We start from the raw sequence: 66,404 nt of genomic DNA, 5'->3' as shown, positions 1-66,404 counted from the left end.
CAGCCTCGGAGGCGTCCACCTCCAGCTGGAACGGCAATTCCAGCTCGGGGTTGCCAGAAGGCCTGTTTCAGGTTCTCAAAAGCAGTTTCTGCCTCAGGTGTCCATTGGAGGCGGGATCTGGCCCCACGAGTGAGAGTGGTGAGAGGGGCTGCCACACGGCTGAAATTTCAAATACAGTAAATCGACGGTAAAAATTAGTGAAACACAAGAACCGCTGGAGCTCCTTCAGGGTGTGGGGTTGGGGCCATTCCTTGATGGCGGTGATCTTCCCCTCCTCCATGGCCACGGCCCCCTGCTGGAGGTGGTGGCCCAGGAATCGTCAGTGCGTCTGATGAAACTCGCATTTCTCCCCCTTGACAAATAAATGATGTGCATGGAGGTGTTGCAAGACTTGCCAGACGTGTTCTATATGCTGGGACAGGGAAGCAGAATATATAAGTTTATCGTCTATGTAGACGATTATGAACCGGTTAATCATGTCCTTAAACACCGTATACATAAAGCTCTGGAATATGGACGGGTATTAGCCAGGCCATAAGGCATAACCCGGTATTCATATTGTCCTGTATTTGTGATGAAGGAAGTTTTCCATTCATCACCACGTCGTATCCGTATCAAGTTGTAAGTATTTCGCAAATCTAATTTCGTAAACACGGTAGCCTCGCTTACCTGTTCCAAAGCTGACAGGATCAGGGGTAAAGGCTCATGGCGTTTTACTGTGATGGCATTTAGAGCCTGGCAGTCGATACAGGGTCGTAAGCCGCCATCCTACAGTGATGGGAAAAGTAGAGGGACGGATAATATCCTGCTTCAGGGCCTCTCAGATGTAGGCCTCCATTGCCTCCTCCTCAAGCTGGGACAAGGGGTAGTGACATCTCTTGGGAAGTGGCGCACCCTCCAGGAAGTCGATAGCACAGTCACATTCGCGATGAGGAGGGAGCTGGAAGGAAAGAGACCTACTAAACAGATCCATGAAGTCCGAGTACTCAGCTGGGATGATTCTCTGGGGCCGGACTTTCTACTAGGGACACCTGACACGGCAGGGAGAGACATTGGGAAAAACAAGTAGAAGACCAAGAGCGAAGCTAACCAGAGGCCCAGTCAATATAGGGGTTGTGTCTCCATAACCAGGGATGTCCCAGGATTAAAGAGTCAGGGAATACGAACAAATCTATGGTCTCCCAGTGTGGGATACCTGTCCTCAGGGTAAGTGGTCCCGTTCGGTGGGTTACTTGACCACCTTGAAGGGGCCTCCCGCTAACACCTAGGACCGTCAGGGGAGCAGGAAGTGCCTGTAGGGGAATTTGTAGCTGCCGGACTAGGGTGAAATCTATGAAATTTCCCGCTGTTCCCGAGTCTAACAAAGCACTAGTGCAGACCAGTTCCCCTCCACAATCTGTAAGGTGCACCAGAATGACATGATTTTGTTGAGTTAGCGGGAGAGTGAGTCTTGTATATACGCATATAAAAATGGAACCCTGTAGTCAGTGCTGTGAGTAAAAGCAAGACGAGAAAGCTGAGAATAAAAACCATCTTTTCTGAAGTAAAGCTCTGCGTGATACTTTCATAATATGGAGAACAGAGCTGAGATTGCTACATAATCAATATAATAAAGCCTATAAAATCACATCTTAGCATTCCAATTAATTCCAAAATAATTACAGTAAAATCCCGTTATAGTGGACTCGCTTATAACGGAATATCGTCTATAACGGACGAGGTCCCCTCCATTGATGCCAATTATAAGGAAAAGGCTTAATGTAACTTAAAGTACCAAGACAGCCACCAAAAATCACCAAAATTCTCACACATATATCTGGTCATTAAGACTTTCACCTGACAAAAAATCAAAACTGAAACGCTAGGACTATGGACCTCATCTCACGTTAAGCGTTTTCCCCTCCATTGACGCCCATTATAAGGAAAAGGCTTAATGTGAAAAGGCTTAACGTAACTTGTACGGAAACAGCCACCAATAATCACCAAATTTCTCACACACATATCTGGTCATAAAGACTTTTACTTGACAAAAAATCAAAACTGAAATGCTAGGAATATGGACCGGAATGCATTGCTGTTGTGCTATTGCATGAAGTCGAACGCAGCCACAGATTCGATTGCTTATGGTGTGTTCGATTATTTCTCTCCAAGTCGGAACTCGGATGAAAACATCACGAAACGTCACGAAAAAATGTCACTTCCTGTCAGAAACAGGCCTCTTTGGGATGTAATTGCTCAGAAATGCATTGAGACCCATAGAGAATGGAGTGTTGGTGCCAAGTTTAGGAGGTGATTATTAAAAAATGCTACAGTAAAAATTCACCAAAATAAGGCTCCTTACACTCTGTTATACCTACTATAACATGGTCATGGCAGATTTTTGGGACGTTTTGAAATAAAAGAGATGGGGCTGAAATAGCTGAAAAAAAATGAAGCATTTAAGGTGGACCGGAAAATCCGAATAAAGAGCTGCGAATAAGTAGCCAAGTTCAGCCTCGTAAACTTTAAACAACAATATAGAACAGTTAAATGACAATTAACCGATAATATTTGAAATACCTGTACTTCATGCATATTTGTTTATTCTTAATTCAGTACAATATGTTTACATCAAATTACATGGTACAAGTGACAGGATTACTGCAGATGTGGAAAGATGATTATCAAATGGTGAAAGCGGTATGCAGATGGATTTTGCTTTCAAGTCACTAATGCTGACGTATATCATGTCAGAGTACTGCTTTGCAACTTTCTGTACTCCCAATATGCGAGAGTCACACAGTGAGGAAAAGAAACTCTCCGACCTCATGTAGACTTCACATAATACTTTGCTTTCTTGAGCTTGTACAGCGCTGGATGTTTCCGTCTCTGTTGTTCCCCTGCTTATCTGCCCTGTTCTGATGTGGCGTTTCTATCTCTCTCTTTTCTGCGTCCTAGTCCCCGTTGATGTTTAATGTTCATCCTTCCGGTCCCTGGTGTGTTCCTGGTGCCTGGTTTTGTCTCATGTTTGGTTTGTTTCATTGAAGTTCGGTATTGTTCTCTCCTGCTGTCATTCTGGTCTCTGGTCTGGCCCCAGCCATTTCCATGGTTATGTCATGTGTTCTGTCTGGCAGTTTTACCCTTGAGTCAAGTGTGCTCTCTACCCCATGTATACAGTTGGTCCTAGTGTGCTCTGTCCAGCCCGGTGTCCCTTCTGTCCCCAGCCCTGTGTTTGCCATGGTGTCTGGTCCCATTGAACCCTCCCCTCTCCCTCACACTTTGGGGGGGGGGGGGGGTGTACTGTCACGTCCTGCACACCTGATCCACTTGTCTCCCCTCTAATGTGCCCCTGATGAGCCACACTTTGTGCTGGTTACCACATATTAGTCCTAGTTGTATCCACCCCAGTCCAGTCATTCATGTCGAACCTTCCTGTTGCCCATGTCCTTCCTTGGTTCCAGTCCTCCCGCTTTGGATCCCACGTGGTCCTGTTTGTTTCCAGAATTTGTTCATATACTTCAGTAAACCCCTTTTGTTCTGCACTCAAGTCATGACATATTTCCACAGCCTGGTGCACATTTCATCGTAACGAGCGCGCTCTGCCCTCAAGGGCGAGCATTGGTTAATGGCAGTCATGTGACTGATGCAAGCCAGATCCTTTTATTTAGCAAAATTGAGATTAATAGTTACATTTTATTGTTGAGGGGCAAAGACAGGGCTCCATACGCACATACACATTAAAAAAAAACAAAAAAAAACAACAACAACAACAAAAAAAAAACCCCAAGAAAAGGGCACTTGAGGCATCCTGGAGGAAAGGGGCGGGTGCTCGAGCACCCTCCGCCCCGCCCTCTGCACGTGCCTGCAGGTAACCATTGTTATCAGAGGAAGAACAATGCACCACTATCCTTTTAATACATCCAGTCTGCTATTCTAACTCAATCAGCATAAGAGATTTTCCAGCCTTATCCTCGTCAACACTCTCACCTGTGATAACGAAAGAATCACTGAAATGATGTCAGTTTGTGGCAGGGCTGAAATGCAGTGGAAATAGGTTTTTTGGGATCATTTTCGCGGCAAAGAGTAACTTTGAAATTCATCTGATCACTTCATAATACTCTAGAATATATACAAATTGCAATTATGAAAACTAAGGCAGCAGACTTTGTGAAAATCAATATTTGTGTCATTCTCAAAATTTTTGGCCACGGCTGTAGATTGTCCTGTTATTGCCAAGGATTACTGAACCATTCTAGAGGACCATTTTCACACAAGGTGAAGGTGGTGCCATGTATCAGGATGATAATGCACCAGTACACAGCAAGACTGGTGATTAAGTGGTTTAATGAACATGAAAGTGAAGCTGAACATCTCCCATGGACTGCACAGTCACCAGATCTGAATATTATTGTGTCACTTCGGGGTGTTTTGGAGGAGTGAGTTAGGAAACATTTTCCTCCACCAGCATCAGGTAGTGACCTGGGCACTGTTCTGCAAGAGGAATGGCTTAAAATCCCTCTGTTTGTTGTGCAGGATGTGTTCCTGTCATTCCCAAGATGAATTGATGCTGTATTTCCTGCACTTACTGTGGTCTAAAATCAGGTGTTTCAGTTTCATCACCCAACCCGTGTATTTGGCTGTACTTTTCAACTCTCAAATACAGTGGTACCTCAGAACTCGAACTTAATCCGTTCAGTTCCGTTCCGAATTTTCTCTGTAAGAAATAATGGAAAACCAATTATTTGTTCTCCGGCCCCCAAAAAATACACCTATAATATGTTTTTTTACATATACTGTACTAAACACATCTAAGCAGATTTATCAAAACAGCAATTTGTAAAGTAAGAAAATAAATGTATCCAAACAGTGTGTAAAGTAAAAAAAAAACAAAAAAAACAAAGTGTCCTGCCCCGATAGTCCGCTCCTTCCGTGTGCCACGCCCCCTCGTTAACCCCGTGTGGAATCCCCGTATGATCAGCTGTTTCTGGTTGTTGTCATTAGCCCTCTGTATTTTGTCCGTGTCTCAGTTTGTTTCCCTAGTCCAGTCATTGTATTGTCTGTCTGCGTTTTGCCTGCCTTACCTGTAATTAAACCCCGTATTCCCCGATACCCTGACGTCTGTGCCTCCATATTGTCTCCGTTCCATCCCTGTTCAGCATGACAATATTATTACAATTAAATGTATTAATCGTTTATTATTAATATTAAAATAATTTATAAGAAATCTTTATTTTGAAAGGTATTTTATTATATAATAATAATTACTGTTACTGTCTATCATTGTCTAAATGTATTTTTACTGTCTAAATATACACTCACCTAAAGGATTATTAGGAACACCATACTAATATGGTGTTTGACCCCTTTTCGCCTTCAGAACTGCCTTAATTCTACGTGGCATTGATTCAACAAGGTGCTGAAAGCATTCTTTAGAAATGTTGGCCCATATCGATAGGATAGCATCTTGCAGTTGATGGAGATTTGTGGGATGCACATCCAGGGCACGAAGCTCCCGTTCCACCACATCCCAAAGATGCTCTATTGGGTTGAGATCTGGTGACTGTTTGGGCCATTTTAGTACAGTGAACTCATTGTCATGTTCAAGAAACCAATTTGAAATGATTCGAGCTTTGTGACATGGTGCATTATCCTGCTGGAAGTAGCCATCAGAGGATGGGTACATGGTGGTCATAAAGGGATGGACATGGTCAGAAACAATGCTCAGGTAGGCCGTGGCATTTAAACGATGCCCAATTGGCACTAAGGGGCCTAAAGTGCGCCAAGAAAACATCCCCCACACCATTACACCACCACCACCAGCCTGCACAGTGGTAACAAGGCATGATGGATCCATGTTCTCATTCTGTTTACACCAAATTCTGACTCTACCATTTGAATGTCTCAACAGAAATCGAGACTCATCAGACCAGGCAACATTTTTCCAGTCTTCAACTGTCCAATTTTGGTGAGCTCGTGCAAATTGTAGCCTCTTTTTCCTATTTGTAGTGGAGATGAGTGGTACCCGGTGGGGTCTTCTGCTGTTGTAGCCCATCCGCCTCAAGGTTGTGCGTGTTGTGGCTTCACAAATGCTTTGCTGCATACCTCGGTTGTAACGAGTGGTTATTTCAGCCAAAGTTGCTCTTCTATCAGCTTGAATCAGTCGGACCATTCTCCTCTGACCTCTAGCATCAACAAGGCATTTTCGCCCACAGGACTGCCGCATACTGGATGTTTTTCCATTTGCACACCGTTCTTTGTAAACCCTAGAAATGGTTGTGCGTGAAAATCCCAGTAACTGAGCAGATTGTGAAATACTCAGACCGGCCCGTCTGGCACCAACAACTATGCCACGCTCAAAATTGCTTAAATCACCTTTCTTTCCCATTCTGACATTCAGTTTGGAGTTCAGGAGATTGTCTTGACCAGGACCACACCCCTAAATACATTGAAGCAACTGCCATGTGATTGGTTGATTAGATAATTGCATTAATGAGAAATTGAACAGGTGTTCCTAATAATCCTTTAGGTGAGTGTATGTATTCAGCTAGTGTAAACATGCACAATGCTATCACAGCGAATGCGAGGCTGAGACTGAAGCTTGTTTCCGAGACGTGCCGCGTGACTCATTTCCCCGTGTGTACAAGTTATCTTAGGTCGGCGTTCACGGTTTGACTTCTGAGACTCAGATAGAGTTGTAGGTATTTTTTTTTCGAACTGGTTGGTTCAACTTTTAAGAAATTCAAGTTCTAATGAGTTCGAGAACTGAGGTACCACTGTACTGCAAAACTTCAAATATCACAATATTTTTCCAATATCATTGAACCCTACTCAAAACACACATGTTCATAAAAAATATGATGTATCAGGGTCTGTACCGTCTTACCCGTTATTCTCCTGTTACATACTGTGGTTCTGGTTCTGTCATCCCTTTGTGGCCTTGGCAGTACCAGTTTGGGGAGGGGTACAGTCAGGGTCTGATTGGTCTTCGTGTCTCTTCCCCAATTGGCCTGCAGGTATTGCTGGTCATCCTGCCTTACCATTTGTTATTTTTTGGGGGTTTTAGTTTAACCTTAGCTTTTGCTTTTTCAGTTTATCTTTTATGGCAGAGTTCTTCAAGTCTGGACCTCGATTCCAAGTCCAGGCCTTGTTTTCAGGTCTCCCAGGTACTTAGTTTAATAATTATTGATTCTGATTGGTCAGAGGCTTCACACCTGACTGACAGGTAAAGGAAGGCTGGAAAACCAGCAGGGCTCGGACCTCGAGGACTGTGATTTTAATAACCCTGTTTTATGATTTATCCTTGTTACTGTTTTGGTTTATCATGCTTGTGTCTTGTTATGTTTGCAGGTTCTTTGGTTCTTAGTTATTCCTGGTACTGTTAGCTTTCAGTGTTTCATAGTGTTCAGTTTGGGGTTCCCTTGTTCTGTGATTAATTTTAATCCAACCAACCTGTTTCTAGTTAATCTGTAATTCCCTTTGATTGAATTGATTACAAGTTACACCTGTCCTCTCTTTGCCCTGATGCCTTCTGTGTATTTAACTATCTGCTCTAACTCGGTTTGTCATTTTGGTCATTGTTATATTCATGTTACTGTGTTTGTTTTTCTGCTCTACTACTGAGGTTGATTGCCTGTGTTTTTGCTTATTCCTTAGCTATGCTTTGTTTCATGGTTTTAGTTAATTCCGTATTTTTCCTGTTTGTTTTCTGACCCCTTGTGGTCCTTTTGTTTTGGTACTTTCCCCAGTGTTCTTTCTGGTTTCCCCAATAAACTCCTGTTGTCTCCTGGAGCCACAAGTGGATTGTCACCCTCTTTTTCTGCCTGTACCATGCCCTGCATCTGTAACAATAATGTATTCATATTGTATTATGTAAGATGATGTGACTAAGTCATTGAGTGAATCTTTGTTTTAAGAATGATTATATGGAGATAGAGGAATCATAGTAGTTAAATTGAGCTAAATAATTAAAGGCATAATGATGACGACAGGCTAGGTTACTCCAAGAGGCTAAATGGTGCATGGAAATGACTACCCTTGCATTATTGGGGGAGTCTTATGCAGACACTAGAAACAAGCTGGACATGCAAACTGGTATAAACACAACACTCTACAATTGAATCCTAGACTTTCTCAGTGATAGACCACAGAGTGTCCAGATATGGGACAGGTTCTTCAGCACCATCACACTGAGCACTGGTGCTACACTAGCCTGAGTGCTCAACCCACTGCTCTTCACTCTGCTGACGAACTACTGCTCTTCCACCTGCAGCTCCAAACACATCAAGTTCACAGATGATACCACAGTGGTTGGATTTTAAGCAAAAATGACAAATCTGCTTACAGAGAAGAAATGGAGCAGCTGGTAGCATGGTGCAAAAACGAGAACCCAGCTCCAGCGTTATAGCTATAAATTCTGAGCCCCCTGACAAAATGTCATATTGGCCCCCCCTTGGTACCTTTTGCCCCTATAAAATTCTGGGCCTGTGAATCAGTGGCTCTTGGATACCTTGGCAAATGTCCCTGCCTGGTGCCCAACATAGAAAAAACAAAAGAGATGATTGTGGATTTCAGGGGTCCACCCTGAACACACCCATATACATCACAGGATGCACAGTAGGGTCTGTCAAGAGAACCAGGTTCCTGAGAGTGCACATTCCTGTGGACCTCACATGGACACTCAACACCTCCACAAGAAAGCACAACAGCGCTTGCAAGCTCCCTGTCTCCTGAGAAGAGCAAGCCTTTCTTCCACAGTCCTCACAATATTCTACAAGGACGCAAGAGAGAGCATCCTGACCAGCTGTATCACAGTCTGGTATGGGAACTGTCGAGCTTCAGAATGCGGTACCCTGCTGAAATCCATGCCCTCAACCATTCATCCAAGAATCCGTGATAATCCACAAGGCCACAGACATCCTCAACCACCTTTCTTACCCCTCCCATCTGGAAGGAGATTCCGGAGTATTCAAACTCCACTGGATTCTGCTACATTAATTCATGCCATCAGACTCCTCATCACACTTCTACCTCAGCACTTGTGCCTGGAGTTCCATTGAACCACTTAAACTGGTAACTGTTTATCAACCATCTGCACCGGCCAATGTCTATATCAGAGGCACATAATATTGGAAGAACTGTCTTATACTGTGCTTTACTGTATACACCCACTGATCTCTCACTGTAAGCTGTTTACATTTCTACACTGATAATGTACAAACACACTGCACAGCTCTAATATAACTGCCTTATACTGTGCTTTACTGTATACACCCACTGATCTCTCACTGCAAGCTGTTTACATTTCTACACTGATAATGTACAAACACACTGCACAGCTCTAATATAACTGTCTTATACTGTGCTTTATTGTATACACCCACTGATCTCTCACTGTAAGCTGTTTACATTTCTACACTGATAATGTACAAACGCACTGCACAGCTATAATATAACTGTCTTATACTGTGCTTTACTGTATACACCCACTGATCTCTCACTGTAAGCTGTTTACATTTCTACACTGATAATGTACAAACGCACTGCACAGCTATAATATAACTGCCTTATACTGTGCTTTACTGTATACACCCACTGATCTCTCACTGTAAGCTGTTTACATTTCTACACTGATAATGTACAAACGCACTGCACAGCTCTAATATAACTGTCTTATACTGGGCTTTAATGTAAACACCCACTGATCTCTCACAGTAAGCTGTTTACATTTCTACACTGATAATGTACAAACGCACTGCACAGCTCTAATATAACTGTCTTATACTGTGCTTTATTGTATACACCCACTGATCTCTCACTGTAAGCTGTTTACATTTCTACACTGATAATGTACAAACGCACTGCACAGCTATAACTGCCTTATACTGTGCTTTACTGTATACACCCACTGATCTCTCACTGTAAGCTGTTTACATTTCTACACTGATAATGTACAAACGCACTGCACAGCTCTAATATAACTGTCTTATACTGGGCTTTAATGTAAACACCCACTGATCTCTCACAGTAAGCTGTTTACATTTCTACACTGATAATGTACAAACACACTGCACAGCTCTAATATAACTGCCTTATGCTGTGCTTTATTGTATACACCCACTGTTCTCTCACTGCAAGGGCATTACATTTCTACACTAAAGTAGAAACACATTGCACAGCTCTAGTTCAAAGGTGGATTATGTACAGCAAATTTTTTCATTGTCTTGTGTTTCTTATAGTATGCGTAAAGCTGTTCTTAAAGGCGCTGATAAATTTTTTCACCCTATTTCTGCATATATTTTGAAATTACCAAATTTGGCTTAATCTGCTCTTGATTCTATATATCACCTACTGTCTTAACACTTCCATACCCAATGACATTTTAATGGTGATGGAGGTTTTTGTTCATGGGACAACCTGCACAATTAGATGTTCAACCTACAAAACATTATGCAAATTGTGGCTTTGAGTTGCTTACAGCTAGCGCTAGAAAGCTCAAATATCATCCCACATCACTTAAATCAGTAGTTTTGGAACGTTTTGGCTTCTAATAAATTACGCCAGGGCTGCCTAACACTGGAGATCAACCACCCCATCCAGGAGCAAGTGTTGGGCAGCTCTGGTGTAAATAGTTCAGTTTGTTTAGAAACTCTTCTTAGTGTTCAGGGAAGAGGCATATAGATATTCAATGAAAGTTTACATTTCACATACTTGTGGTTAGTGTAGTCTTTAAATTAAGATGGTGCAGGAAAAGTCTTTTTCATGAAAGTACCACGCCACATTTGCATATGTCAGCCCCTTAAACTCAGTGTGTGTGCGCAGACAGCCTCTCTCATATATATATACGCGCACACACATATTCAGCATATTGTTTTTTATTATTAATATTTAGTTTTCATACAGCTGCATAAAAAGGTCATCATTTCCCCAGTGTGGTTATATAGCCGTCCAACTGGATTAGAAGGATGTGCTTAGGGGGTCTAGCTATTAGCAATAAATCGAGGTTGAACCCACACTTGGTTGTTATTCAGAAGCAGGTTCGGTTCAGCGTGGGCCACATGTCAGGATTACGTGGCGCGATTTGAGGTGCTGGATCCGCCAGCTGAGCCTATGCTTCCTGATACTCCCGTCATGGACATCTTCTTTAGAGTTCGGTTCAGCTGGGTGAGGAAAAGAAAAATAAAAAAAAAATTATTATAGATACTGAAGACATCAAATTTTAAAACTGTTCAATGTATCCAAGCCCAAACACACACAAGGTTATGTTTTGTTTGAAGAATAATGTTAGCAGATGCCTAATGCAAAACTACCTCAGTTGGGCTGTGGAAATAGTAACCACCAAGGTCCCAAAGTAAAATAATGTTCCTCGTGCTTTTCTTTAAACATTACCCACAAGAACCTCAACTAGTTGGTGACTATAGATGAAAAGACATTTAGCTTGACTATATAAACCTTTTCTCACCTCCTCAAACTTGTGAATCTGGCGAATAAAAAAGTCCCCATAACGACGGGCAACTTTGGTGTCCGCAATATGGATCATGTCCTGCAAGAGATAGCAGTTGAACCGTTTGTTCTCATCATTTGGTGATACGTGCTTATTTCTCAGTCTTTTTGGACTGGGGTACTGCAGACAATCAGCAGTGGCCGGCAGATCAAGTGCGTACACTTACCTTATCGATATAGAAGTCAACCTCGGAGGCAGACTGGAACTCCCCATCCAGGGCCGAAATGCCACTGGTCCAGACCAGGTTCTTCATCTTATGCTTGAAGACCAGCAGCTGGATGCGAAACTCCTGCTCAGACATGTCCAGGAAGCCGGCAAGTTTGGCCACTGGCATAGTGGTGTACAACTTGAGAAAACTGGAACAGGGGTGGTGGGAGTAGGGGGCAGTGAGAGAAGCAGATAAGTGTGGTTAAAGACCTGAGTCAGTAAACAGAACTGGAATCTGTGGTACCGTATAGACTGACACTTAGGCATAACTCATTAATTCATTCATTCATTCATCAGATGCTTTTGTCCAGAGCAACACTCAAATGAAGTAAATAGCAATTTACAAACATATGTGCAGTTAAGGAGTCAACTATGTTTAAGTGCAGCTGACCTACCATTGAATGTCCAGGTACAAGTGTAAGCAATATTGGAGTAATACAACACATTTCAAGAAGATCAAGAATCCAAAGAGAACTACTTAAATCAACAGAAAGTGCAAAAATAAAAACACACAGGAAACATGGAGTTTGCCTGAAGCAGTTCAGATAAATTTTATTACTAGACAAAAAAAATTGCCATGCGGCAATACCTGCGGATCGTAGACAGCTGGGCCTGCTGTTGCACCTCCTCTGCAAACACCTTGAGCTGTTGCTGAAAGGGTTCTTTGTGGTAGTTTGGGTGGACGTTTTCGTAGTTGGGCACCACGGGGGACAGGAATTTGGGACAGGCAAAGCTGAAGAGCTCTTCAAACACCTGCAGGTCTCTGGTGGCGGCAGTGACAAGAGCAGCCAACTGTCATCAATCACACATTTACCACATGCGCTCAATGTGGGTGGGATCATCTAGTGCATCGACTAAGATTTGGTTCACATGAAATCAAAGGTTTTGAGTAAAATAGGGGATATGATGTTGAATTTTGTCACTTAACCCTGCGACGCACTGCTGAATGCTCCAACAGCAATACCTTTTACAGAGTCCATGGTTACAGGAAAAAAACCTTGGCACATGTAGTAATCAAATCACTCTGTTGCCCCCATCAGGACCCCAGTGTCAGCGAGCTGCGCTCACCCTTTCTGCATGCGCAGCATCTTGTCCCCATACTTCTCGCGTAGCTGGGTGTGGATGCTCTCGTCGATACGCATTGGGTACATGGTCAGAGCAATGGCCAGGAGACCGTGCATCTGTTCATTCTGCTTGTTAATCTGCAGCAAACACAGCAGAGGCAGCTTTTTAGCCACACTTGAGTGTTTGTGTGCAAGTTAAACTGGGTCTTCCGATAGAAAGCTGCTTTCTAGAGGGTGATCATCAAAATCTCTCCCTTCAACACCTTCTACCCTAAAGGTGCTGAAGGTCAAAACATTTCCAATAACTGGAATCAATAGCAAAATTCTCATATTTAGTTCCACCTTGGCAGCAGCAACCATGGATAACTGACCATCTCGTATTTGTAGGTGGACCTCTGGAACATGTTCCTGGTCCTCTGGATGTAGAGCAGAATGTTGGCAAAGACACGGATGGCATCCTGGTAGCGGCGCATCATCAGGTAGGCAAAGCCAACATAGTAGTAGGTGGTGATCTGACACTCAGGCACACGAGAGTACATACTCTGTATCCAATAAAGAGACAGGAAGATTAGCTGTTGCCTACACAGAAAGACTGAGACACAAGCATGTGCCCACAGTGGGCCACCCTTAAATGAACAACACTGAAGCTGCAAACTGAAAACACAACCCTCCAGCAATGCTTTATTTGCATTCATGAAGAATGACACTAAACAGGACAAGGACACCAAACAGACAAATGTAGGCTTGTGATGGAGTCATTATGGAGAAGCCATACCTTCTTGTTCAGCTCAATGTTCTCCAGCACCTTAATGGCCTGGTAATAGTCCCCCAGGAGTGAGTGCAGGCGCAGCAGACCCACCAGGCTGAAGTAGCCCAACATCTTGTACAGTGAATGCCGGCCATACTCGCCGGCCACACTCTCTGGATCCCCTGAAACACACCCAGTCAACAGAAACAGAAGTCAGAAAGGGGGCTTGACTCTCCATGATCCACTTCTTGAGGATCACTGAAAGCAACTTAAATGCTAAACATAGTGGAGAGGAATGACTTTCTCCTCACTAACCAGGATGGAAGAGAAGGGCAGATCTAGCGCCAAGTTATAAGTAACCTGTTCACCATTTCTTTCTAAACATTCAAATGACCTCTAGCCCACTGTACCCAGACTCCGGTAGCACTTGCCCAAACCTCTTACCGCCGCTGGTGTACACTTCTAGTTGACGGTTGATGTTGCTCTTGTCCACAAGCGAATGGAGCACATTTAGGACACTGTGGACATTCCAGATCTTCGGGTTGTTCCTCAGAAACTCAATCTCCTCCTCCGACTTCTTTGCCGTCTTACAACGATACTGACTGAAGGATTGGAACTGATAGATGAACTCGTCGATTATGTCCCATAGCCACTGATTGGGGAGCTCCAATGGGGCAGGGCCATCTGCATCTATGAGATTTAAATGGCAGAAGACCTTCACTAAGTTACCCCATACCCTTCAAGTGAAATTATTAAGACAGGGAAACCAATAAGCAAAAAAATGGCATAAAATAATGACTTATCTACAGAGGCTACCCACAAAAGACAAGCAGAATAAAAAGTGTTATAAAAATGGCTTACTCAAAATGTAGTTGAAGAGGTTACAATAATTGTAGTATGACTCAAACCTCTGGTCAAGGGTTGGTCCACCCTGGAATCAAGGAGAAGAACAAAAACACATTCAAGGTAACCTAGCTGTAATGGAGTAAATTCATTCTTTGGTTGAGCTCAAAACAAATCAGAAGCAAGGTGAATGTATTAGAAGTAACATATCTAACAACTCAATGTACAATGAAATCAGGCCATTTAACCTTTCTTACCTTGTACACCAAAAACAGAACTGATATATTCAGCAGTTATGGAAAGGGAATGGATATGCTGTATAAATCCTATAGCTCTGAAGTGTGTGAAAGTTTACAAAGAATTCGGTGAGAACTAGATAATTTTATGTTTTTAACAAGCACAATGCCAGGGGGGACTTACGCTGACTTTGGCATAGATGTGTCTGTAATATAGCTCCTTGTACAGGATTAAAAACACAGCATCTGTGAAGAGAGGGTGACAGATAGTGACTAAAAACATCATTTTGTAAGACCATCTGTCTCTGGGGTTCTTTTTTTGAATTAAGAGCCCATAATGATGTTTTAGTCCTGGTTAGTTGGCACTGTGGGCCTGCAGGGTAAAGTCCCATTAATTCGATATTTTGATCACTCATTTCTGAAAAGGCCAAGGCTCACCATTGCCCACCAGAGAAGCTATTGCTTCTGCCTCCGGCCAGGGTGACGTCTTGAAGAAACGATCCGTCAGCTTGTTCCAGCTATAGAAGGAAACAAAAGCTTAATGATCACCACCTCAATGCTGTTATGTTGGCTTTTTGGTTGGAAGTGGTGTTCATGCAGCAGCTTAGACCTGTTCTCATCACTTGTGCCATTGTGTAATATTGGTACAGATAAATCACTATGTACATACATACTGACAAGGCCTGTAATGGTACTTAACCACAACCTAACAGCACCATCTCTCCTAAAATGAAATACTAATTCTCTGCCAAGCAAAGCAACAATTACCTGTTCTCATAGACATCCTGGATCTCATATATCTTCTGCTCAATACTCTCACTGGACACTCGATTGGCTTGCAGTTCATACACCTTCTGATCAATCAGGTCAGAGATGGTCTTGTGGAAGTACTGCAGGAAGTTCTTGATGACCTCTGGAATGACGTGGTAAGTCTGTTGCTCATATTGACGTTCATAGGCAAGGTCTGCTTTTGGGTCACCTATTAGGACAGAAGTAGGAGCATAAAACAGAATTACAATTACAAATGTAGAATGCTATGACTGTAAATCCTAAGCATTTGTCTGAATAGTAAATCTTTGAAAAGGTAGTAACATGCAGTCATTGCACAAAGTACTAAGAAAACAAAATGACTTAAATGCATTCATGCCGTTGGACGATTAAGGCGGCAAAACTGGTGCTTGCCCATTGGTGTGGTTTAAAATAGCTACCAACCTGTATGCAAATCGTAGTCGCTGGAATATGGGTACACCTCGTACTGTCAATAAAGGACAACCGAAACAATGGGTTAATTTCAATAGACTGCATACTGTCACCGATCACACTAAATATAATCGCCTGAATGACCATTTACTGATGTTATTCGGCGTATAAAACATGTTTCAAAGTACATCAGACTCGGTGACAGAAACAGTTGAAATGAATGTGTATTCGATTATTAGAAGCAAGTCAGCCATCCAGGCACGATTCTGTTATTAAACAATCATTAGCTATTAAGTGAACCCGATTAGCTAATAAAACATCAACTGAAAACATCTGAATCAATATGTGTTTTATCTTGGCAGTTACAGAGGTTTTCTTTGGATTAATATCATGCACTGTCACATTATAGACAGCGAGTGTTTCCCGCTAAGCTGAACCGGCGATTTCTAACTAGGCATAGAATTCACAATTGTAACTATTTAAATAACAAATCAGGCAATGTGGATACTAACATCTCCGTCGCCTTCCTCGGTCGGGTAGGACATAGTGTTTAATTCCGTGAACGCTCAATTATCAAGAAATTAAATGCAAAGCTACACCCGAGGACACGCGACTCTCAACAGCAGCGGAAGGGAAGGGATATCCCAGACGCACTTCCGGTATAGCGATGGACTGAAAGGTGCATGACGGGATAGTGGCGTATTTTACTGAACGGTTTCGTCGTTTAGGTCCGTGGAGGCGAATGGTTTCCCTGCGAGTCGTACGACGTGCCGAATAAACATTAATCTGAATTCACAAGGACTCCATCCAGATGAAGATGTCAATATGTTTAACATTCAAAAAGCTTATGAACGCGCCAAACACCACTCCGTGTACATTGAATGCTGCACTTTGTTTTTGCTGACTCGAATATTATTTGGTTATTTCTTCTTTTGAAAGATGTGTAGCTCATGCTGAGCCTGGCTGCAATTAGGCCTAGTCGACAGCCGCATGTCTGTGATACACTATTTGCTTCACTTGTACGTCGTTTTGGGGGGGAAAACGTCTGCTAAACAAAGTAAATATTTTTCATATTATATTCAATATATTTTCATATTTTTATTTATCATTTTTTAAATTTTAAAATTTATTTTTTAAAACGAGTAGTGTAAAATTAAACTTGTCGTGATTACCTTTCTGAGACCTAGCACCTACTGCCAGTTCTAGGGACTATTCTATTCCATATAATTAATAATTATTTGCTCTCATGACTAATGAGTAAAATTTAAATTATGTAGAATTAATAATGTTTTTTTTTAAGTAAGTGCTTTCCCTACGGGGATCAATAAAATGTTATTTTTATTTGTATAGAGACGAATGAAATTATTTTATTTTATTACCCAATGACAATAGATATGTCCTGCCTCGTTTTGTGCGTGACCAGTGTTTGTAAACGATATAACCCTGTTGTCTTTTATTATTATACACTTTTAATCTTTCACTCCGAAGTTTGCTAGGGCAGCGAGTATAGACTGGTGTTCATTATTGCGCCGTGTCCGTAAGTGCAATACACATACTCGCCAGCAGATGGAAGTAATTGCTTGGTGTTTCGTGACGGGAGGCAGAAACTCTGGCTGACTCGGACATCTGTTACGTATTGTGTAGTTAACGCATTGCAGCTGAGCGTCTTCATCATTTACTGCTACATTCTTATACCGTGCGATTTCTTTCCTTTTATATATATAACAGAAACTCTTACTAATTCTCATATTAAAAATAATGGATAGCTCTGACATAAACTTATGGTCAGATCATCGGATGACTAGGATTAAGGACTGAGTATGCGAAGGAGCTATGTGTGCAAGAGACAAATTATTCGTTAGGTGTACTAGGTGATGAGGGTCTGCGTTTTTCAGCAGATATTAACGATATATCCAAGTGGAAATATATTTGCCGTAATGAAATCCTTATATGATAAGGAATGAGCAAACCTATTAATGAAAAACAACAACAAACTGCACGGATTAGTAATATAACTGCATGTTAGTTAAGGAATGCTTATAATAAAAAGTTATGATCTTTAATTTAATTCTTCTAAACTATTGCCAGGTGGCTGCATATATTTAGTATAATGATAAACAAAAATGACTAAACATGCCATTACAGAAAATATCAAAATATCGCAACGTAGTGAAGTGCATTCAATCTGGGTATGTGAAGGATTGAAAGTGATTAATGTAATGCACGGACATATGAACATGTACCGCTTTTTTGTCTTCGGCGTCCAAAAAAATAAAAAATAAACACAAACTTAGGAAGTGTTAGAAATATAGATCTGCATTGAAATGGTTGAATCATGACCGCCTCCGTATATATTCCTTGAGTTTCCAAACTGGGTTGAATGGAGTAGTACGCGGTTGATTGCTTGTTAACGGGCTAGGGATGGAGTGCATGGTGTCGACCTGGGATTTAACTGGGGATCTGTGCCCTTCGCTTAACAAATTAACACCACCAGTGTATCTCACATCTCAGAAGAATGTTTGACAGTGACTCACAAAACACTGGAAAGCAGTGTTTCTTTTCTCGGTCTTAGTCTTTCCCTCTTCTGCTTCCCTTGTCTCCCAGTCCGGGGCGCAGCCTGCCTCTCATCCGCTAAATCTGACAAGGTATCGGGATCAGAACAGAAAAGGATTACCTGTGCTGGATGGGGGAAAAAGTTTCAAAAGGGGTGAAATAAAGGAATACCCTTTGTGTTTTTGTTGGCTACCAGCAGCTGAAAGATTCCTTCAAAACTTACCTACCTACCTACACGGCTCAGCCTGCATCCGATAAGAGATCTGGTCTGACAAATACGAAATAGGGAGGGGGTGTGGAGAAAAAGAAGACGGGGAAGAAAAGGAGACAGACTTAAGAGTAAGTGGGAGGAAAAAGGTCAGTAAAGTCAAACCAGGAATATTGACGTATCACATTGAGACGGGCCAGAGGGAAGAGACGCTTTTCAAAGGTTGAGAAAGGAGAGAGCTTGTCACACAAGACACGCTCCTTAAACCAAAAATCAGCAGACCGTAACGGGAAGGCTGTGGAAAAGTGGGACGTATTCCTGAACGGCAGTAAAGAAGCTCTGAAAAGAAGTAAAGAAGCAGCCCAGTCCTAGAAGAGATCCCTGAACTGTGGATTGTGCTGTGCATGGGGTGTGAGCCGACCGTCAGGATGCGCTCCCCGTCTCTCCTGGCTCTGCTGTTCTTAATCTACGCTGGACAAGCACAGAAGTTTTCTGCACTTACGGTGAGACCTCACGCACCAAGAAAGCCTCTATGTCCCGCTTCGTCAGAACTTTTTTATTGCTTATATTCCGCGGGTGACATCCGTACAGCCGAGCGCAGTTGTGCAGAGAAGAAAGTAGCATAGTATAATGCGCGATCAAAAAGATTTTTTGATGTATCTCGGGCCGAGAAAAATATTAACGAGTTTATTGTTGTTTCTAATGTTGCCAGTTTATTATAATAACTCGTATGCAACCTTCAGATAGGCCTATAGTGCAATGAACGAAATTCAGTTTGGTACAATACGGATACTTTTAGCGATGTCGGGTAACGTATTGCCTTAGGACAGCTAAAATATTGTCAAGCAGCTGTCAACAAAATGGAAAGTTTTGGTTATTAAATTGAACTTCCAGAGCTTCGGTATGAATATTTTTCCCAGGATTCTTGTACAAAGGAGTAATTTTCTGGAGAAAATACAGCTTATGAATTTATATCCTGAAACAGACGCATTCCACAGAACAACCCTGGAATCTAAAGGTATCATTATAAATAACAGTTTTATTTTGACTGGTAATAATTTAATATTTTGAGGCTTTTATCTGTAATATAGGCTTTATATTAAGAAGTAATGATTGCACTTCTATGTGCCACTACATTATATAATGCTGTAAAAGACGGTCAGTATCGATCGTAGTATCACATACTAGTACAATTAAATAAACAAGCCGTAAGCCTAGATGTGACAGATAGTATGAGTGTGTGTGTGCATGTGGCATGTGTGTGGTGGAACTGTACGTTTGAACTCACTTTCACCCAGCTGATATTCTGCTCCTTGGGTAATAGAATTGAAGGTCTACCATCCCCAGGGCACTCAGTGCAGTGAGATACATGAATGCATCACACAAAACACAAATACCAGGAAAACTGCAGAAATATACCAATAAGAAATGACAAGTTTGAATGTCAACTATGTCCATGGGTAATGGTAAAGGGAAAAAATGACAGGTCTAATCAGATTCATTCGCTGGGTGCAGCGTGTCCTATTTGCACAGGGACCCTGTCCCACAGGATCTTGCAGTCTTGGGTCAACTTTAATGCTCGTCCCATCGGCTCAGTGCTCTGCGGAGTCCAACAATGCATCGATAAGCCGCATCCAAAGCAGACCATTTTCTAGGAATCTGGGATGGAGGCTTTACACAGTGGAAGAGAGAAGGACTCTGGGCTCAGCTGGGGAGTTACTGATACTTATACTGTTTTATAGCTGTAAGAAGCAAAACTTATTGATTTGTACAGCTTATTAAAAAACAGGCCATTTTGGACCCTTGGACCCTAAGTTTGTGGCACTAGTTTTGTGCCATGTGGAGGGGGGTGGGCAAGCATCGCAGCCCAGGAGGGGGTAGGGGGGGTTAGGAATGTGCAGTGTCGTGGCCCTGCCTGTGTGATTTAGCGGCCGGCGTGACAGCCCCCACCCAGTCATATTTACGGGCGGTGTTAAAAATGCCACCACGTCTGAATAGGAACAAACAGCCGTGGGTTGTTAACCCGGGGCGGGTCAGAGATCGGCACAGCGTTCGAGCCTCAGCGTCGGGCTCCCCGGAACGTCTTTTCGGAAGGGTGGCATTGTGCCGCTCTCTGTCACACGCTTACAGCTGACACGGGTGGCGATGATCTACTCAGGCTCTCTGCCAATGAATCCAATGCTGGAGGAGCCGTTCATTTGTGTGGTGCCCTTTTTCACAGTCGCTGGAATGTGGGTTTGTCCGTTCCAGGGGGATGGGGTCAGCGCACAGTGCCAGGGCTATGGAGGACCGGCTCTCTGATCCTCGCTGGCTCGCTGGCTGATAACCGGATGTCATGTTCAGCTGAGCTGTGGGTGTAATTTCCACCCCTCATTCATACCCATCCTATTCTGTGTCATCTTTCTTCCACTAGCAGTGTGTGGTACTTGCTTTTCCTCTTTTAAACCCCCCCAAAGCTCCCAGAGTCCCTCTTGGTACTGATCACGATGCCTCCCGGGCTGTGATACAGTTCGGTGAATGGCGCAGCAAGGCCAGCGGACGTGCCGGTCAATGGGATAAAGGGACTGTCCCACGGTGCGGTGGACAGGGCCATGACAGGGAGCCGCAGAGGCAAGGGGGGACAGCGAGGACGGGATGGGGAGACAGAGGCTCCGTTTGGACAGGGAGCTGTAGATGGGGCAGATGGATGGCACTGTAATTTGAAGAGGGACTGTGAATGGCAGCAGATGGTGGGAGTGGGGGGGGGGGTGCAAAGCCGGACACGGAGAGACTGAGACGCATCATGAATGGGGAGGGGGGGGGGGGTGAAGGACCATCATGAGTGGAGAAATTAGCATGCAGGCTTATGAAAGAGAGTAAGAGACATAAAGGAGACATAAAGGAGTTAAAGAGGAAATGGGGGGGGGGGGGGGGGGGGGGGATAGACAGAACCACTGTCTTATTGGGGGGGTTCATCTGATGGGTAGGTCTAACTATTCTGACTACATTCTCACTGAGAAATAATGATCAGTTGATTAGTGCAACAAGCTTTTTTCTCCCCGCCAAGTCAGAACGAATAGCACGACTGTGACAGACGCAGCCTCCCTGTGTCATGACCTGTCACTTTAAAAATGTTGCTTTTGAAATGCTGGTTCCTCAGGCAGCTCAAGAATTTAGCAGCAAAGCTGCTTCTCAGAGCATTTTTTTCCCTCTAAGGAAAGTCGGAGGCAAGGTATGAGACTAATCAGAAATAAAGAAAAAAATCAAAAGATTGGCTCTTTTTTCTGTCAAAAAAATCTCCCTTGAGGATCAGAAGCTGGCTGCAGTGGCTCTGCTCAGGCATTAAAGCACCTGCGCAACATGGGGGAAAAAGAGCCTTTTTTCACATGAATGCCAGTGGCCTTTCGCAGAAACTTTTTTAAACATCTTTCACAGCAATTAAATGCTTTTCTCTTTGATTAAGTTAATAGGCTGGTTAAAACCTGTCACTTTCTTCCCCTTCCACCATGCTGGAGGCTAATGAATCCCAGCAAATCCCACCGCCAGCGCAGGAAACACCCGCCGGGGTGATTGAACACGTTTGTGACGGCGCTCAGCCAGGGCCTCCATTGACCCTTGGGGCCGCAGTGTGAAGGGCCTCTCTTGGGCCGCGGGGGACCGCTTGCTCTGTCCAGCCGCCTTCAATAATGCCTGAATGTGTTCCCAGTTGGGGTGCCCCCCACCCCTAGCGAAGAGACCATTCAGTTCCCACAATGCTGGGGATTTGGGCCACGGTAATGAGATTTGATTTGTATGCTGCAAAGTCTTTTTTCTTTAAATCACTTTTCTCCTGCCTCTCCTCTCTTTTTTTGTGTCTGCATTTAACTCTGGTTTAACTGATGCTTCTCAAGTTGACACCAAACACGGGCAACCTCCTGGACACCTACATGGGAACAGAGGTTCTTTCTGTGATCCGTGTAGGTCCCTTGTCTCTTGCTGCTTCTGCCCTCCTGTGAGAGCGTCAGGGACATTGGAGAGCAGTTAAAGTAAGATGTCACGGGTGCTACCCTCAGTATCCCGTCAGCACGGCAGCTTGCCATGGTAATCAGGAAGAGTCATTAATGGATACACAGGCTGTCTGCTTTTGCTTCTTCCTCTGTTTCGTTGATAGCCACATCATTGCCTCATTGTCCTTTCTCTCTTTCCTGTAAGATGGTCACTCACCATGGGGAGTCAGGAACAAATAAATGGGCATTTGTTGATTGCTTTTACCATTTCATCCCTTATTCCTTCCTCTTTTCTATATTCCCTCATTGTCCACTTTGTGACACTTGTCAACTTTTTTGCTTCCCATTGTTTTCTTTTGCAGCCAGAATTTTCCTTTCTCTCATCCTAATTTTCCCCCTTTCCACTCTCTCTCTCTCTCTCTCTCTCTCTCTCTTTCTCTCTTTCTCTACTCGCCACCCCCAGTGCAATGGGCAGCCTCCCTGCATTGCTTGGCCCGCGGGCAGCAGATTGGCCAGGGTGGATGGATAGGCACGCCAATCATTATCCAGGCTGATCTTGGCCCATTTCTTCAGGACCGGTGACGGCTCTTTCAAACCGCGGCCCCAGTACCGGGAGGGAGCTGTCAAGGGAAGGGCTGGCAGACCTAGGCGGGTCACAGCTGTGGAGGGTGCTGTCGCCATGGGGACTGGGAGGGGTGACTGATCCAAGATGAGATCTGACCAGAACCAACAGAGCCGATTCATAACCAAGTGAAAGAGGATTTGAATGGAACTGGGCACATGTGCTGAGGCCAGGGGTATGGACCCCTGATACTATGGAGTACACAGATAATGCAATGCTCTTCTTGCCCATCCATCCATCCATCCATCCATCCTTTTGATTAACTTTTCATCCATTTGGGAGTTGTGGTGTTTTTCAAATTATTTAAATAGGAATTACACCGGCAGCATCATCTTTTTCAAGAACTGGAGGAAGAGGAGGCAGGAGGAGAGGCACCGAAGCTCTGTCACACACCATCAGCCTCCCCTTTTTCAAGAATAGGAGGAGGTGCGAAGGCGAGAGGGAGGCTGCAGGGGATGCAGCGGGTCCCTGTCAAACACTGTCAGCCTTCTGTCTTTTCAAGTTTCCTCATTCAAGCTCTTCAAGACCGACATCGGATCAGGTTGAAAGAGGGAGAAGAAAGGAGCTTATAAAAAAGAAGGTCATTCATTCCTCTAGTCCAAACACTTTCTTTGGTGGCTCGCCCTTCCTATGTGTTGAAACCAGTCCCCCTTAGATTTACGATGAAAGATGACAGGAGAGGTTGTCTCTTGGCCGAGGGCTCCAGCATGATCCAGCAGCTCTCATCCAGGTGCGGAGAGCCTGTATATTCCCCCTCCCCCCATCCCCACCTACTCATTTTGGTCCTGACCTGCCACAGTAATTGTTATTGAGCCCACATGGATTTGAAAAAACATCAGGGAGAGCTAATTGGCCGCAGTGCTGACCCCCAGTGAGATGATGTGACTCAGGAGTAAGGTGCATTGTATTTATGTGTCGTACACCGGTTTGGGGAGGGAGGCGCAGGTGGGCTCCTGTATGCCCCCGTCTCTGTGGGTGTACGTGTGTTTGCAGCATGGTGAAAAATTTCAGCCAGATCACCAAGCTTCAGTGAAAGAAACTTTTTGTATTCAACAAAGCACAGTATCAGATCAGTGTACTTTGTTCAGTTGAATTCAATTCACCTTCATTGTTATTATACAATGCCAATTGCAGAGCGGAGGATATGTTTGTGTAAACTCCAAGAGGCAGAGCAAGAAGGGGCAGACAATGAAAAACTGTTTGTGTGTTTTGTATAGCGATCAAACTTGAATGGGTCCAGATTAAGCTGAGCGGCATCTGTTGTTACATACAGACGGTTAGTGTTGCATTTTTTTCATCTCTCTGTCTGTCGGGATGCAGTGTGCTGAGATTCCTGGGCTGATCCCTCATTATCGAGGCAGCCACATGTGGCCGGGCTTTGAGACACGGGTTGGGCTGACATTGCTTCACCTGTTGACTGCTGTCCCAGCCTACTGCCTGTTCTCCTTTGGAGGGCATAACTGTCAAATTGACACAGGTGACTCAGAGGATTCCCCCCCCCCCCCCCCCCCCCCCGGGACAGCAGTCAGGTGAGGGCAGGATGAATAGTTCTGCAGGTGTGAGCATGGTCGGCCAACAGATGGGGGCGTCACGCGGGCCGTCGTGGCAAGACGCGGCAGGGAGCTTCTGATGGGGGTTTACCTGGGAGGGGGCTTGCATATGTGTCTGAGTGTGCAGGAATAACTGTTTGATTGTACATATCTGGGTAAGTTGTGTATCAGTGTTTGAGGGCCTGTTCACAAATATCGACAATTGAGAATGTATTCGAATTAAACCATGTAAATATGTATGTGTTTGGGTAGCTGTTTATTAATGTGTGCAGATGGTCTATGAAATGAAATGAAATGGAATGGAATGAAACTATGCTTTATTTGCCATTTGAACAAGTACATTGAATTACTTCTTTTTGCATATCTCATCTTCCTTTGAGACATACACACACATATACAGTTGAGAGCAAAGTTTATGGTCTGAGCACAGGGTCAGGGCATTTATCCAGTGCCGCAGGGATATTTCGGGAGGTTAGGGGCCTTGATTTCGCCGGTATTTCACAGAAAGTCTTGGGACACTTGCTTAATTCTGTAAAAATGTCGCAAATTTATAGGTTTCATAAAAAAAGTCAATCGACAAGCAATATTTAATATTTCTGCACATATCCTCCACACAGACTGACTCATCCAGTTCTGTTCTTGCCATTTTGCTTTATTGCAGTAGTAGCTACTGGCTCCTAATGGGATGCTAAACACAAATGTTTGGTGTTTTATGTTAGTGCAAAGGCGTTACTAATTAAAAAGCACCCAATGAGACTGCTTGTCAATGGACATTTTAACTCTGAACAGCTCTTTTAGAAGCATAGTTTGGGTTTCAATTAATTGCTACTTGACATGAATGTTTTACTTAAAACTACTGATTGTCCCTAATGTTCTATATATTTTTATTTAAAAATGAATAAAGCAATGATTTTTGTTATGGAACCAATGAATTTGCAATATTTTTACTGAATTATTAAGCAAGAGTCCCGAGACTTTCTGTACGTATTGTATCTGTGTGTGTAAAAGTACGGCTTTTGTCCAATCGCCTTTCTCTGCTGTTGCTCAAAGCATGTATCAATGTGCTTAAAAAAATAAATTCAGCAATGAATTAAGTAAATGTAACAAGCTTTCAGACATCTTTCAAGTCTTTTATTTTGAAAAGTGTTCTAGGCTTTTCAGGGAGTGTGTTCATCAGACCTGAACATGTGGCTACATTGAAATAATTTTTGTTTGTTTTAAATGTTGTGTAAATGACAAGCCTTTACTGGATCCACACATGCCCCAGATACACCCTGCATGTTTATTATAGAGCGTTTTCCAATCACGCAATGACACAGTCCTATCATGCCCCGAGGGCCATTTTTCGTATATCCAATCATTTTGTTTTCTATTCTTCCTCGTACCTCTTTGTCAACCACCACCCAGTCTTTCATATTTCTTCTTCTTGCCAGTTCCTTCGCGTGGACCAGGACAGAGAGTGCAACATGGAGTGTTCCGGAGCAGCCCGGAAGCCCCTCTGTGCCTCAGATGGACGCACTTTCATGTCGCGCTGCGAGTTCCTCCGTGCCAAATGCCGTGACCCTCAGCTGGAGGTCATCCGGGGGCCCTGCAAAGGTCAGTGCGGCGTACTGTCCGGACTTTTGGGGATCGGAGCTATGACCTGGGGTTAATTTTCAAGGTAATTGATGTCTTAACTCGCCCACAGACAGTTTTGGCTTGGTGCTGATTCCCTGTCTTCACTTTTACATTTATATCTGTGAGCGCGAGGCTCTGAGGGGGGAGTGGCGGATGCAGCTCAGGGCCTTGGTAACGCGGCGTCTGCAGCACCCCTCTGCAGCGTCATGCCCATGATATGTCAACTTGGCCTTTTCCTTCCCAACATTTCCACAGAAAGGAATAGTCATAGTTGATGAATGCAGCCCTGGAAAACAGAAGGACGTTTTACACAGAGTATGGGAAACTCTGCCTTGCTAATAAATGTGTGAAAGACATTTTGAAAGTAGAAAAAAGTATTATTAGAGATGTTTCGCTACAAGGCGCTGTGAGTTGCTCCATCTGTAACCCCACAATCACTCAAGGAAGGAGAAGTCTTGAGCAGGAACATATCTGAGATTTCTTACATTTTTTTCATGTTTATTGCTTTGTTAATAGTCTCGTATAGTGAACAGTTTATTGGGACCCTGTAGAGATGATTTTTCACTCAATCTGATTCCTGCATTTAAAACACGTCCCTTACTTCCCAGCTGTTCTGTGGGCCTTTGGGTTTCCATGAGAGCACTTCTTACCATAAATACTACCCAGGATACAGTTAACTTTATATTCAGTTAGATCCTCCAAGCCACCTATAATGTGGCCAGCAATGTCAACCATATAACTGCAGAATTATGCACTATTAATGTGATAATTGTGTTCTTACTGTACAAAAAACTGGAGTCAGAGTGCAGGTTGGTGTAACATCAGTGGGTGGCATGTTTGGGGTGGGGAGGATCTCTTAGGACACGTTTGTATTATGAGACTGAGACCCTGGCATTGCAAACAGAGAGAGAACAGCACCCAGTGACTATTCCTGAAGCAGTAACACTGGGAGTCATTGTCATAAGCCCATCAGACAAGTACCCCCCCCCCCACACACACACACACACACCACCATTTGTTCATTTGAAATTCCCAGACTGTTTTGAGTCACCTTTGAGGCTCATCCCATTTCAGCATTAACAGAATGTTCCTTTAGTGGATAGATCATTCCTGGTTTTGTGTGGTAGTTTTTGGCAGATTTTAACTGTATTATTGTTTTTTATTTTAGTCTAGTTTAACTTACAGGATATTTAGCCAAATAAATCTAATTTAGATGTAGTTGCCGAAATCTACGGTACATGCAGTAAATGAAACGAATAGGTTTAGTCAAAGTCTAATACATCATTTTCACATTTCTTTGAAAATTGTACTTAATTTTCTGTGTACACGCACAGATTGGTCTCTCCTCTACAGATTCCTGAGGAAATATCTGTAAAGCTCTTCTTATGGCATTTGGTTTAGGTCTGAACATCTGGTCTTTAAGGACTCAATCATTAAATAAAATATAAATAAAAGCAAAATGTAGTCTCATATAAAATACTTGCATATGATGCATCTTCAATCATATTATAAGAAAAAGCACCAGTGCATGGAACTTGAATAAAGAAAACTCAAATGTCCTCTCAAAAAGTGTCAGACTATTGAAAACCAACTGGGTTGTGCTTATTTCTACATCCAGTTCATGACAGTGAACTTTTCAAACACATTAAAAGAAAAAGAAATATTTTTTTCCTTTCATTTAATGGAGTTATTTTTAAAGTTATTTTTATGTATTTTTATGCTATTGGTGTTTTTCCCCGTTATTGCTGTTCCACATGGCCTGCACAGAGTTTTCTTTCACGTTAAATATGAAATGTACCCATATGCCGGCATGTTTTTTCCTACCTAACACTGACTGTGGCACAGACTGGGCTTGGGCGGTATCTAATTTTTCATAGTCTATCATACCATCCAGACATTATATGGTATTATATGGTATTTTGACAGTATGTTCAAAACCTGCGCTATTCTGGTACTTTTAAAAATTGCCTCACAATGTTGTTTGTCGAATGGCAAAGGTTTCAGAATACCTTGGTATAATATATTACTGAATTACCACTCAAATTCAGCACATACACAATGGCATAAGAGGTTTCATAGAACTGCATGGTTCCTACTTGCCCGCTGGATGCATGGTTTACAGTTAGATCAACATTATCGAATCATGAACAACTATCTAAACACAAACTAAAGGTACTACTTCTGATTGAATCAGTTTCAGATTACTCTCTTCCTGTCAGTTGTCTCATTTTTATTCATTGTCAAAAATGTAGTTTTCGGCATCATAGATTTTTATTTGACTCGTCTCATTCTCGTCAATGAAAAATCTCCATTGACGAATCATTTCCATCATACTTTTGGTCAACAGAATTAACATTGATATTGCGCACATCTAAGGATGATGTGGCAGTGGCCTGTAAGGGGGTGATGTGACCCAGGTTCCTGGATGTAATCAGGCTGCTGACTTGCCTGGTGCTTCCACTCTGTGCCGCATCCTCTTCTCCCTCATGCCTCTCATCTCCGTTGCGCTCTGGGCCTCACAATGCTGTATTCTTCCATCTCTGAATACTAGATCACAGAGACTGAAGTCTTACAGGGGGGGGGGGGGCAAACCTTCAGATGGTGAAGAACTTTCCAATTTCATGCCCTCTCTGAGCGCCATGGCAACAGCGTCTGCCCCAGACATCTGGATGCGTCGGGAGAATGGAGGCATCCAGCTGAGGGGTTCCGAAAGACAGATGGGAGCTGTGAGAGTCTCTTTGTGTCCCTCGATATCGAATTTGGCGTCGCCAGCCCCTTCTGGCAAAACAAAGGCGACCACTTGTGATCCCTCAGGGCCGGCAATAGCCTGAAGAGCGGCACAGGGAGGTATGCTGCAAAGTGATGGCGGGACGGCCTTCTCCTCCAGAGCAGATGATTCAGCGGACCTGTCAGTTTTTCCAGAGACTGAGTCCCCAGAAAGATGACGGCGGCTCCTCTTTTTCTTCCTGGGCTGTAACTATAGTCCACCTCCCCCCCCCCAAGCCCCCCCCCCCCCCCCCCCCCCCGCTCCCTAGCCCTGTTCTCTTTGCCCATTCAGCTCTGTCCAGCCTCCAGACCTCGTTTTGCACCGGTGACAGTTTGAAATAAAACAGCTCCCCACGGCATCGCGGCTTTGGGCGGGGATTTTGGGGATGAGAGGGAGTTGCCCCGATTGGTCTAATAAAACCAGCGCTTTAACAAATAGCATCGTACACAATCGCCATTTCAGACTCAGTCAAGGTGCCTGGGTGGTGTCCGTCACTCAGGGCTGTGTCTGAAGCCCCGGTCTCACCGCTTCCATACTGCATCTCCTGAGTCATGGCAACACCGCGTCTGGTGGAACAAGCAGAGGACAGAGGGATGACTGGCTTAAAAAACAGGAAGGGGGGAAAAAGTGTGATGCGTGCTGCAGTGGGGGTGTGGAGGAAGGGAGGAAGGTAGGGAGGGAAGGAGGGAGCGAAGGAGAGAGCGAGAGAGAGGTGGACGTTGTGTTCCCCCAGCTGTTTTTTCCTGTGTATCAGCTCTTTTTGGGGCCTAACTGGAGCTCCCTGCCTGAAACCCGCGAGCTGCCCTCAGCCGCTTAATGGTTTTACCACTTGGATCCGGGGCTGGTGGGGCTGGTGGGGCTGGTTAACAGGCAGTGGACTTAATAGGATGGGGATCTTGGTTCCCTTCCCAGACACCAGGGAATCCGCCACATCCGAAACATCTTGAATTATTCTTCCCCTTCCGTCCCTCTCTCCCACTCACAGAGCACTCAGCTGAATTAGGCTTCATATCATGCCCCCCCCCCACCACTTATCTCATGACTGCAGTATTGGGGTCTCTTGCAGAAACTTCCAGGTGTGTGGCCGAGAAGAAATACACAGAACAGCAGGCGAAGAAGGTATATCCCCAAGTGTTTGTGCCGGTCTGCAATCCCGACGGCACCTACAACGAGGTGAGTTTGGGGGGGGAGACAGTGGGCCAGCATTACACCGCAGAGCATTACTGGAACGTTACTTACTTCCCGGGGGGGGGGGGGACGGGACGGGAATGCTCTTAAAGTCATTTGTTTTCTTTGACTTTTTGTGCCAGTTGTGGTTTTTGGAGCAATTGTTTTACCATAAACCCTGTGTGCTTTGGCAATAATGTACAGAAGTCATGTCGTCTCAAAAAAAGCACTTTGATTTTGAGGGGGGGGGGGCTGCTGGGAGCAGGTTCAGCAGGTAACCCTCCCCCTATGCGTGGTAGATCAAATCTGCAGCATCTCCTTTCTTTCCCCCCTCCCACTGTTCCTTTTGCAGGTACAGTGCCACAGCTACACAGGTTACTGCTGGTGCGTCACGCCCAATGGTCGCCCCATCAGTGGATCAGCGGTAGCCAATAAGAAGCCGCGGTGCCAAGGTAGGCGATTCTGACAGGACAAGAGGGTTCTGTCCAGTCCTTGGGCAGTCAGCAGTTCTGCATTTCCTAGGAAAGGGTAAAGCACTCAGTGTGTCTCTGCCTGAGCTGTATGCTATATCCATTACAGCAGAAAAGGCCATTGGCATTAATAGTGTTGAATCTCATCCTAACATAACAGCAAATGACTCCAGGGTTTTTCTGATTGTTAAGTGTGATGGTGAATTTATATGTGGCGAGAGTATGCTTCAGAGAGTGTGGTGAACCATACTTAAGCAGTGTGTGTGTGTGTGTGTGTGTGTGTCTGTTTCTCTCCTACAAAGGTTTCTGCTCATTGTACCCAGAACCAATATTTTTTCAACAGCTATCACAAAGTCCCTAGTTCTGTATTTAATTTAGTCCCTTATTGTGTTTCCTTTTATCTGTTTTCGTTGGGTCTGGACGTGACGTTAGCCTGTGTGTTCTTCTGTGGTGTCCGGAGTTTATTTGTGTGTAGAGAGCCTTGTTCATATAAGCATTTTAGGTAACTCTGTGTGGTCTGTTGTTTTCATGTGTGTGTTCTTGTGCGCAGACAGGGCTACTCTGTGCCCATACGTGTTTGTAGGCTGTCCTTATTTTGTTTTTTTTTTTGGGGTTGCGATGAACAGACCCACTGCACAAACTATTGTACTTTAAACATCAGATGGTATTGAGATGCTTGGACTTCTATTTTGGCGATGCAAACAAGAATTGCACTCTGTAAGATTCTTGGAAATCGACGCTATAAGCTTAGCCTTGCTGGAAGCTTTTACCAGCTTGTTTAGCTTAGCAGACTTGCACTGTTCATGCAAATTGTCTTTTGTCTTAATGGAGCTGTAAAATATGCCTGTTGGGCTAATAATAATGATAATAATAGCAATAGTTTTTCTGACATTTTCAGATCAGAATTGAACTTGATCTTGGTTGAGATGGTTGTGGGTTCAAAACCCAAGAGAGAGACTGACTTTTGTGTTCTCGCACAAAGCCCTTAATCCAAGCTGCCACGGGATAACAAACTACTCTGTATAACGGAGCAACATGTAGAAATGTAAGCAATGTAAGTTCTCCTGGAGCTTTGCCTCGAACAATCAAGTAACCAAATCCACATGCTTCTAAATCTTTAGGGTGTATTAATAGTGAATGTGATCTCACTTACAAAGCAGTTGCTGGGGACAGTTCATGTCTGATTTCCATCCATCCATCAGCCTTTCGTTTGTTGAGCCGAATAGACCTCCACATTTATGGTAGACTGTCGGACCCAGAGAAGGGAATATTTTAACACGATTAGAATAATTGCTGCGCTATTTGCACGATTTACAAAAAGAAATTGACGGAGGATTCACAGAACATTTTGGGAAATTCTCAGAAATGTGACTCTGAACATTAATTAATGTATCACCATTTTCATGATTTTGCCTTCAAATTCAGCCTCTTTCACTTTCCAAATCCTTAGGCTTTGCATGAAATAGTTTCTTCTGAGAAATATGTGGCACATTTTTCCCAGAAGTCTTTATTATGACTATTAAATAATTATTAAATCACATTATTTGCGCTCTATTTAGTTATGGTTTATTTGACACAGAGAGTAAAATAGAAACATTGTAACAAAAGCGACATATTGGGTGAAGTCATGTGGGTTTTGGAAACCTAACACGGTGTGCTTTTTGTCGTTCTCAGGTTCGAAACATGAGAAGGTGAACACCAAGGAACCAGGCAAAGCAGGTAAATATTTTAGCAAAAAAGACTCATTTCGGTTCTCTGGGCTTGTTTTCGTAAGCATGGCCTGCTCTGTGTATGGCTGTCTGTGCATGTGCGTTTGTGTGGTTTCTTACCTGCTGGAGCTTGTTTCTCCAATATTTTGTCAATTGAAAAAGAGAGCAGACAATGGTTAAGCAAGCTATACGCATCTGAACAATGGACCAATGAAAGAAAGTCTCCTGTTAGTAACTAGATTACCCCTAATGCCACAAACTCTGAGTCCACCATACTGAGATGTGAGCTGCTCAATGAACGATTTAAATGTTATTATTATGCAGAAGTGTACAAATATGAGCTTTCTTTCCTGAGCATTTCTGCTATTTTTATATGTTTATAATTCTTATATTTAAATGTGACGTCTAATTTTTCTCCCTTAGATTAGGAGTATGATGTTGTTGCATCCTGCCCTCCTACTGTGCAAGATTTTCAGCTCCAGTAATTCCCAGAGGAATGTCATTCTTCAGAATAAAATTTTTGTTTCTCATCATTTTTTTTCCTACTGTATATAATCTTCAGTGCTGCAACTGACTGAATATTTAGTTTGGTCTTTCTGTCACACTCACTCCTTTTTTCTCACTTTCAGGGAGCAGTTTTGGCCAAATAATCAATGTGGTATCTCGACCAGTATGAAATTCAGCTGTCGGTTGTACAGAAAATTACCCATCGATCAACTTTTTGGATGGCGCTTAAATGTCAGTTTAATCCTGGCAGGACCCTGAGCTTTGTCTTAAATGGATAGTGTAAACAGAGAAGAGAGTTGTAAACTGCGGGTTGCGGTTGGCCGATTTTGAAAAGGACCTTGAAAACATCAACAGTTTGGTTCAGTTTGGGGCCAATCAACACCCCCTTACCCTGGAATCCTACTTTGAGAAAACGACCCACACTGTAACCGCAGTTTAAACCAGACTCGCTAATCACTCTAATACAAGATTAACGTTACAATGACTAATTATGGGGGCATAACTCTGATTGAACTTTTTGGCTGCCTGTCTAAGCACCTATTGCTGAAAGTTATACAATGTGAATAGGAGTCACAAATCAGCATCCTGTAAGTCTGTCTGATTTGATGCGTTCAAATATTTCCATATCGTAACATCCTAAAACTGGGGAAAGGATACCTATTTTGAACCAGACCTCTGAGTTACTCAACCCTTGTTCTGTATAAGCAATTTTACTGCGAGTTGGCATGGAAACCAGAAACCACCTCGTTCCTCTAGGAGAAAAGTTGCCCTCCCTAGCATCTAAACGAGCAGGACATGACCTCTGTGAGGTTAACCAACCACAGCTTGGGGTTTATTTTAAACCGCTCCAACATCTTTCTCAATCTTTCCTCCAAGAAAACAAACACCACCAACCAAAACCTCCTCATTGTAATCATTTCATCTCAAACATGTGCAGCCTGGTGATTTACCCTTTGTTCCGTTGACTTCACATTCTTTTTCATTGGATTAACTCCGCTTCTATTCCCAAGTGGGACTTTGACAGCTGAGAATTCCCGTCTCAACCCACCTGTTAATTAATTCATTGCTCGTCATCACTTGAGATCTTATCTTTTCAGGTAGACTTCTTCTGCAGATTGTAGGTCTTTAGCAGATGTTTGGTCTTTCTTGGCTGTGTATTACAAGCAGCAAAAACGAACACAGTGTTAATGGCGTGGATTAATACACTTTAATGTTTTCAGATTCAACCACTATTCCACTGTTTACAACTATCCAGATGTTTTCTTGTTTCCTTTCCCTCTACATCTCCTCTTATTTGTCTTTCCTTGAATTTTTTTCCTCAGTCTGTTCCTTTACCTGCTCTCTCTTGGCCGGGCAATGTGCAAATCAATTGCTAACACCCAGATACTGGTGAATCTATCTTACTCTCATAATTGTAGTTTCCTTGCAAATCTTTTCCATTCTGAATGCAGATGAATCCACAGGAATTGTGGTGGAGCCACCACCCCCTACTGACGAGGAAGGTGAGGTTCCGTCAGTCAGCATTCTTATACCGCGGTTCTGCACGCTGGTGCATTTTCTCACATGTAAACTCTCTACTTCCTGTGATGTTTCTCATTTTCTGGGAAGCGCCCCCCCCTCCCCTTTGCCGGCTGTCGTTAAATGGCAATGCCTCAGTGATGAGTCAGGAGGCTCTAATTAAACCGCAAAGGCCCACAGTCCTCTATCACAGCGCCCATTTACACTGACACATGTTTATGTCGTTGCGAGAAATTGTCATACTACATCGCCTTTGCAAGGGTTTATTACTGAGTAATTATAATTATATTATTGGGTATTTATAACCATTGTTATAAATAGATTGTTAATTAATACTGAGGGTAGGGACAATGACTGTCCCATTGCTTTGTCTCTCTAAATGCGCTTAATGTCTCACATTTTTCACATCCAGATATCATCTCCCAGTATCCTACGCTCTGGACTGAACAGGTCCGGAGCCGGCAGAACAACAGGACCAGGACACAAGGTGGGTGTATTTCCGCGAGCTCATCCTGTCCGTCCGGAACATCGGCACAGAGGGCTGGTATTTTCCTCCAAGAATCAGGCCCAGCTGACTGTTTTCCTAGGCACCCTAGCATACCTTGTGCAAATGGACACTCAAAATAAAAATGTTATTTTTAAATGATTAATGTGACATGGGGAAGGTGTCCTGTTCACAACGGACTTGTCTGCTTATGACTGATTCTTTTTTGTTGAAACATGAATGCTATAATCTTGAGGTCTGGTCTTTTATAACTTTAAGGAGAGGCTGCAGTTACTTCCATTTCTGCGACTGATTTAGGACCCGAGAGGCTTGGTTAGATGCCCCGAATCACATTAAATGCAAACCATTGCATCCTGTCAGTCAGTGACCAGGGAGTCCCCCTGTTCACTAGAAAATGAAGAGTCTGCTGTGAATTGGGGTATTGCATAGCGATCGGCAAACTGTGTGGGGTGGGGGGGTTGCTGCTCATTGGAACCGGTGTCGATGCCCCCCCATCCCGAGTTACCGCAAAAGACCACACCACGCACTTTAATATGGCACATATTGATCTCATCACCAGGGTCGCTGAACCTATGATTTACCCGAAAACACTTTTTTTTTTTGGGGGGGGGGGGGGGATTAGGGCTGGGGAGGGGGTCGCGTGAATTGCTGCACTGAGAAGCCGCCCTGATTTATAACCAATAAAAAGCAAGCGAGCGCCGAAGTCACTGGTTTTGATTACGCACATGCTCTCTGGTTATGCGGATGATGGTATTAAAAATGAGCCTCGCTCAGGAATCCCGCTGCCCACGGAAGATAAAACAGCCGAGCGGGCTGGGGTGCGGAGCGGCGGGGAGGGGACGGCGGGAGAGGGTAATTTCAGGGCCCCTTTTGTGTGGGTAGCACTGAAGTAATGAAAACAAATGAAACATTCGACATCCCATAGAATAAAGTTGCGAGCGGGAATGTGGGAATGTGGGATGATTTGTGAAAATTGCTTATCTTTTTTTGGTGTTCTTCTTGGCATCCCGCTTGTCAGCGGTGTGGTAAACTGGCTGCTTTGCAAAGGACCACAGCCGGAAGATCTCAGGCTTTATTCTGGGACTCCGTGGGCACTGTGCCGGAGCTTATAGTAAAATCCAGCACCACACATATGCTATATATTTTGTGATGGCGTTGACTACATCTGCCAGCATTGTCAAAAACAATTAAAATGGCAGCAGGTAGAGTGGTACATTCGTGGTTGGCAGTTTGAATGAAAGCTGTTGTACCTTAAAGTGAGATACACAATCTGAACTGATCTGGCAGTATACGCATTAAGTTTAAGGTGGAGAGAACAGACAGATATTCTCTGCAGATTTACAGTTGTCGAGTATTTTAAGACTATATCAAACTATATTCTAAGGCTTGAAACAGCCTCTGCAATGGTGATGCTAAGATGGGATTCTACAAAATCATGAGGAACAGTTTACTCTTGCTGCTGAAAAACGGATTAAAAAGACTGGGTGTGTTAATGTTCTTTGTTTCTCCATAGCAAAGATTAAAACTAATGCTGAAATAAAATGCTAATTTAAATGAATATTAAAAGCTAATGTCCTGTCAGTTTTCCTAATACGAGGAGAGGTTAGCGGAACTGAATCTGTTCAGCCTTGAGCAAAGGAGACTAAGGGGGGATATGATTCAGGTCTATAAGATTCTAACGGGTCTGGATGCTGTTCAGCCAAATGACTATTTCAATATTAGTCTAAATACTAGAACTCGTGGCCATAAGTGGAAATTAGCGGGAGAACATTTTAAAACAAATTTGAGGAAGCACTTCTTTACACAGCGTGTAGTTAGAGTATGGAATAGTCTTCCTGCTATTGTAGTGGAAGCTAAAACCCTGGGTTCCTTTCAATCAGAGCTAGATAAGATTTTAACAACTCTGAGCTATTAGCTAAGTTCTCCCCAAACGAGCTTGATGGGCCGAATGGCCTCCTCTCGTTTGTAAATTTCTTATGTTCTTATGTTCTTATGTTCTTATGTTATCACGAAAGGAAAAGAAGCATCATTATGTGTCGTGATGAATTTAGGTGAATTTAACAGTCAGTGAAGCTGCGAATCAGGGCTGGGCAGCTGTCTGAAGGGGCCGTGTCCTGAATTGATATCACTATGCTTGAAATTGCGCATGCAAAGCCCCCTGTTTGTTTATTCCAGGCCTCTCGATAATATTTACCGGTAGATTCCCACAATGCAGCAAGCTGTGCATAATGTCCGAACTATGACCCCCCCACATTCCGTACACATGGCCAGTGGGGAACTCCACAAGCCACAGGCTCCTCTTGGGGCAGGCAGGCGAGGGCCGCGTTTCAGGCAGCCCTGTTTATGTAGCAGGGTCTGTCGGACTGGAGCGGCAGCTGCTGGACCGACCGCTGCGCCCTTGCGGACACTCAGACGCGTTCAAGGGCCCAAATATTTATGTAAGTCTGGCACAGGGGGACCTGTGTGCTCATTAGCCCTCTATGTCCATAAACATGCTGGGGGATGATTAAGGCGGCTGCGGTCTGTTCCTAAACAACCCCCCCGCCCCCCGGGCTGTTTGAAGGAGAACAGAGGACACCGGCTTCCCATCCCTGACAAATTAAATAAGCAGCATTATTTTATGAGCCAGAATATATTAGTCAGGTCAGGCAGGAATCCAAGATTTGTGTTCATGCAAATAAATCCCCCTATTTGGCCAGGTGATGAGCAGGCGGTTTGAGGAGCAGGAGCGCAGCAGCATGCCCCGGTGGCCCCCACTGGAGCAAGGTCGGACGTCCCAGATTTCTGAATCTAACCCTGCTGCCCTTCTCCCCCCCCCCCACCCCCAACTCTCCAGCAGCTGCTTCTTGTGAGCAGGAGCAGCAGTCGGCGCAGGAGGAGGCTCGGCAGCACAAGAATGAGGCGGTGTTCATCCCTGACTGCGCGCACGGTGGTCTGTACAAGGCAGTGCAGTGCCACCCCTCCACGGGCTACTGCTGGTGCGTGCTGGTAGACACCGGCCGCCCCATCCCCGGCACCTCCACCCGGTAAGCGGCTCCGAGGAGCTCCGAAGATCACAGGGACTCCGAGAAGGGCAGAGGTCACAGAGGGAGCACTGGTTACAGCACCATCGGATGAGCACCATCGGGGGAGTGTATGTTTAATGGGGGGGGGCATCGCACCACGTGACTGCACTCCCTCACAAAGATACCGCCGTGTGGGCGATGAAAGGGTTCAGGGGAGCCTGGTGCACTCTACTCTCCAAAGCTAAGGCATATCTATGCATCTAAAATAATGAAGTGCAAATCATCCCCATGAATCTTTCACTCTGTATGTGTCAAAATATTTTAATTTCCTGTCAGAAAAAAACCCCCCACAAAATTTGCATTTAAAATGTAAACCGACTGAAAGGTCTTATAAAAATCTTATTCCTAAGCTCTTATGGCTGGTGAACATTCCCTTCTGAAAGCTCATAAATATGTAATGTGATGTTATATCTGTGATACCTGGTTTGTAGAACTAGTTCATTAGGAGGAGATAGAGGTGATAGATATACAGGTTCAGAGGTCAGCCACAGGTACACGTTGTGCTTTTGAGGTACTGACAAAAGGAAACTCAAAAATCAAACTACAGTCTTTAAACACCTCATTTTGCTATGGAGAATCAACAGGTAAATTAGTGTAAATGCTTTGAAGCTGTACGTCAGCTGGAGGGCTGCGTGGCACCAGGCAGGGGAACAGAGCGGGGACACGGTGCAGGGGGTCGGGGAACAGGGCAGGGGCACAGAGCTGGGACACGGTGCAGGGGGTCGGGGAACAGGGCAGGGGCACAGAGCGGGGGCAGGGGGTCGGGGAACAGGGCAGGGGCACAGAGCGGGGACACGGTGCAGAGGGTCGGGGAACAGGGCAGGGGCACAGAGCGGGGACACGGTGCAGGGGGTCGGGGAACAGGGCAGGGGCACAGAGCGGGGACACGGTGCAGGGGGTCGGGGAACAGGGCAGGGGCACAGAGCGGGGACACGGTGCAGGGGGTCGGGGAACAGGGCAGGGGCACAGAGCGGGGACACGGTGCAGGGGGTCGGGGAACAGGGCAGGGGAACAGAGCGGGGACACGGTGCAGGGGGTCGGGGAACAGGGCAGGGGCACAGAGCGGGGGCAGGGGGTCGGGGAACAGGGCAGGGGCACAGAGCGGGGGCAGGGGGTCGGGGAACAGGGCAGGGGCACAGAGCGGGGACACGGTGCAGGGGGTCGGGGAACAGGGCAGGGGCACAGAGCGGGGACACGGTGCAGGGGGTCGGGGAACAGGGCAGGGGCACAGAGCGGGGACACGGTGCAGGGGGTCGGGGAACAGGGCAGGGGAACAGAGCGGGGACACGGTGCAGGGGGTCGGGGAACAGGGCAGGGGCACAGAGCGGGGACACGGTGCAGGGGGTCGGGGAACAGGGCAGGGGCACAGAGCGGAGACACGGTGCAGGGGGTCGGGGAACAGGGCAGGGGAACAGAGCGGGGACACGGTGCAGGGGGTCGGGGAACAGGGCAGGGGCACAGAGCGGGGACACGGTGCAGGGGGTCGGGGAACAGGGCAGGGACACAGAGCGGGGACACGGTGCAGGGGGTCGGGGAACAGGGCAGGGGCACAGAGCGGGGGCATAGAACGAGAGGTGGGGGCACATGCCCCTGTGTTTTGCCACTGACTGTCTCTGTTGCGATGAGATGGAGGTTTGTGGACCTCTCTTTTCTGACACATAAAAGCCTCCCTGTGACCACTTCACACTAACGGTTCCTCTCCCTGGTCACTTGTTAGCAAGTGACAGTATCATCTGCAGTGATATTTACAGAATAAAACATGCTCTGGAGTTCAAGCTAAACTTGGATCCACACCCTGACCCACAAAGACACTTCTTAGAACTGAGAGCAAATCATTTCCTCCCAGACCACTGTGGGGCTTGACACTGAAACTGTGCTGACTGATGTGGGCGTGGCTTGACTCATGACATGAGCCAATTAGCTCGTCTTCTGTCTTTCACATTGTATTTGATATGGTATATAAATAGTGTATTGTATATACATGTCTACAGCATTGCTCGATATGAACCCTGTACTGCAGCATTGTGGGAGTTATCCAGAGATGGCATGTTTGCTTTTCTGCATCCCGTGCAGATACGAGCAGCCGAAATGTGACGGAAACGCCAGGGCCCATCCGACAAAGCCCAAGGACCACTTCAGGAGCAGACACCTCCAAGGTAGGTCATGTGACTGGGCCCATGGGGAGGGGGGCTCTCATACATGGAAAGGAGTATCTAGCCATGGGGCCACAAGCGATGTCCTCAGACGACCTCATTATTCACCGCTGCCGCTGGATAACAGCACTGCAGAGGCGTTCAGCTCACTGTCGAACGCAACTTAGCCATTAACAGGCAGCTACACTGGCATTCCACTGGCATTCCAGGCACGGCGTCCTCCCAGCTCCCCCAGAAACAGGCGGAGGATAAGGCGGCCCACCCCATTGTGGGGTTGCGACCCATGGCTGGGGGGCGATAACGTGATAGGGGCCTGCGGCGGTCAAGCATGCCGCTGTTTACATCGTTAGGGAGCAGACTTTGTTCTCAGTGAAGATTCCCATACCCCCGAAATGCACATACCCCCCCCCAGATGGGGGAGGGGGGTGTTGGGGTAGATACCAGGTAATTAGGGATGCCTGGGAAAAAGAGGGATGGAGGGTACTGTTTTGGGTGAGAGGAGCGTTCCAGGCTAGAGGGAACAGCACCAGCGAAAGCATCTGGCCTTGGATACCGGGGGGAGTCAAATGCTATGGAGGCAGTAAAGGCAGGGGCTGTGACTGACAGCAGCCTGGGGCATGTGTGTGTGTGTGTGTGTGTGTCTATGAATGTGTATGTATGTATGTGTGTGTGCCTGTGTGTGTGTGTGTGTGTTTGCCTGTATGTGTGTGTGCCTGTGTGTGTGTGTGTGCCTGTATGTGTGTGTGTGTGTGTGCCTGTATGTGTGTGTGTGTGTGTGTGCCTGTATGTGTGTGTGTGTGTGTGCCTGTATGTGTGTGTGTGTGTGTGTGTGTGCCTGTATGTGTGTGTGTGTGTGTCTATGAATGTGTATGTATGTATGTGTGTGTGCCTGTGTGTGTGTGTGCCTGTGTGTGTGTGTGCCTCTGTGTGTGTGTAACTCTGTGTGTGGCTCTCTGTGTGTGGAAGGTGTCAGCTGGATTAGATGGTCTGCAGGACCATAGCGCTGAGTCATGCTGGACCGTCTCTGGCTCATCCTCAGTGACTCAGGTCCAGGTTAGTCCAACCGCATTTTCAATATTATAAACAAACACAACAGACATCCGGAGGTATTTGAGGGGGGTGAAAGTGGGCCAGCTGACAGAGGCTCTAGCCCAAGCTCCTCACTCGCTGGTGTGTTTTTACGTGTCGTTTTTAAACACGGTGATGGCCCAACCAAAACGAGGCAAACAGAGGGTCCTGTGTTTCACCATTGCCTTCCCCCCCCTGCTGTTTGTGTAGCTGGTGATGCACCAGCCCAGATTCACAGGTGGGTTTAGCAGAACAGGTCCAGAGTAGAACTGCTGATTTACCGCGAGCTTTGTCGGGAGGAGGAATGTGTGTGTGTGTGTGTATGTGTGTGCGTATGTGTGGTGTGTGTGTGCTTGTGTGTGGTGTGTGTATGTGTGTGTGCGTATGTGTGGTGTGTGTGTGTGTGGTGTGTGTATGTGTATGTGTGGTGTGCGTATGTGTGGTGTGTGTGTGCGTGTGTGTGGTGTGTGTGTGTATGTGTGTGCGTATGTGTGGTGTGTGTGTGTATGTGTGTGCGTATGTGTGGTGTGGGTGTGTGTGTGTGGGTATGCGTGTGTGTGTGCATATGTGTGGTGTGTGTGTGTGTATGTATGTGTGTGTGTGTGCACACATTTGTGTGTTGCAGTTCTGCTTTTGTCATCCAGCTCCAAGGCTCTCTTGGGGCTCCCAGAGCAGCCGGCTTCCCACTAATGCACATTAACCCCCCCCAATGCTCCCATACCCCCCTGAACACAGCCCCCCCCCGAACACAGGCCCCCCCTGAACACAGCCTGCCCTGTTGCCGGCACAGCTCCTTCTGCACAACCAGCCTGATGAAATAATATATTAACGAGAAGCTCAAGGGCATCTTTATCCTGCAGCTGAGACATCTCCCTCCAACAGACACCAATACTGTGTCCCACAGCCATCCAAAGCAGAGCACAGCTTTCTGAAGGGAAATTTAACCTTGGGATTTCTCCTGTGTTGACCCAGGCACAGACACACACACACACCGTCAGCCTGGTTTCATATGTCATCACAGTGACCATTACATTCTAAACTCATGTTTTCTGTAGGCTTGCAGGTGCAGCACATAATAGCCATTCCAAACGGTTGTCGGGGTATAATTTGTCCGTTTTGCAGATGATTTCATCCAGAGCTGCATAGGCTCGCAGTTTTACTCCTTACCTGTTCGTACAGAGAGGTATTTCACCAAACCTCCAGGCATGTTTGCCTGAATGCCTTGACTACGTCAGAGCTGTGGCCCCCAGTGCAGGTAGGAAGGGGCGAATGAGGAATTTCAGACATGTTTTTGCTAAAATTGCATCAGTATATTGCTGGAGCATGTTAACGTGTCACACGGCAGTGATTATAAACGGCTTGCTTGCATCACAGGCGTGAAGTTGCAGCATGCTGGGTGGAACTCCGGCATCGGGTGCAGCCACATGGTGGGGGGTGGGGGGTGGGGTGGAGGTGACGGTGGGAATTTTTGGCATGGGTCTAGTGGAGAGGAGTGTGGGGGGGGGGGGGGGGGGAGTTACTGGCAGCTGGTGCACTGACACACCTCAGTGCAGAGCACGTTTGCGGAACAACTTGGCTAGCGGAAAATGAGAATCAGTGGGATCCCACGGCCCAGTGGTGTGGGGGGGGGGGGGGTGGGGGGGGGCAGCAGGGGCACCGCACATATGAGAGTTCTGTGGCCAATCAGACTGGAAATTAGACACTTTTCATTGTCATTGTTTTAAAAGTAAAAAATAAAGGATGAGGCGCTAATAAATGTAGCAGTAATCATTACAAGACTTCAACTAGTGCGCCTTTCATACAGGACAGTTTAAATAGCTCCCCATTCCGCTAGCTGGGATGTTTTTTCATGAACCTGTTAAAGCTGCTGCGTTCTGAAAAGGTCCCAGAAGCCAAATTCTTAAACCTTCCGTACTTGTTCAAAATGCGAGCTACGGCGGGGAGAATCGTACCCCCCTCCCCCCCAACCCCCCTGTGTGGTGCGAGGGCCAACCGGAGATGCCGCTCACGTGCTCATGGCCGTCGGGCGCGACTTTCGCTGCAAACAGGTGGGCTGCTTTACTGGCGGCAGGCCAGATGGAGACGCTGCAGGCCAACGCGGTTTATGTAAGACTCAGAGGGGCGGCGTTTTATAACCTGCCAGAAATGATCCTGAGATCTGGGCTTCTGTTTACGCTAGCGCTGGCCGCCACCTGTTTGAGCAGCGGAGAAAGCGCACCATGCAATTATCCCTATGGCTGGCGGACCCAAGAGGGCCATAAAACAGCAACAAAAAAGAACTTGGGAGAAATTCTTGTGTGCAGAGGCACGTTTGGCCTGTCGTTTGCCCGAGGAGGACGAGGGTCTGCAGGAATCCCTTTGGGGTCTATAGCCCTCGGCTCTTTGACGAAAACCTGCCTTCTTTTACAAACTGTATGCCCAAGAACCCAGTTATTATCATTAGGGCCCCTGCAATTCATTTTGTCTAGGTCATGCTTCCTGAGAATCGGCCAATGCTGGGAATGACATAACATTATATATACGGGCTAAAAATACAGTTGATTGGTAGATATCAAATGTTTGTTATTGTTCATCACTGCACTCTTACTGATGCCCCAAAACACCCCCCCACCCCCGGTCCATGGTTTAGATATCGCTCAGGTTCCCATCACCCGCGTGCTGCTCCTGCTCACATGAGGTTCTGGAAGCCCAGCTTTCACGCTACTGCACACTCTTTCCTGTCTTTTTCCTCCAGCTTCTTACATAAGGAATTCTGATGTTAATATTGAGAATCACAATTTCATGTCCTTAAGCCACGCAGATCAGACTTTGGAGATGGAAGCTCTCACCCCACCAGCAGCAACGTGTAAATGGAGCCTTTGGGATGATTGGCAGGTGTTGGGGAGGCTAGCTTTTTACAACAGGGAGTAAAGCACACTTAAAGCGCGACAGGCTCCTCGCGTTTTTATCTCCCGCCATGCCGCCGCCTGTCCATGCAGCATCTGTTATTTTTACTTCCTGCCTTCAGGATTAGGGACCACCTATCGAGGCGCTCAGGACAGCCTCCCCCTGGTGCGGTGTGTCAGCTGATCCGTGGGTCGATCGCCCAGTCACACCCTTGCAGTAATGTGAACTAGAGAGATTTGGCCCACCTGTAAAGATTCCGCCGGCCTCTTTCAGGATGCCCTGGAGAGAAGAAGACAGAGTTTCTCACCAGCGTCCTGGACGCCCTGTCGACCGATATGGTGCACGCTGTTACCGACCCAGCTTCTGCGGCCAGGTACTGCCAATGCCTGAGCCACGAGGCACATCATACTGGAGACCAAAGCTCAATGAGTAAAGCGCAATAACCCGACTGAAATATAGGAAGCATTCTGTGTGTCATAGCTTGACCCTGCCAATTAACTCCCAAATCTTACAGCACAAATCGCAGTATAGAAATGTGTATATTACATTATTCATTCTTGGCATGATGACCTGACACTGTTTTGTGTGTGGAGTATTTATCCACTTCATATGACTCGGTTCCTAAGTCCTTCACAACGTGTAGCGATTCACAGCCATCCTTCACTGACCCCTGGCTTGGCAGGATGCTGGAGCCCGACCCCAGCCACACACTGGAGGAGAGGGTTGTGCACTGGTATTTCAGTCAGCTGGACAAGAATGCCAGCGGTGACATCGGCAAGAAGGAGATCAAGCCCTTCAAGCGCTTCCTCCGCAAGAAGTCCAAGCCCAAGAAGTGCGTGAAGAAGTTCGTGGAGTACTGCGACATCAGCAACGACAAGTCTCTCTCCCTGCAGGAGCTGATGGGATGCCTGGGCGTTACGAAGGAGGACGGTGAGCATCAGGGGGATGGGAAACGGGGGCTAGCTACAGCGATCGCACAACAAGCCTGCAAAACACATGGAATGTGTGTTAGGAAACGTCACTGACATTTACAATCAATAACCACTTACAGGTTAAAAGGTTAAAACATCTATTTTTTTTTCTGCACATCAATTCCGCCTAATACTTGCTAGTACTTTGTACTTGCATATACCCTTTAAATGATGTTGAATAACGACTTACAAACATTTCAAGTTACAAACGACTGTTCGGAACATAACTCATTCATAAGTAGAGGAGTGTCTGTAATTTGTTTTTTTTTTCAGTTTGCATTTATGTTTGGTTAATATTCCCCAAATAATGAAAGACTTGATATCAGATAAAAGATAGAATCTTAAAGATAGAGTTGTCTATTAATAAAAATATTAATAGACAACTTTAAACAAGTTATAACATAGTTTTTTTTATTATTAATGAGTTACTACCATTTACAAGTGGCAAAAGGGAGCCTTATTGTAAAGTGGCACCTTTTATTCTTATTCGTATTAACAACAATAATGATGATGACAGGGGCGGATTAACGCACAGGCTAGATATGGCTTAAGCCTAGGGGCCCCACGTGTGCCAGCCTGCAAGGGGGCCCCCAATGGCGCGGAGCGGGGCTTGGTTGGGGGGCCCACAGACTACTGTAGCCTAGGGGCCTCTGTACACCTTAATCCGCCCCTGGATGATGATGATGATGATGATGATGATGATGATGATGATAAGCTGCCATGAATGTTTATTCTCCAATTTTCCTAGGAGCAAAGGCAAGTGAAAGCACAATTTCCAATAAACAGGTGAACAGTTACTTTTCTTGTTGATTTTCCCTGATTGATCACTGAAGACTGATCAAGAGTCATATCACCATGTTTAGAGAACAGAAATGTATTTTTCTCAGCATCATCTGATCTGGCAGCACAGTGACACACTGCATTTTGCACAAATATACAGACCCAATGTCACATGACCCTGACATTCACATGAAAGGTTGTTTTAATGTTCATGTGCATAGAAAGGGCACTCATGGCTATGGGGATATGATGTAATGCAAGTATGCGGTTTCTATATTTTTGTTCCTTTCTGTGTTTCAGAACCCAGTAAAGAAGCAAGGCTAGAGTGAAACAGGGCACACAAAATAGGAAGGCCAGAGATTCTCCCCCACCAAACGGCAATGGAAACCATAGTATTTGCACTTTGTACTTTAAAATGTAAATTCACTTTGTAGAGATGAGGTATTTAAACAGACTGCTGAATCTGTGAATGACTTAGTTAGCTTTTTTATGTCTTTAAAGAAATAATTTAACACATACAATGTATGTGTCCTTCATGTCTAAAGGTATACTTTTCTGAGTTGTACAAGTTTTCATGTATTTTTGTTGCATTTTATGTTTTTGTTTTTTAATTGTTGGTATTTTATAGCTGATGTACGGATAGTTTGTTAAAGCAAATAATTAGAGCCTTTGTATCTTGTATGTACTGAACTAGCGACCAAACATTTTCAGAGCTCTGTAAAGTAGTTTTTAAGTATCTTAAACCAGAATTGTTGCAAAATAAATGTTCTTGAGATGGATCTGCATAACTAGTTAATAAATAACTGTTTTTTTTACATTTCTTGTGTATATAAAAGTTTTCTTTTCATCTTGGAAGAATTGCTAACACGAAAATGACAAGAAAACGCTGAGGGTCCATAAACAGGTGTTTCTTTATGATTGATGTTCTCTCTTTTATTTGACTTATTAATTCTTTTACTGTCCCTTTAGGGCTCTTTTTTCCTTCCTTTTTATAAATTTTGCATTTTTCTCTGACCTGAGTAACACATTCTCTGAAGATTAAGATATTAGTCATGCCTAGCAAAGGTTTTGTAACCTGTCAGTCAGACATGATGCCAATAGTTCCCCCGGCCATATTTTATACGATCACAGCAAAGCGGTCTCAATGCTAATTTGTCTTTAGTATTTGGCTCCTAATTCCTTTGGAAGAATGAAGACAGATGGATGGCTGAACATAGTGTGTCTTGGAGGGTTTTGGGGCATGGCTGTGGGCGGGGCTTGGTGAGACAGGGATGGTGGGCGGGGCTGGGGGGGGCAGAGAGGTACGGGCTGATTCCCTGAGTCCGGCTCTGCTGTGGTGGTCTCCCTCAACAGTGAACAGGTGGCACTTTTGGTATTTTCCCCGTGGGGGACAAGCCCTTCCCTGCACAGGACAGCCAGACCACCCCAAGTTTACATGATCTCTCTGTCCTTCTCAGGGGAACTTTTCAGCATAGATTTTGTGCGCTTTTTTGTAGATTAATACAAATGGATCCACTAAAAGAGAAAGACAGACTACAACAGGGTTATGATTGTTAACTGGTGTGCAGTGCACCAGACAGTCAGCACTCTTGTCAGATACAACCTGGTCTACTAAGATATTTACTTATTATTAGGATTAGTCATTGTGAAATAGTTTCTTTAGCAACAATAAAAATATATTCTTTACGTAAATTCCATAAAAATTAAATCAAATCCAATGAAAAAATCCAGCAACAATGTAAACAGTAATTAATAAAATTGTATATATTTGAAATATATTCTGGGAAGCAGACTTACATAAAAAACACAGACTTATTCACTCACCATGACCCTGCCGTAGATAAGCAGTGATGGAGCATGTTGACACTGCTGAGATTAAAGTTATGATGTTTGGTCGGAGAGGTACCGTATTTCCCTTTACTTACCACATTACCGGAATTATTCTTGAACATGTTACTGCTTATAAATACTTAGGCATTTGTACAGTTCATTGGCCTTCTCTCACCATATCACCATGTTGCAGTCTAAGATGAAGGCAAAACTTGGCTTTTTATATGGAAACTGGTCCTTTGCTGCCAAATATATGCTTGTTCAGATGGCCATACTTCCCTTGATTATGGGGACACAATGGCTGGCAAAGGAACACTTAGGAAACCTGATGTAATCTATCATTCTGTAATCTGTTTTGTTACAAATGCCTCCTGTACACTTTGGTCAAACGGCCCTCTTTGCAGACTCGTCGTAACATTCATTGGTTTACGCTAAAACTTATCTTAGCTATTTACCCCGTTACCTAACTCAGTTGTTACAGATAAATCTCCTTGTCTTCCTCTTATATTAGAATTGAGCCTCATAAACCCACTTTCAATCTGCTGCTGCCAATGACTAGAATTCATTACAGAATTCTTTGAAACTGGATAAATCTATATCTGTCAAGGCCTTAAGATTCTTACTTATGGACATTTTTAATGATTCTTGTAAATGTCATCATTCCGATTAATCATTCTGTTATGGGTTTTCTTTTATTTTTCTTTATTTATTATTATTATTACCTCATTTTTAAGTTTTCATTTTGTTCTACAAATGCTTTTTGTCACTTGTCGGGCTGTCAAATAAGAAACTGTTCTGAATGCTTTGCTTGGTTAAATAAAGGTTAATGAATGAATGAATGAATGAATGAATGAATGCAAAAATGAGTATGATGTATGGATGCATGAATGGACGGACATTATCTGGTAGGAGCATGATCACTTCATACTGTTTAGCTAGTTAGTAGTTTAAAATAATGTCGAATGTAATAGAGGGAAAAATTACTTTCAGGAAGGTCTTGTGTTGATGGTCTTCATTTATCACAAGGATCGGGAGGTTGGGATCACAGACTGACGGTTTTATTTACACTTGGAGTGTAATTTACAACCAGCAGATTGGTCTGAGTTTCTTTTTCATCCAGTCCCTGGTCTGGTTTTACACATGAAGGAGAGGTTATCCATTTAGATTTCAAAGACAGAGTCTAAAGGGTGTCCCCGCGGCCCGATTGTCTACAAATCACCATATGATGATCCAGAATGCATGCATGATGTTAAGTTTTCGCGACAGCTGTTACCTTTCCCATACTTTGATCCTGGAATCATGGTGAAATGAATGACAGAAGCAGAAAAGCACAAACCTGAGTAAGTGGGATGTTAATGGCTGGTAAGTTGGAAAGCCTCAGACAGGAGCCGGTGGACCTTCAAGAGACGCAAAGACGGACAGGCGTTGGTTGCAGCAGCAATATAAACCAGAGAACCAGAGCCAGAGTCAGGCACCAAACTGGAAGTTTATATTCCATAATGAAGACCCGTTTTCTGGATCCTGTGAGTTATTCCTGTTGATGAGAGAAACACTTATTGTGAGTGAGGAATCACTAATACATTTCTATCCATTACTGAATGCATATTTTTGGAGGAGTGTTTTTACCTGCCCTGTTGCATTTCCAGAATGGTCACTGAGCATTCAATCTCTCGCTATAAGTCAACAGATCAAGAAATCAGAGCGATGAGTACAAACCACACATGCTGTAGATCTTTAGATACTGAATATGGCCATCAAAACAGCATTACTACACTTACCTGCCTGGACCATCAAATGCATCATTTTATTACGATACAATAAAATTAAGGACAATGTGTAGTCAACTAATCCTAAAAACTTTCATAATTTTTTGTCATGCTGTGTTACGCTTACAGCTGTGTTCATATCGAAAAATAAAGTAAAAAAAAATATTGCCACACCACACAGCAAAGTGAATTAAAGAGTGAGCATATGCAGGTATGGAGGAAATGTTTCAACTGTTTTTATTGGGCATTTTATACTAACCAGCCGCTTGGCAAGTTCTAACAATGCAATGGGTGGGGAAAAAAAAACACTTTTGCAGTTTTGACACAAAAAACACAGAGTAACCAATACATGCTGTCCCCCCACCCTCCCAGTTCACAAGAGCTGCTGAAAGACTCTGAACTGGTCTCACCTGAGCATGTTTGGTCTTAACGAGCCTGAACTCGGGTGTGTGTGGGTTTCGGCATTCCTATAGGTGGCCTGGCACACTGCCTAGCAAAAGTACTCAACACAATGCACCAAAAACAATAGTGCCCCTTCACAATTAGAGAGCTTTGTCTGCCAAACAGGCATGTCCTCACGAAAAGGAGTCTGCAGTTATTTACCAATAAAGTCATTTGGTTTGAGAGCTGGCTGACTGAGCCTGTATATACCAGTAGAAGTGGAAATGTTTTCTTTTATATTTGTGTGAGCTTTGAAAACAAGCAAGGTGAAAAATACTAAGCAACAACAAGGAATGGTGTATGGCTGGAATCAGACTGCATCACCATATTGACTGATTACCAGGCCTTTTACCTAGAAATACCACAAGTGATGAACTGCACTTCCCATGATTTAGTCACTGTTAGGGTTTAAATGGGGTTAGCTGGATATGTGTGGCTCACAAAAGCTGGTCTGAGATTTTTGTAGGGTAGAAAGAGGGCATTATATTCACCCACAGTAGTAGATGCTTAGCTTCTTTAATATCTGGCTGTTTTGCTGTCATAATGTCACAATCCATTTAAAGCTTCAAAACCTCTTGGTCAGTGAGACCCTGCTCTTGTGCCTTTGAGTTGGGCCTCTGGCCCAGTACCTTCATCATGGTGACCAGCCGTAAGGAAAGCCAAGGCCAAAGCAGCAGTAGCTCTCTTCTAGCGCTTCTATATACTCTAGTCAAGAGCATGCTGAGATATTCAGCCTTCCAGCCTAGATTTGCACCTACCTGCCCCCCCCCCCATATATGATTTCTAATTTGAAGATCTCCATAACAAACATTTTCATACTTGATACACACAGACATTTAAGAACGAAATACGGTAGGCTCTTTTTTCGTTATGTATCCCTCCAGGCCTCCTTCCAACAGGGAATTAAGTTCTATTAAAAACAGTGCATCTATGGGCTCTTGGCATTGCAGGCCTATGCACCTGGATCTCCTAATGGCAGCCTTTGCAATCTTTCCCCACCGAGCACAGAGATGCCATTGAGCGACACTCACTGGGCCTAGTTGTGTGTTAATAGCTGAAAGGCCCAGCACTTGGCACCCCAGGACCCATGCACAAAATTTACTGTCCAAAGTCCTCACACTTTTAATGGCCACTTGCTTTCCAGTGCCTCTGTGCTCTGGGTAAACATCACTTGAATGGTGAGGTGCTGGGAAATTTTATTTTGTTTTTAAGGTAGCCCCCAAGCAGTCAGGACGTGCTGTGTCTTTACATTCACTGTCAATTAACAGGCAGCGTTTTTTGGGAGAAGTCTTAAGGATGAGTGGACTTTACAGTGAATGCAGAGTGAATGCAATGTCTACAGAACCTCTTTTCTGGTTCATTGCTGGCATGAAAAAAAATCAGAGCTAGGCTCTGAAGTAATTAAAATCAGCTGAAGTTGTTAACTTGACTTATTAAACATTAAAATCTATATCTTTTCAGACTGCAGGCCAAAAAACGGAATTCCTGTTTCCGTAAAAGAGTCATGCACCAATGGGGTCTTCATTACACTGGCTCGGCACTGAGTCGCTCTTTGTTCTGTTAGCGCAGTCTGGTACGAATGGAATCTTTTTTTCTTTTTTTTTGCATAAGTCTGGTAAAGATGGAATCTTGGTTCAGTTACACATGTCTGGTACTGAGGTACCCTTTGTTCTAGTACACAAGCCTTTGCCCAGACTGAATATTGTTTTTATTACCATGCAGGTAACATGGTGGCTCAGGACACTGATTTGTAACCCTGAAGGTTTCTGGTTATGCTGAGGTACAGTTCAGAAAGGTTCTCTTGTAAAATACCCAGTTGTCTAAACAAGTGAAACTGTAAGCTGCTTTTAACAAAGCAGCAAATTAATAACAAGAACACCAAGGCTACAGTGCCTGAAACTAAGGCTGTCTGATTCGGATGCATAGGCCTGTTGCAATTGGAGTTGTATGTCCATCCAGAAATGTCCCTCTAGCATCAGGATTAGTCATAAAATTGTGGATTAGCAGGCTGGTCTGAGTTTGACAGGACTGGAGAAAATATTTAATTCAGCAGTAATGCAACTTCAGAATAAAGAGCGACTCACAGCTTGTAAAAATCATGCGGCTTCTTTATTTACGACTTCCACTGAAGTCAGTAGGTGCCAAAAACACAATCTGGACCCCCGTCAGAATTTCCCAGGGTAATAAATGGTGCCTTGTTTAATCATAAGAGGGAGAAATATTTTAAAAAGGGCAACAAAGAAACTAAGAGATGCAAGACAATTAGAACAAAATAAAATTTCTGTTGACATAGAGAATGATAGAGACTCCCTCTGCTGAACCTCTTTCTTGTTTGAAGCCTGAGAAATCACTGTGGTTAGTGGGATTCGCTTTGTTTTCCTCATATGAAATCTGTCTTCAGCACGACTGGTAGCTAAATCACAACTTGGAGGTTATTAATCAAATAAGGGGTCAGATAAATCTGTCAGCTGTCTAATAGTGCCCACACCAACTGAAAAATGTACGAGTGCATCTTTCAGGAGGTAAAGTGCAACCTTCATTGTGTTACTGTAACTGGGCATCTTGGTTACAATAAAACTGAGTTTAGTCATCAATCTTTTTCTGTGCTGTTGCTGACAGGATTTAATTGATGTGAGGGTGGTGTTAGCCCCATGATCCTGCATAGGACAAGGAGGTATAGAAAATGGATGGATGGATGGTATTACCAGACTTTTATACCAGTTGTTACATAAAGAGGATTATCTACAGATCCTTACCATTTTGTGCCAATACATGTATTAACAGAAAATGCATATTATCCAGGTAGGGCACCATACTGAAGACAGAAATGTCACAAAATTAGAGTCAGAGTCAAGTCTCAACTTTCTAACTTAGAGTTCGAGTCAAGTCTCCATCATGGTTCCAGTTTGACATCACTATTTCTCAAAAATGTTATTGCATATTTGTTTTTTCCCTATTAGTAACTGATGCAGCTAAATGGGAATCAATCACTACTTGAACACTTAAAAAATTGCTTGTCTCATAGTTCCTTAGGCTTATATATACATTTGCAAAGTAATCACTATTTCAAATGCCTTTGAAGCAATAAACTTTTTGGAAGAACCTAAGCACATTTCTAATGTAGATTTCAAAACTAATACTTTCTCAAAAATAACATTATGATGAAGACATCCATTGGCCAGAACAGGTAAACTTTAAGTAATGTGAACAGTTACAAACACAGGGTACACACTTGGCAACAACAATCAGCTATGTACAACCCAGACCAAACCCTGTCGGACTCCGCCCAGAGCTACGTTAACGTGATGTGACTGGCTAATGGATGAGTATAACCAACATTCCTTTTTGTTGTGCTGGTAAAGTAAATGCATGTCAAAGTAAATTGTGATTTTAATTTTTACACATTGTTCAAGATCAAAAACTCTGTTTAATGGAAAAAATGGATTTGTCTCTCAGTTTCTGTGTATGCAATTAAATAAATGTCTATGCAAGTAACTCCATGTTAAAAAGTTAAATGTATATGGGCAGTTATGCTGCTCTTTTAGTTATGGGAGAGCAGTCAGTGATATTACTGTTCAATCGAATTATTTGCTAGTTTCATTAAAAACTATTAAATATGAACGTGTGATGGAACGCTGAATAATTTAAGACATAACACTTTGCACTTTATGAGGGGCACAATGAAGAGGTACAGGCACTTCATAAGTTGCAAGAAAATACAACTTAATTTGGAAGGGTATGTCAGAAACGAGAAGGTGTTTTTTGGATATACCTGCTAAATTATTAGATTTATTTCACTGTATGGCAACTAGACTTGTAGTCAAGACCGCCTAAACCAATACCAAGACACTACCAAGACCAGAGGGTATCGAGACCAAGACAAGACCAAGACAGACCGAGTCAAGACCAAGACAAAGTCGAGAGGAGACCAAGACCGAGACAGAAAAAAAGACTCCCTTAACTTTTGTGTGCTGTTGAGAACTGACATGACGGGTACTGACTGGTCCCAAAGTCATCTGACAAAACAGCTAACACCTCCAAATCTCCCGACCACTATGTCAATCTGAGACAGCAAGACCAAGACAGAGAGACCAAGACAAGACCGAAGGATCCAAGACCAAGACAACACCAAGACCATCGAGACTGTGACAAGACCAAGACAGCGCTCGAGACATCCAACACTAATGACAACACAATGCATACATAATTTACGACACAGGTCAAGCAAGTCTATTTCTAAGTGGTACCTTCTAATGTAAAATAAAACTCAGAATATCTCAGGTATTGTCAGATGGGGTCCATAATTTGTACTAGTGGAAAAATAGACAAAGTGTGTTGTTTGTTGATATTGCTTGACATCATGGTACTCCAGCTCCAGGTCCTATATTATGATATGTTTAACATCTTTATGCTTTGCATGTGTAGAAAGACTCTTATTGTTCACGAGTTGCTATGAACGAGTTGGAGTCGAGTCTGAGTCAAAAAGTAAAAAGCTGCAAGTCGAGTCAGAAATCAGTATAAGAGTGACTCAAGTGCGACTCGAGTCCAATTCGCAAACTTGAGTCCCCATCACTGACTGAAAAGTTAATCTACTGGATTATTGAATGATATTACTAGTTATTTTCTCATTTAGAAATTCATTTTCAAATACTAAAGCTGTGCAAGGTCACAGAGATTATATACCGCATTAGAAATGCATATTGTAAGCCTGAGATTAGAGTTTCACTAAAAACCTTTCAGATAAAAGGAGTTTGTTATACACATCAGTCGAACAATTTTATACTTTCGGTTTTCATTCTGCCTGCAAATTCCCCCCAAAAATTGGAAAGCCTGGTAGCCTTCTCATCCTCCAGTGTGGACAAACAATATTCAGTTTCATTCTCGAATTTTTGAAGGGATTAAAACTGCAGGGAGTGGGCGGCCTGTCGTTTCATCTCACTCACACAATGTCTACCTTTTGGCGCCTCAGCCGCTCGCGTAGCCTCGTCTGGCTGGCTCGCAGGACGACCTGGGCCTTCACTTGGGGGGGGGGGGGGGAGATTAACGGGGTGACTTCTCCACTGGAATGTTCCGCTGACAGGCGAGGGCCTCCATGTCCACAGCTGCACATCCCGCGCACACACAACAAAGAGCATCCACACCTAATGAGCGCAACACTATGCTAATTGACTCAGGACAATTGGACCAAACTGTACTCCTGACAGAAGCCTCAGTATTCCTACAAAACACGTATTTGACCTGCATTACTCTGACAACCAGAAACAAATCCACTGAACCACTAGGGACAGGTTATTAAAAGACACAGCACATGCTACACCCGCTATTGAAATTCACAATGCTCTTTATATGTAAATAATGCAGGAACATTAACTTTCCCTGCTTGACAGTATTTTTATTATCTGTCAGGGAAGTAGTTATCCCCTGAATGCTCCATGTTTGACAAGTTCATCAGAGACAAGTGGGGGGCTGAGGGGGGTCCATATAGAAATAGCTGAGAATGGAAACTGTAAATCCACTAAGCCTCTTAAACTGCAAGAACTCTCCCTGTAATAATGGTACAGTTACACTGCATTGTCTGCGTAATCCCTCTGTCTGGCAGGCATGTGCGTGGAGTGGGGGGGGGGGGGGCGCGATGAAACACTGAGATTATACTGAACTGTAAAGCTCCCAAGAGCTGCAGCACAGTAAGTGTCACTGCAGGACACAGGAAAAGAGAGTGACGCTTTGGGAGATCCGGAAATTTACAAGAATAGGGCCTCCCCCACTCTTACAACAGCAGAAAAGCTTACATAACTTTATTACAATGGTACAGAAAAACATTTGTAAGCATGTTTTATTTCTAAATTATGTTCCTAACCCTGTGATTGGTTCAAATTTTGAAGCATGGCCTTTGTGATGCACAGATCTTGGCAGATGCTCTAATTTCCTGCAGTTGACTGATATGCTGGACAGCTGAGTATAATACAAAGATTTCCATGCTAACATTGTCACATAGTACTAAGCAGCAGATAGATTTCTTAAATGTGACCTAATTAATCATAATATTCAGTAAGTACATAGTAGTGGGCACAATTACTACTATGTCTTGTGCTCTGGTTTTATACGCTTTCTATGCTTGAGCCCCTAATGTCCCCGCCAATGCCTAAACAACACCTCTCTGAAGCTCATGCACAGGCTTGAAATAAGCATCTGTTGGCCTGTTTCCCATCCCACCAGACATATCCTTGCTATTTCCTGCCATTCCGTTAGCAGGCACCTGCACCTATTTGCACAGGTCACACTTTTGTTGCCCAGCTGTTTACTTGTATGAAATTGTGTCCAATCCAAGAATATCATGTGAGGGATTCAAAGCACCAGCACGGGCTCCCGGGCCTTAATGGCTGCATGAAGATGGAGGTAACATCAGGAACATGCTCTGCTTTTGTTTATAATTTACATTTTGGGAATGTGTAACCGCTTGTCCATGCATGAGAAGGCAACATAACCTGAATATGAAAGAGGAACTCAAAAAGAGGGTAGAGAGCAATCCCTACTAGCGTAATGGCTAATAGCTGGTCAAAATGTGTTACAGGATTCATTCCTGGCTAATCTGAATGGATGCATATTTATGACGTTTCATCTCATTCATAAATCCTTCTGAAGAGTAACAGATGGCCCATGGCTGCTCACATCTGACTCTTCTCCAGGGTCTCCCAATAGCGCGTTATCCTGGAAACCAGGGTCTCCCAATAGCGCGTTACCCAGGAAACCAGGGTCTCCCAATAGCGCGTTACCCAGGAAACCAGGGTCTCCCAATAGCGCGTTACCCAGGAAACCAGGGTCTCCTAATAGCGCGTTATCCAGGAAACCAGGGTCTCCCAGTAGCGCGTTATCCAGGAAACCAAGGTCTCCCAGTAGCACGTTATCCATGAAACCAGGGTCTCCCAGTAGTGCGTTATCCAGGAAACCAGGGTCTCCAAATAGCGCGTTACCTAGGAAACCAGGGTCTCCCGATAGCGTGTTATCCATGAAACCAGGGTCTCCCAATAGCGCGTTATCCAGGAAACCAGGGTCTCCCAATAGCGAGTTATCCAGGAAACCAGGGTCTCCCAATAGCGCGTTATCCATGAAACCAGGGTCTCCCAATAGCGCGTTATCCAGGAAACCAGGGTCTCCCAATAGTGCGTTATCCATGAAACCAGGGTCTCCCAATAGCGTGTTATCCATGAAACCAGGGTCTCCCAATAGCGCGTTATCCAGGAAACTAGGGTCTCCCAATAGCGCGTTACCCAGGAAACCAGGGTCTCCCAATAGCGCGTTATCCATGAAACCAGGGTCTCCCAATAGCGCGTTATCCAGGAAACCAGGGTCTCCCAATAGTGCGTTATCCATGAAACCAGGGTCTCCCAATAGCGTGTTATCCATGAAACCAGGGTCTCCCAATAGCGCGTTATCCAGGAAACCAGGGTCTCCCAATAGCGTGTTATCCAGGAAACCAGGGTCTCCCAATAGCGCGTTATCCAGGAAACCAGGGTCTCCCAATAGCGCGTTATCCATGAAACCAGGGTCTCCCAATAGCGCGTTATCCAGGAAACCAGGGTCTCCCAATAGTGCGTTATCCATGAAACCAGGGTCTCCCAATAGCGTGTTATCCATGAAACCAGGGTCTCCCAATAGCGTGTTATCCATGAAACCAGGGTCTCCCAATAGCGTGTTATCCAGGAAACCAGGGTCTCCCAATAGCGCGTTATCCATGAAACCAGGGTCTCCCAATAGCGCGTTATCCAGGAAACCAGGGTCTCCCAATAGCGAGTTATCCATGAAACCAGGGTCTCCCAATAGCGCGTTATCCAGGAAACCAGGGTCTCCCAATAGTGCGTTATCCATGAAACCAGGGTCTCCCAATAGCGAGTTATCCAGGAAACCAGGGTCTCCCAATAGCGCGTTATCCATGAAACCAGGGTCTCCCAATAGCGCGTTATCCAGGAAACCAGGGTCTCCCAATAGTGCGTTATCCATGAAACCAGGGTCTCCCAATAGCGTGTTATCCATGAAACCAGGGTCTCCCAATAGCGCGTTATCCAGGAAACCAGGGTCTCCCAATAGCGCGTTACCCAGGAAACCAGGGTCTCCCAATAGCGCGTTATCCATGAAACCAGGGTCTCCCAATAGCGCGTTATCCAGGAAACCAGGGTCTCCCAATAGTGCGTTATCCATGAAACCAGGGTCTCCCAATAGCGTGTTATCCATGAAACCAGGGTCTCCCAATAGCGCGTTATCCAGGAAACCAGGGTCTCCCAATAGCGTGTTATCCAGGAAACCAGGGTCTCCCAATAGCGCGTTATCCATGAAACCAGGGTCTCCCAATAGCGCGTTATCCAGGAAACCCGACACTCTCTTTTCTAGACTTGTCCTGTCAGGTCCTCTCTCCCCAGTACATGGATAAATCTATGAAAAATTCAAAGATTTGGGGACTTTTTATGCCACAGTGCGGACACACACACACACACACACACACACACACACACACATATAAAAACCTGTTATTTTGACTTTGTGGGGACATCTTTCCAGTCACTATAAGGGGAAACTCAGTTTTATACAAATCAGTGAATGCAATGAAAAAACTAAAATTGCCAAAACCCTTGTATTTGGTTTGGTCCTTATGGTTAAAGTTAGGGCTGGGTAGGGGTTAAGGTCATCATGTAGAGATTAGACTTTTCCCCATAGAAATGAATGGAGAGTGTCCACAAAGATATAATTACAAACCTGTGTGTGTGTGTGTGTGTGTGTGTGTGTGTGTGTGATCTTACCCATATTACCAGTTGGTAGCTAAGCATGATTTCACAGTAAGGAGAAAGGCCATCTAGTCTCCCCCGGTCTTTAGTCCTAGAGAGTTCCGGAAGCACTGAGAACATTATGTGCTGGTTTACGTTTCCCTGGGTGAGCAACAAGCCAACAACATCTGCCTTTTTAATTACCCCAAAGGGTGACTCCTGAAAATCTGTAAATCAGTAATTCACTATCCTTCCGCAGAACCGTAAGAACAATGATGTAGCTCATTAAATGCGAGACAAAAACTAAAAGTTGAATGGAGATTGTGGATCAGCTATCCTGTAGCTGGACCACCATGAAGAAATGGTCATTTTTTTCTGCTCTGACCGAAAGCATACTGTCAATGAAAAGAATGTGAGAACGGCTGGCAGCATTCCAGAATGAAAAAAGTCCGATTTGTCACTGTTTCTCTCTTAATTTGGCGTCGTTTCCACCAATTTCAGAATCAAAGACCTATTTGTTAAAAGGGGTCGAGGCTGGGGGTGGATTCTCCCTCCATATCGTGGAAGATAAAACTCTGGGCACACTGGCAGTAGAGGAAGTGTATAGCATTTATCTTATAGAGAAAAAAACAGCTGAAATGTAGGACTTAATGAGTTTCTGGAGTCACACACTCCAACACACTACCATCTGATAGCTACTATATAAGCGTGTAATTCCAAACACAGTCAGCCAGTGTTCAACCATCCTCATTTTTTATCCTGAAGACAAGACCACAACACTATTGGACTTATTATGTGAGTGGTGCGCACTCCGCGGGGTTCGCTGATGGTGAAACTAAAGTTTTACTGAGTCGGTCTTGTTAGTAAACCATATGTCCGCAGCAGGAAGGAAGGGTTTCTATGTGTTCTCTTGCTGACTGGGTCCCATTTACATGACTCATTTGCTTAATGGATACACCTCTCTGGGGTGAATTATGAGGCTTATGAATAACACATTTATGCAACTTGATGTTTACTGAAGCAATTGAGGTTGCATAAATTGCTTAATGGTTACAACCTTGTGGGATTTCAACCTGAAGTTCCCACAGCCACCAGTCAACATTTTTTGCCAAACTCACTCACATGTCCAGGAGCCTTATTTATTTCTGCTTTGGTTTAACAAGGAATTAAACTCATATCCTTTCTGCATTAGGCTGGAAACACCACAGACCAAATAACCCACAGTAAAAGTACATAAGTAAAAATTAAAGAAGTAAAATTTATTTCTCATGCACATTTCAAGATGATAAACATACACCAAAGTGCTTTACAATGTATGAAATACAGACAAGTATAAAAGTTAAAAAGAATGACAGGATAAAATGATGGAAATAAATAATAAAATAAACAAACCCAAATAACTTTTAGATGGAACACAACAACCTTGAACAGAAATCATATAAATGGTTATTTGATGTGCATTTGCTGGCAATTATGGCATGAAATGTCACTGGAGGTACATCAGAACAGATTGCTGCTAGTCATCCTGTGGACGTTCTGTCCACAGTCTCGCGCAGTAGCAGAGTTCCAGAGTGAAACCCCTTTATGACCAATGTAAGGAGAAACTGAAAATTGCCCAGACAATGTCTAGATTCCTCACAAACCGTCGAGCAGGAAGGGAGGTTGATTTCATTAATTAACAGTATCCAGAAAAGCTACGAATTGCAGTTATTATAGTCACATTGCTCAGACTCGCCGAGCAGTCAGCCAGCGTAATCCGCGGTGAAAGCTTCTTCAAAGGATCTCTTGTTGTCCCCATTCCCAGGATAACGTTAGAAGTCAGATTATATGTGTGTCCTCAGTCAGGGGCTTCTTAAATGGCATTAGTTTTGAATGTCTGTATCGAGAGGTGCTTATCTGGTAAAAACCTGGCATACCGTGGAACATTCTAGTTTATGGACTCTTTTCCAGTAGAACTGGAGTCCTGCATTTATGGCCGGAGAGGGTTGAAGTCTTTGTATTGCTCATGGGTCTTCATGCATGAACTGTTCAGCATGTCCAGGTGATCATTCCTTCAGCTGATCCTTGTAAGGACCATGTCTGTCTTTAAAACGGCCGAATGTTTTCAGAAATAAAACCAAATGGATCGTGGGAAAAAAAATCGTCTCCAGGAAAGGCAGACAAAGCAGCTCATTGACGGTGATTTTTTTCCCTTGACTGAGGATTTGCTCACATCTTTTGAATGCAGGTCTACGATAGCCCCCCCCAGCTCCTCTCCCTGTATGACCCCCCCCCCCCCCCCTCCCCGCCTGCACACGTGCACCATTCAACCATTGGCTTAGTGTAATTTAGGGACTGAAGGGGGAAAGCTGTGATTTTGAGAAAGGAAAAGCAGGAAGGTTATAAGAGGCAGCCGAGTGTGAGGGGATGAGATTGGTCTGGCACTCAGGGGCCTAATGGCGTGTGAATGGGTGGCAGGCGACCCGAATGAAACAAAGGGCCAGGCGGGGATTATTATGCCGGATCCACATGGGCAGCTGGGTGCTCTGACATCACACTGTGGAAAAGGTGCCGACAATGTGCCTGCCGCCTTTATTCCCCCCTTTTCTGCTAAAATTCCTGAAAGGGGAAAAGACAGGAAGAGGAAGATGTGGAGAGAGAGAGAGAGAGAGAGAGAGAGAGAACAATTTGAAACAAAGATCCGCTAAAACTCGATGCCTCTGCCAGCTGAAACCTCATATAGCGTAAGCTGGCTGCAGGGCGGCAATGACGTCATCGACGCCAAATGTGCAACATTGTGTGGGTATAGGCTACAGGTCCAACAGGGCCTCGCACAGCCTGCAGCACTGGCATTCCCCCCATCAGTAGCTTCTCACTGGAAGCCCTTCAGCTCCATCGTGGCTTGGCTTGTCTTGCCTTTGTGAATTTGAATAACGACTTGGGAGTCAGGAGTACAATTAGTGTATCAGGTTTTCCCTCTCTTTTCACTCCAAGGAAATGCAGTGGAACATTACACTTATGATGTAATTACACAAGTGGGTGAATACCCAATCAGTAAATACACTACAGTGCTTGAGATTTCTGAAGGTGTCAAATTAAGTTCAGGACCTACAGAACATCAGTCTTTTTAAGATTGGTGATGCCAGCATTGCGTACAATGTATCCATACTGCAGGCCCAATGTATCAAACGACATCACTTTCTCTAAACTTACATAATGCTTCTGCGTAAGATGCACCAGATTAACAAATAGAAATAAAAACTGAAAAATTTGACCCTGACTAAAATAACATGAAGTGTCACAATCTCCCTCTTACAACGTGTGTTTCAATCCCACCCTGCAAGCCCAGGCCTGTATTCACACTTTGAGGAATTGAGAAAACGATTACTGCAAATTTCAACCACCCATGAAAAATTACAAAATGTTTAGAATAGAAGATAAGATTTTTATACGCCTTAATATGAGCTGGGATGAGTTTGTTTATTCCTGACCTTCATCTTCTCCACACTTTTCTCAGTGAACCAAAAGCAAAGTAAAACAAGCTATAAAACATGTGAACATTGGCTATGCTCTTGCTTATAAATGACAACGCGTCAAGACAGGGAAATGTAAATTATGGATCATACTTTCACACATGGGTCTTTTTGTTGGAGAAACAAATTGTGAAATCCATTTATTTTTTACTCCTTTCTTGTTTTAAATTTGAGGTTTTTTTTTTATTGGAACTATAAAAATGGCTGTATAGCAAAACAGCATATGTCATATGACTCATATGACAGTCTCTCTCTCTCTCTCTCTCTCTCTCTCTCCAGGGGCACAGGGTCCAGCGTGGCTTAGAGTCTGAGAATCAGGACATCAGGAGGAGCCAGGACTCCAGGGGCAGGCACTTATACCTGCACAGGGGCGATAATCATCCAGACATCCAGATACAACAAGTGAGGAGGGGGAGCCAGCTGCAGGGGGTAGGGAGCACCTTGTTACTGGTGTTCAGTAGGGTGACCAAGCTGAACATCTGCATGATATTTTCAGCCGATCGCCCAGCATGATGCATGGGGCCCATGTAGGAGAATGTCATGCATCCTGGGTGTTGTTGATTTTCGTACATCACTGAATTAATTAGGAGATCCACAGAAACACACGATCTCAGGAGATCAATCTACAGCCTGAGTGGTGTGTCTTTCATTTGCATCAGAAGCATTGATCTATCCATCCATCTATTGATCTATCTATCCATTCACCTGCCAACCACTTACGCAGCACATGGGGCGGGGGACTGGATCCTCTCCCAGGCAGCATAGGGCACCCCGATTGGCATGCTGTCAGATATGACGTGGTAGATGCTGGGAGCTGGAACTTGCAATTCTAGAAGATTGTGGGTACTGTGGATCATTGTGTGTCTAGCTGGTGCTTAGCAGGGCAGTCTGGCATGGTTTTAGGGGCTGACAACGTCCTACAGAGGCTGAGGGCCTGAGCCTTTTGCTGCTCGTTAGGCCATAAATATGGTCTTGAATTATCTGGTTGTCACAGGAAGTCAGAGGCGAGAATTCAGATAGCGTTGTTGTTTATGAACCTCGGAAGGCTGGAAACCAGATGGACAGTCAAAATCAGTCAAAGGGGTCTGGTAGCACATGTAGTAAAAACAGGGAGGATAATCCAGGCAACAGCTGATGGGTTACCAGACAATGTGGTGAAAGGAACAGGTTGCTATGGTTATGTGGTGGCAAAAGGGTGAGGCAACTGTCAAGGCGAACATCCAGGTTCTTAGCAGCCTTCGAATTAGAGGAGGTTGTACCCCTAATGCGGATGGAGAAGGAGTCATGGGGAAGGGGTTTGGTTAGAGAGCTGATGAGCTCATCCCAGCTCACAGCTGACCCTATGCTGTGAGCCATAAGCTTGCTCTCACCTGCTGCCCCGCACAGAGTGTGCATGTTCTGCTCATGTTGTTCCTCCTCCAGCCCATGGAGTACGCTGTGGTTAATGAAGAGAAGTGGACATTTTAGGTCCAGAATGTAAAAATCCCAACCAAGATTTTGTTTCTACCAACGAGCTGAGTACTTTGTGACTGTGACTCTTTATGCTCGACTGGTTGGTTGAAACAAAATCTTGGTCTGGATTTTTACTTTCTGCACCTGAAATGTCCAGCCGTGCAATGGGCATTAGGGGCGCTGTGTGCATGTCAGCCTGCAGGACAGGCTGGCCGCGTTTGAGATTCTGTTCGCTCGCCGTACTTCTGGCTCTTTCCAGGTGAAGGAGGTCGGCTCTGGTGGTGTTTGCTCTCCTATTAGACACTCCTTCAGATGTGGGGGTGCCGGGGGGCCTCAAGCTTCCCACAGGAAGGCTTCTCACCACGGCCCATTACACAGAGAGAGGCAAATAAACACCACTAAGAAAGGGTGAGCGAGAACGGGGCTGAGATTAATAAAAAATATCTTGTAAATACTTTGTAGTGTCTTGGGGGAAAAGAACTCTTTCACTTCGAAATAGCATTTATGCTAGGTGACCCTTGCAGAAACCATGTTTATGTTCAGCGTGTTAAGTATGGAATAATCTTCCTGTTAGTGTAGCGCAAGCTAAAACCCTGGGTTCCTTTAAATCAGAGCTAGATAAGATTTTAACAACTCTGAGCTATTAGTTAAGTTCTCCCCAAACGAGCTTGATGGGCCAAATAGCCTCCTCTTGTTTGTAAATTGTAAATTGTAAATGTTCTTATGTGACATTCATATAAGATGAAAAATATAATGTTTATGGAACTGTCATTCACAATTTGGCTACTGACAAACACTGAGGGATTAGCGTTTTGCAAACATGTTTGGCGAGGCGAGGCGCTTCAACAAGAGGGAACGTGAGCAACCACAATCCCAAGTGCCAATCCAGCATCATAAAAAAGGCCCCGATTGTGAATCAGGGGCACATTTCAGCCTTGTGTTTATTTTCAATAATTCCGAGGGCGAGACTTTTTCAACTGGTTTGCCCTTGAGTCGACAGGCTTTCACACACCGGCAGTGTGTTCCTGTCAGGCACCGCAGTGCACGTTGCCTGCCATCGCAGATGCCAAAGAGGAGAGACAATGTAGAGATGAACGCTTGGCCTTCCAGAAACAACGGGCCCTTGGATCTATTGCAGAGCTTCCCCATTGCGAAAAAATGGGCTGCTTTAGGAATCTTATACAACAAGTGACAGCACATCAGTGGAAGCCTTGTTCTGGACAGAATGCATCCTTTCTGCTTGGACACATCCAGAACGCTGCCCCACTGACGAAAATGAAAAATAAACATTTTTACAGCGCAGCTAATTCAGTGCTTCACACACCCACACACATACATATTAGTAATGGACCCAGTAAACAAAGAGAATGCATGTCTCTCTCTCTGTATAGTGGTTACTGTGCGCCAGTTAAAGCAATTTGTCTGACAGGATTGATTGACTTCAAGCATGTTGCTGTGGAAACTGTTGCCTTTAATTATTAAAGCTAACATTTGCACTGCAAACATACAAGACGTTAATCCACAGGTCGTCTCTTGTCAGCTCCGTTTTGTTTAGCCAAAACTGATACTTATTCAGGTTTACAAAGAAAATATTTAGATTGTGGTATTTGTACAAAATGTAACCATTAAAAGTGCAGTAGTATTAAAAAAAAAATCAGTTCAGTACATGTTTACTCAAAGCAGAGCCTTGTCCTTTTCATTAAGGGCCACGTTCACCGTGGTTAGCTCCTCAGACTGCATTTTCAGGCCTCTCATAAAATGAAAATGGCACTTGACTGGAAGGAGACATTGGATTGACAGCCTGTATTATCCATCAACAGAAAACATATTACAAAAGCATTAAAATAAAGAAATAAATGTTCAAAAGATACTTGTTTTGCAAATAAAAAAAAACAGCCAGAATCTCTGCCTAGTAAAATTATTTGCGTATCTTACAAACTGAAATGGAAAACTTGAAAAGTATATAATGTATATACAGTATCTATATGTTGATTTATTAGATACATGGAACAGAAAAACACGTCCATTTCATTAAAGAGATTTAGAAAATCACGATAATTTCAGTAATAATGACAGTATATGATCCTCACGACTGACTGTTATTCCCGCTGCCAAACAAGTTAATTAAGGCTGAATCATATAAGCCCCATTGAGCTGAGTGAAAACAATCAGGAGTAAGTGTTACTTTTCAGAAGGTGGAACATCATTGGCAGCGTGGGGAGGGATTAGACTGATGCACAGGTCTCGATTGCATCCTATATGACTCCCTATTAGTGATACCTGTAAGCACATGCAGGTGATTTGGTACATGCAACAAAACAGGCACTGCATTGGACTTGCGGCTTTGCATCTTTGCAGAACAGCTTCTCCTGCCAAAGATCATGGCATGAATATGCTAAAACAAATTCATCTGAGGCATGCCACTCAGCACAGGAAATATGTAGACCTGTGACGGCTTTCCATGGAGCCATGGGTAACAGAGAAATATAGAAACGTAAGGCACCCAGTCACCCAGATTAATTAATGGGGTTTCTTTCACTTCTCAGCGATTTTCAGATGAACTGCAAGTGGGTGGGCGGGTATTCATCTTGTCCCCCTCCCCTCAAGAATCCACTGTCCTCTACACAACAAAGATATGAAAAGAAAATGACACAAGAGGGAATCCAGGCCATAATGTATTAACTACAAATGCAAAACACACAGTTCACAACCAGAATGACACATCTGTTTACTGTCTGCCTTAGTAAGTATTTATTTACAACACATCTTAATTTTCTTTTTACCATGGA

The 66,404-nt window shown here is 44.3% G+C and overlaps 2 protein-coding genes across 6 annotated transcripts; one reads left to right on the top strand and one right to left on the bottom strand.

Moving 5' to 3' along the window:
* Positions 1-10,834: 10,834 nt before the first annotated feature.
* eif3s6ip (eukaryotic translation initiation factor 3, subunit 6 interacting protein) lies at positions 10,835-16,446 on the bottom strand. Of its 2 annotated transcripts, XM_023830252.2 has the most exons (14): positions 16,290-16,446; positions 15,790-15,832; positions 15,346-15,556; positions 15,016-15,095; positions 14,762-14,823; positions 14,360-14,429; positions 13,943-14,188; positions 13,526-13,680; positions 13,122-13,292; positions 12,755-12,888; positions 12,276-12,449; positions 11,646-11,835; positions 11,438-11,518; positions 10,835-11,135 (listed from the first exon to the last, which is right to left on the bottom strand). In XM_023830252.2, exons 1-14 carry the CDS (start codon positions 16,320-16,322, stop codon positions 11,043-11,045), a joined length of 1,743 nt encoding a protein of 580 aa, XP_023686020.1. In that variant the 5' UTR covers positions 16,323-16,446; the 3' UTR covers positions 10,835-11,042. The 2 variants fall into 2 exon arrangements, with proteins under 2 accessions (XP_023686020.1, XP_072565864.1); XM_072709763.1 differs by lacking the exons at positions 15,016-15,095; positions 15,790-15,832; positions 16,290-16,446 and having other exon boundaries at positions 15,346-15,553.
* A 1,898-nt stretch (positions 16,447-18,344) lies between these two features.
* On the top strand, positions 18,345-46,675 carry smoc2 (SPARC related modular calcium binding 2). Of its 4 annotated transcripts, none has more exons than XM_072709760.1 (13): positions 18,345-19,041; positions 26,109-26,271; positions 30,126-30,232; positions 30,579-30,678; positions 32,371-32,415; positions 34,331-34,414; positions 34,843-34,917; positions 37,775-37,961; positions 40,074-40,156; positions 44,381-44,480; positions 44,790-45,037; positions 45,827-45,864; positions 46,159-46,675. In XM_072709760.1, exons 1-13 carry the CDS (start codon positions 18,943-18,945, stop codon positions 46,180-46,182), a joined length of 1,353 nt encoding a protein of 450 aa, XP_072565861.1. In that variant the 5' UTR covers positions 18,345-18,942; the 3' UTR covers positions 46,183-46,675. The 4 variants fall into 4 exon arrangements, with proteins under 4 accessions (XP_072565861.1, XP_072565863.1, XP_072565860.1 ...); XM_072709762.1 differs by having other exon boundaries at positions 18,346-19,041; positions 34,364-34,414; XM_072709759.1 differs by having other exon boundaries at positions 18,346-19,041; positions 37,772-37,961.
* Positions 46,676-66,404: the final 19,729 nt, after the last annotated feature.

This window comes from Paramormyrops kingsleyae, chromosome 3 (assembly GCF_048594095.1).
Source record: "Paramormyrops kingsleyae isolate MSU_618 chromosome 3, PKINGS_0.4, whole genome shotgun sequence".
NCBI lineage: Eukaryota > Metazoa > Chordata > Actinopteri > Osteoglossiformes > Mormyridae > Paramormyrops > Paramormyrops kingsleyae.
The sequence above is the reverse complement of the archived record's forward strand: the minus strand, read 5'-3'. Positions and strand labels throughout refer to the sequence as shown.

Excerpts from the sequence above, each read along its gene's own strand:
- eif3s6ip (XM_023830252.2), bottom strand. The coding sequence starts at position 16,322 with ATGTCCTACCCGACCGAGGAAGGCGACGGAGAT. Across the intron at positions 15,833-16,289 it reads CCGAGGAAGGCGACGGAGAT|TACGAGGTGTACCCATATTC; the intron begins GTTAGTATCCAC and ends CTTTATTGACAG. Across the intron at positions 13,681-13,942 it reads AGAAGTGTACACCAGCGGCG|GGGATCCAGAGAGTGTGGCC; the intron begins GTAAGAGGTTTG and ends GGTGTGTTTCAG.
- smoc2 (XM_072709759.1), top strand. The coding sequence starts at position 18,943 with ATGGGGTGTGAGCCGACCGTCAGGATGCGCTCCCCGTCTCTCCTGGCT. Across the intron at positions 30,233-30,578 it reads CCGACGGCACCTACAACGAG|GTACAGTGCCACAGCTACAC; the intron begins GTGAGTTTGGGG and ends TTCCTTTTGCAG. Across the intron at positions 44,481-44,789 it reads GACCCAGCTTCTGCGGCCAG|GATGCTGGAGCCCGACCCCA; the intron begins GTACTGCCAATG and ends CTGGCTTGGCAG.